General features: G+C 41.5%; 1 protein-coding gene and 1 long non-coding RNA gene across 2 annotated transcripts; one reads left to right on the top strand and one right to left on the bottom strand.

Moving 5' to 3' along the window:
- Nucleotides 1-1,509: 1,509 nt before the first annotated feature.
- Nucleotides 1,510-1,952, top strand: LOC121874106. The gene is made up of 3 exons (XR_006090368.1): nt 1,510-1,563; nt 1,809-1,838; nt 1,930-1,952. It is a non-coding gene; the product is annotated as an uncharacterized LOC121874106 (long non-coding RNA).
- Nucleotides 1,953-12,224: 10,272 nt separating this feature from the next.
- LOC121874105 lies at nt 12,225-51,198 on the bottom strand. Its single transcript, XM_042378030.1, has 2 exons — nt 50,919-51,198; nt 12,225-13,327 (listed from the first exon to the last, which is right to left on the bottom strand). Exons 1-2 carry the CDS (start codon nt 51,177-51,179, stop codon nt 12,743-12,745), a joined length of 846 nt encoding a protein of 281 aa, XP_042233964.1. The 5' UTR covers nt 51,180-51,198; the 3' UTR covers nt 12,225-12,742.
- Nucleotides 51,199-60,140: the final 8,942 nt, after the last annotated feature.

Below are 60,140 nucleotides of genomic sequence, written 5' to 3' on the forward strand. Positions count from 1 at the left end.
CACCGTAGTGATGTTCCTCGGTGATGTTCACACTGTGTGATGGTCCTAGGTGATGTCTACACTTGCAGTGTTGGTCCCAGGTGACAAGTTCACACTGTAGTGATGGTCCTAGGTGATGTCTGGCTAATTGCAGTGTTGGTCCTAGGTGATGTTCACACTGTAGTGATGGTCCTAGGTGATGTTCACACTGTAGTGACATAGTCCTAGGTGATGTTCACACTGTAGTGATGTTCCTCAAGATGTCTTCACACTGTAGTGTTGGTCCCAGGTGATGTCTCCACACTGTAGTGTTGGTCCTAGGTGATGTCTGGCCACTGCAGTGTTGGTCCCAGGGTGATGTTCACACCGTAGTGATGTTCCTCGGTGATGTTCTTCACACTGTAGTGATGGTCCCAGGTGATGTTCACACTGCAGTGTTGGTCCCAGGTGATGTCTACACACCCTGTAGTGATGGTCCTAGGGTGATGTTCACACTGTAGTGTTGGTCCCAGGTGATGTTCACACTGTAGTGATGGTCCCAGGTGATGTTCACACTGCAGTGATGGTCCTAGGTGATGTTCACACTGCAGTGTTGGTCCCAGGTGATGTTCACACTGTAGTGTTGGTCCCAGGTGACAAGCCCTACACTGTAGTGTTGGTCCCAGGTGATGTTCACACTGCAGTGATGGTCCTAGGGTGATGTCTACAAGCACTGTAGTGATGTCCCAGGTGATGTTCACACTGCAGTGATGGTCCTAGGTGATGTTCACACTGTAGTGTTGGTCCCAGGTGATGTTCTCACACTGTAGTGTTGGTCCCAGGTGATGTTCACACTGTAGTGTTGGTCCCAGGTGATGTCTACACTGCAGTGTTGGTCCCAGGTGATGTCTGCTAATTGCAGTGATGGTCCTAGGTGATGTTCACACTGTGTTGGTCCCAGGTGATGTTCACACTGCAGTGTTGGTCCCAGGTGATGTCTGGCTAACTGTAGTGATGGTCCCAGGTGATGTCTGCCACCGTAGTGTTGGTCCCAGGTGATGTTCACACTGTAGTGTTATCCTAGGTGATGTTCACACCGGTAGTGATGGTCCTAGGTGATGTCTACACTGCAGTGATGGTCCCAGGTGATGTTCACACTGTAGTGATGGTCCCAGGTGATGTTCACACTGTAATGATGGTCCTAGGGTGATGTCTACACACTGTAGTGATGGTCCTAGGTGATGCCCACACTGTAGGGATGGTCCCAGGTGATGTTCACACTGTAGTGATGGTCCTAGGTGATGTTCACACTGTAGTGATGGTCCCAGGTGATGTTCACACTGTAGTGATGGTCTCTAGTGATGTTCACACTGTAGTGATGGTCCCAGGGTGATGTTCACACTGTAGTGATGGTCCTAGGGTGATGTTCACACTGTAGTGATGGTCCTAGGTGATGTTCACATAATTGCAGTGATGGTCCCAGGTGATGTTCACACTGTAGTGATGGTCCCAGGTGATGTCTTCACACTGTAGTGATGGTCCCAGGTGATGTTCACACTGTAGTGATGGTCCTAGGTGATGTTCACACTGTAGTGATGGTCCCAGGTGATGTTCACACACTGTAGTGATGGTCCCAGGTGATGCTCACACTGTAGTGATGGTCCCAGGTGATGTTCACACTGCAGTGATGGTCCTAGGTGATGTTCACACTGTAGTGATGGTCCTAGGTGATGTTCACACCTGTAGTGATGGTCCCAGGTGATGTTCACACTGTAGTGATGGTCCCAGGTGATACCCACACTGTAGTGATGGTCCCAGGTGATGTTCACACACTGTAGTGATGGTCCTAGGTGATGTTCACACTGTAGTGATGGTCCTAGGTGATGTTCACATATCAGCATGGTCCTAGGTGATGTCTGCTAATTGTAGTGATGGTCCCAGGTGATGTTCACACTGCAGTGATGGTCCTAGGTGATGTTCACACTGTAGTGATGGTCCCAGGTGATGTTCACACTGCAGTGTTGGTCCCAGGTGATGTTCACACCGTAGTGTTGGTCCCAGGTGATGTTCACACTGTGGTGTTGGTCCCAGGTGATGTTCACACTGTAGTGATGGTCCCAGGGGTGATGTTCACACTGTAGTGATGGTCCCAGGTGATGTTCACACTGTAGTGATGTGGTCCTAGGATGTTCACACTGTAGTGTTGGTCCCAGGGTGATGTTCACACTGTAGTGTTGGGTCCCAGGTGATGTTCACACACTGTAGTGTTGGTCCCAGGTGACGTTCACACTGTAGTGTTGGTCCCAGGTGATGTTCACACTGTAGCAGATGGTCCCAGGTGATGTTCACACTGCAGTGTTGGTCCCAGGTGATGTCTACACACTGTAGTGATGGTCCTAGGTGATGTTCACACTGTAGTGTTGGTCCCAGGTGATGTCTACACCGTAGTGTTGGTCCTAGGTGATGTCTGCTAATTGTAGTGATGGTCCTAGGTGATGTTCACACTGTAGTGTTGGTCCCAGGTGATGTTCACACTGTAGTGATGGTCCCAGGTGATGTTCACACTGTAGTGTTGGTCCCAGGTGATGTTCACACCAGTGATGGTCCCAGGTGATGTTCACACTGTAGTGTTGGTCCCAGGTGATGTTCACACCAGTGTTGGTCCTAGGTGATGTTCACACTGCAGTGTTGGTCCTAGGCGTGATGTTCACACACTGCAGGATGTAATCCCAGGTGATGTTCCACACTGCAGTGATGGTCCTAGGTGATGTTCACACTGTAGTGATGGTCCTAGGTGATGTTCACACTGTGGAAGTGATGGTCCAGGGTGAGGTTCACACTGCAGTGTTGGTCCCAGGTGATGTTCACACTGTAGTGATGGTCCCAGGTGATGTTCACACTGTAGTGATGGTCCCAGGTGATGTTCACACCAGTGATGGTCCCAGGTGATGTTCACACTGTAGTGATGGTCCCAGGTGATGTTCACACTGTAGTGATGGTCCCAGGTGATATTCACACTGCAGTGATGGTCCTAGGTGATGTTCACACTGCTGTAGCATGGTCCCAGGTGATGTTCACACACTGTAGTGTTGGTCCTAGGTGATGTTCACACCTCCGTAGTGTTATCCCAGGTGATGTTCACACTGTAGTGATGGTCCTAGGTGATGTTCACACTGTGTGATGGTCCCAGGTGATGTTCACACTGTAGTGATGGTCCAGGTGATGTTCACACTGTAGTGATGGTCCTAGGTGATGTTCACACTGTAGTGATGGTCCCAGGTGACAAGCCCACTGTGCGATGGTCCTAGGGTGATGTTCACACTGTAGTGATGGTCCTAGGTGATGTCTACACTGTAGTGATGTCCCAGGTGATGTTCACACAGTAGTGATGGTCCCAGGTGATGTTCACACCTCGTAGTGATGGTCCTAGGTGATGTTCACACTGTAGTGATGGTCCCAGGTGATGTTCACACTGTAGTGATGGTCCTAGGTGATGTTCACACTGTACTGTTGGTCCTAGGTGATGTTCACACTGTAGTGATGGTTCCAGATGATATTCACACTGTAGTGATGGTTCCAGGTGATGTTCACACTGTAGTGATGGTCCTAGGTGATGTTCACACTGTACTGTTGGTCCTAGGTGATGTTCACACTGTACTGTTGGTCCTAGGTGATGTTCACACTGTACTGTTGGTCCCAGGTGATGTTCACACTGTAGTGATGGTTCCAGATGATGTTCACACTGTAGTGATGGTCCTAGGTGATGTTCACACTGTAGTGATGGTCGTAGGTGATGTTCACACTGTACTGTTGGTCCTAGGTGATGTTCACACTGTACTGTTGGTCCTAGGTGATGTTCACACTGTAGTGATGGTCCTAGGTGATGTTCACACTGTAGTGATGGTCCCAGGTGATGTTCACACTGTAGTGATGGTTCCAGATGATGTTCACACTGTAGTGATGGTCCTAGGTGATGTTCACACTGTAGTGATGGTCCTAGGTGATGTTCACACTGTAGTGTTGGTCCCAGGTGATGTTCACACTGTAGTGATGGTCCTAGGTGATGTTCACACTGTAGTGATGGTCCTAGGTGATGTTCACACTGTAGTGATGGTCCTAGGTGATGTTCACACTGTAGTGCTCATCTGTTGTAAATTCTCAAACTCTTCTGCTGTAGTTCACTATTGTCTCTCTCTACCCAAACTGGACAGTCCATTCTGGTTCTGAGAACAATACTGTACAGTACACCAAAGATCTAGTATTCATGCAAACACACTCACATTTTCAGTGCCTGGCAGTAGGAAGGAGCACATCTAGTACAGGTTAACACAATTTACCAAATTTCAGGTTATAAACTTTGAAGGTTACAGAAAAAAAATGGTCAAATGCTTTCGTCTATGAATGAAAATTCCTAAATTCAAGAAAATAACGTTATTTTTTATTTATTTTGTATATACAGTACGATATATATACTGTACTTTATATTTTATTTTTTGCAGCACAGGAAGATGTTGAGGTCTAGACACAAGCAGCCAGTAAAGTCCAGGAGCTGGTCAGTTTACAGTACAGCAGACACTACTGGTGACACAGACAGCCAGTACAGTACAGGAGCTGGTCAGTTTACAGTACTGTTTCATCATTGTTAACTTGTACCACCAGCAGAACAACAGTAAATGAAACCCATTATCTGACAGGTCCAGTGTCACAATATGTTCAGAACAACTCACTTTATCTAATGGTCAAGAACTTGGCTCAAGCCTGAGACACACGTGGTACACTGTTGGCAAACAAGGGGGTGGATGGGTATGGTTTCCACACTGTGGCTCAATGGGTCACTTTTGGTACCTAGACTAATACAGTACTGTACTGTAGACTGTATAGAAAACATTTGTATTTTGGGAACAACCTCCAACACCTCACTAAGCACAACCATAAAATGAGAAGACATCTACACTAACAACATATCAAGAATAATGCAGTATTGAACAATGTGGTGTCTCATAAGTACAGTACACACACACATAAGTACAGTACTCTTGTTTACACTTACTTTGTGTATTTTTCGTTATTACCGACTTAGTGTGTCACTCAATCGTGCCCCAATGCCCCAGTGATAGTTCCTCTTGTGCTGGGCAACTTGATATCAAAAGGTTTGAATCACTGTCAGATTCAACAGTTATTGGTAAACACTGAAGCAGAGTTTAATCATGTGAAATAATTTTGAGAGGTTCGGTGGCTAAGTAGAGCAGGAGTACTGAAAAATGCATATGATCTTTTTGGAGAAATTGTTTTGTTTCTAGATATAAAGGATAACAGTGTCCCAGAACTGACCAACAAGAAATGGGTCTGTGATGTAGTATTTCTGGTGGACAGTAGTCAACATGTGAACAGTTTGGATGTGAAACTCTAAGAAAAAGATAAACTCATAGGTGACCTTTTCTCGTATCAAAGGATTTCGGACAAAACTACGTCTCTGGAAGTTACAAATCAGAAAACATAATGCAGCTCATTTCCCAACTCTCAGCAATAATGAAATTAAGGATGAGCAGTTTTCAAAGTAAGCTGATCAGTTGACAGAGTTGCAGGATGAGTTCTCAGGATATTATTAGACGCCATGCACTAGCAATAGAATTATTTGCCGCACCTTTCACTGTGGCTGTAGAAACTGTTTCAGAGATACATCAGATGGAAGTCATCCACCTCCAATGTAATAATACATTAAAGATGGAATATGATACAGTTACAATCCACATTAATATTATAAGAATTATTTAACAAGTCCAGATTATTCACAACTTTCTGTTCAAAAAATAAAAAAAATTATGTCAGTGTTTGGAAGTACTGTACATAGTTATGTGAACAGCTTTTATGAAAAATGAATATACTGTAACTAAGAACAGCTTAAGGTCGTCTATGTGCACCTACTAAACACCCATTGTGTTGCTACATGATCCATCCAGCCACACATTGCAGACTTAGTGGATCAAGTACAAAGTCACTCATCCAACACAGTGCTTAAACATTTTTGTCTTTAAATTTACCATTACTTTTGAATTATAAAAGCAATATAATGAGTGTCTGGCCCATCATGCCTCAGATGATTTTATTATGTTCCTCTATGTAATAGGTTCTCACGCCTCTGTTCTAATGTTTTATAGATAAGTTCATGAGTGAGACCATGTGAATGTCAGGTGACAATAAACCACAATATGACAGAAAGAAAGTGAACAACATTTTTTAAACAGACCGAGGATGTTCCTGTGGACGAGTCAGAAGGTACTGAGACCGGTGCATCAGGCGTCTGAGACAAATTAAGGCTCATGGTATCGAGGGGAAAGTTTTAAATTGGATAAAATCATGGCTCACCGATAGAACGCAGAGGGTCAGCGTAGATACAGTGACCCCTCGGTTAACGAACTCAATCCGTTCCAGAAGGTCGTTCGTTAACCGAAAGGTTCGTTAACCGAAACCATTGTTTCAATGGGTTTTTGGGTAATTGGTTCCAACTCACCGAAAATTTCCTAAATTCAACAAAAATGGTAGAAAAGTTCACTTACTTTGAGGTGTGTATGTAGAAGGCTCCTGGATGATGATGATGATGATGATGGGAATTAGAATGGGGGTGGAGGAGAAGGAAGAAGAGAAGGCATTGGGGTGGAAGAGAAGTCACCCCATGGCGCAATTTCACCCATAAAATTTTAGTTCTCTTGGTGTATTTCAAGATTATTTTCTTTAAATCAACACTGTACTGCATTATATATTGTCACTATGTAAAATATATTTCAAAATGACCAATAATTTGCTTGGAAACACAGAAAAAAAGTGTTTAGTTGAAGAGAGTCTCAAGCAAGATGTTACCTCCAGTGAAAACAGAGAGACTAACGCCTGTTTGCTGTGTTAAGAGGCTGGATGCTGCGCTTTAAACTAGTCACATTACCTTCAATTATGTTCAATAATTGTTAAAATGACTAAAAAATTGAATATTAAACTTTTAAAATTATTGAATACAGTTGTACCCCACTTAACGCGGTCAATAGAACCCAGAGGGTCCCGCGTTAAGTGAACAACAGAACATATGGGATTAATTCCAATAGAAACCAGCCCGACCCCCAAACTCCACTTTTTGAAGACACATAACTATGTTGTAGTAAAAATAACATCTTAATTTTATGATGGTACATGCACACAATTAATACTTAAGAGAAATAGAGAAATACAGTCGCCAAGTTAATGTCCATTCAAATAATGGACACGACTCCCTCCCCTCTTCTCACACTACACTGCTGGCTCTTCCCTCTGAGAAATTTTTGGGGGAAAACCAGGTATAGTAATAAATAATACCTCAAACTAAAGTTAGGATAATATAATTGACATTGCTGGATTCCTTGTAAGACCAGGAATATTTTGAATATAAATGTCATATATTTTTCACAAAAGACAACATATTTACTCAGATTAAACATTTTATCTAAAATTTGTATGTCTAATGCAAAATATATGATGTTTATATTCAAAATGATCACCAAATTATAAGAATTCCAGCAATGTAAATTATATTCTGGCCGGGTAATTTGTATGAATTTTATGAGCTAAAACAAATATCTTCAGTTAATAATAAAAAAAAAATTCTTCACGACACTATCTGTCAATCAAAGTACCCCACCTTGCCTCCCCCCCTCTTCCAACCGCGCGGTCAGTCCCAACCCTCCCCCCCACCCCCCACCAATCCTCCCTTCAAGAGAAGGTTGGGTGAAAAAAATAAATTTTAACATTTTGTATTAAATAATACCTCAGATTAAAGTTAGGATAATATAATTGACATTGCTGGATTCCTTGTAAGACCAGGAATATTTTGAATATAAATGTCATATATTTTGCACAAAAGATAACATATTTACTAGAGAAAACATTTTATCTAAAATTTGTATGTCTAATGCAAAATATATGATGTTTATATTCAAAATGATCATCAAATTCTAAGAATTCCAGCAATGTAAATTATATTCTGACCGGGTAATTTGTATGAATTTTATGAGCTAAAACAAATATCTTCAGTTAATAAAAAAAAAAATATTCTTCACGGGGTAACAGATGGTCGGTCGGTCCCTCCCTTCCCCCCACCCCCCCACCAACCGTCCCAAGGAGATGTGTGGGGAAACCAGAATATTTAACTTTTTAGTAATAAATAATACCTCAAACTAAAGCTAGGATAATATAATTGACATTGCTGGATTCCTTGTAAGACCAGAAATATTTTGAATATAAATGTCATATATTTTGCACAAAAGATAACATATTTACTAGAGAAAACATTTTATCTAAAATTTGTCTAATGCAAAATATATGATGTTTATATTCAAAATGATCACCAAATTATAAGAATTCCAGCAATGTAAATTATATCCTGGCCGGGTAATTTGTATGAATTTTATGAGCTAAAAGAGGCAGTCAGGCAGGGTGGCGGGTGGGGCAAATCTAAAAATAGCGTCTCGAGCCGGACACTCACCGCGTATATGTGGAAAAAATCCGTGTTAAGTGAAAGTTCAGCTCTGGCGAGGCACCGCGTATATGAAAAAACGCGTTAAGTGAAACCGCGTTAGGCGGGGTAATACTGTAGTATAAACTTCTTGATATTTACTAAAATAGTTAGGAATTTAAGCCCTAGAACCGATTAATGTATTGGCGGACTGATACTAAAGCTGGTTGCCCGGCCAGTCCAAGCGAAAACATGTTGAGGTCGGTTCGTAAGAAATTCGTTAACCGAATTTTTGTTCGTTAACCGAATTGAAGATCCTTATGGATGGCAGTTCGTTAACCGAAATTTCGTTAACCGAGGCGTTCGTTAAACGAGGGGTCACTGTAGTGTTAAATCTGAGTGCGGCTGTGTAACCAGTGGGGTTCCCCAGGGGTCAGTACTAGGCCCACTCTTGTTCATAATCTACATAAACGATCTAGATACTGGGATCAGCAGTGACATAAGCAAGTTTGCGGATGACACCAAAATAGGGCGGCAGATTAATTCAGGGCAGGATGCAAATGCATTACAGGAGGATCTAAATAAACTGCAGGGGTGGTCTGAAAATGGCAAATGAAATTCAACACCAGCAAGTGCAGCGTGCAATATTGGAAGAACAAATACTGTCAATGTATACAGCCTTAACAACATCAACCTAGAGAAGTCGACTTGTGAAAGAGACTTAGGGGTACTTGTAAGACCGGACCTACGGCCTAGAAAACAGTGCGTTAATGTTCGAAATAAGTATTGGGTTTTATATCTAGAAGTGTAAGTAATAAGAGTGCAGAGGTCTTATTGCAACTATATCTTGCGCTAGTCAGGCCGCACCTCGATTATGCGGTTCAGTTCTGGTGCCCTTATTATAGAATGGATATCAATTCACCAGAGTCGGTGCAGCGAAGAATGACGAATGACGAAAATGATTCCGGGACTTAGAAACCTTCCATATCAGGATAGGTTAAAGAAACTAAACTTGCATTCCCTAGAAAGACGAAGAGTGCGGGGAGATATGATAGAGGTATTCAAGTGGGTGAAAGAAATCAATAAAGGAGATATAGATAAAGTTCTTATAATATCCGAGCAGGATAGGACTCGGAACAACGGATTCAAGTTGAATAAGTTCTGGTTTAGGAGGGAGATAGGAAGGAACTGGTTCACAAATAGGGTGGTGGACGAGTGGAACAAGCTTAGCAACTCTGTAGTAAGTGCTGGAATGCTGGAAAGTTTCAAAGGGAGGCTGGATAGATTCATGGATGATAGAGAGTGGTAGTAACTCTCGACAGGAGCTGCCATGCACAGGCCAGCCGGCCTATTGCAGACTCCTTATTTTCTTATGTTCTTATGTAAGTAGAGAAGTGAAGAGTGTAGTTTGAGGCATCTGAAGGTGAAGAGTAATGTAGGAACAATATTGGTGGAGGTAAGAGGTGAAAACTCAAGGTCATGAATTAGTTTTTAGAAATGTGGCTGAGTATGGATGGCAATAAGGATAAAATAAGGAACCGAATGAAAGGAAGACGACTTGGAGATGGTTTGAGAACCTCGGTTAATGGCTGGCAAGGGTGGGGGAACTATGGCCCCCTGTCGAGAGTCTTTAGGTTGACCACCGACCACATCAGAAATCAGTGGTTTTTTCCCCTCTCTCGTAAGGGGAGATTCAGTGGGTTGAAGAATTTATTCCAAGATTCAAATATACTTCCCAGGATTCATACACTATTATCACACTAACTCCCACACAAACATTAGAATCGAGCTACAATTTTTTGAAGTTTTTAAATTGGACTTACGTGGAGGGAGAGATGATGTAATATACAACCAGGGAAAATATCCATCTTATTTTGAATACAGTGATGTTAAAAGAAGAATTTTCCATTCTGTGGTTGATGCCAACACTAGGCATAGCCCTAAAAGTGCACCATACTGTTGGCAGCCAACACTAGGCATAGCCCTAAAAGTGCACCATACTGTTGGCAGCCAACACTAGGCATGGCCCTAAAAGTGCACCATACTGTTGGCAGCCAACACTAGGCATAGTCCTAAAAGTGCACCATACTGTTGGCAGCCAACACTAGGCATAGCCCTAAAAGTGCACCATACTGTTGGCAGCCAACACTAGGCATGGCCCTAAAAGTGCACCATACTGTTGGCAGCCAACACTAGGCATGGCCCTAAAAGTGCACCATACTGTTGGCAGCCAACACTAGGCATGGCCCTAAAAGTGCACCATACTGTTGGCAGCCAACACTAGGCATGGCCCTAAAAGTGCACCATACTGTTGGCAGCCAACACTAGGCATGGCCCTAAAAGTGCACCATACTGTTGGCAGCAGTTTAAATTACAGCACTTATACCCATTAAATCTACAAAGACTGTTATAACCATTGAAAATAATAGGTGATCATTAAGAACACTTATGATTTCAATGTGGCCCCCTGACCTAAAGTCTTCCCACACCTGCTGCACAATATGGACCCAGCCCTGAGGAAGGAACATCTCCTTGGTAGTTACACCTAATATACAGTACAGTACTGTAGGGTGTAAGTCATGCCTACAGGACCCACTTACACCAAAAAGGGTAATTGGTGGAGGACGTTAGGAGAGAGGACATGGATGAAACTGTGTGTTATGGTTGTGTACAATGTAAAGTAAAGGACTGCAGTAGATGGTAATTTACTAATAAGAGTTGGTGTTTCAGATGTTCTCCATAAATGACTAGTCGGTGGGTTCTGTGCTGACACAGTCACTCGAGTGATTGTGGAAACTAAGGTGATATGAGGCAGATCATTTTTTGGGGGGCTATAAGTAAGGTCAGGTAATGGTGATATGTTTGGGATATTTTATGCACTTAATACAATATTTTCACACAACCTATAGAAATATTTTGTCATTTATAAGTGATTTATAGTATATATCACACATCACTTACTGCAGTTATTACCGACACTTCATCACACTGGGCTCATTATTACCAACACTTCATCACACTGGGCTGATTATTACCAACACTTCATCACACTGGGCTCATTATTACCAACACTTCATCACACTGGGATCATTATTACCAACACTTCATCACACTGGGCTGATTATTACCAACACTTCATCTCACTGGGCTCATTATTACCAACACTTCATCACACTGGGCTCATTATCCCCAACACTTCATCACACTGGGCTCATTATCCCCAACACTTCATCACACTGGGCTCATTATCCCCAACACTTCATCACACTGAGCTCATACAAACCCAGTGAGATAAATTCATCACACTGAGCTCATACAAACCCAGTGAGATAAATTCACCAATAATTAACAATAACACAACATGATCAAAAAGCATCGTGGGACTACTGATGGTTATACAGTAGACCCTCGACAACTATGCATGGCTATGGTCTCGGAAGGTATGAGTATAACTCGGGAAATGCTGAGATATATCAAATTATCTGGGAAAATCTCTGCATATCTGGTCACCTGCAGCACCAACAATGCCTGTGTCACCTACCATGCCTGTGTCACCTACCATGCCTCTGTGTCACCTACCATGCCTCTGTGTCACCTACCATGCCTCTGTGTCACCTACCATGCCTTCCCAGTTGGCCCACCATGCCTCCTGTGTCACCCAACCATGCCCTGTGTCACCCACCATGCCTCCCAGGTCACCCACTACACCTCTGGCCACCTACCACCTCTGTGTCACCTACCATGCCTCTGTGTCACCTACCATGCCTGTGTCACCTACCATGCCTCTGTGTCACCTACCATGCCTCTGTGTCACCTACCATGCCTCTGTGTCACCTACCATGCCTCTGTGTCGGGGAGTGCCTCGATAAGTCAGAATTTGGGATAACTTGGAAAGGCCAGAGCTTCACATATGCCAAGTTATTGAGGGTTTACTGTACTCACAAAATACTGTACAGTTAAGAATGCAGTGTACTGGTAAATGATTCTCTATTACAAACAAAGATAACCATAGAGGGTGTGGTAAACATCACAAGTGGAGGACAACTTTATACAGTGTGTCATAACTAAGACTGTGTCCATCAGGCAATACTACAAGTGTGCCTGGTGACATCATCTCTAACTACTGTACTGTACTAGGAGCCACAGTGGTCACACCCAGGGTCCCACACCACCACTCTTATGGGCCTCAACACAAACATATGGATACAAAAAGTGTAAGTCGGGAACACCGATGCTCGGGAAACTACTGCTGGTACACTCAAAACACGTCAAGTTGACCAACATAAAAAGCGGGGGAATAAGTTATAACTATACAACTGGTCCATCGCTTGTGTCTGGTGGAGGATTGTGACCAACAGTTTTACTGGATGGCTCCTGGGCCACCGCAGGTGATGACAACTCTGACGAACTTGTGTCAACTTCACACTTCTGAGCTTCATAACTCTTCAAAAACTTGTCTGCCATCTGAAGAGCATATCTGTGTCCCTCAGACTGTAGATGATACATCGTGTGACGAATGGCATTACTCCAGTCCTGAAGAGGCTTGCTGACGAGAATGGCGTCAATGTTCTGGAACGCCACGCAGGGGGCACAGTAGAGGCCGTCCTGAGCCACACTGTATCGCAGCATAGGATACTGCGGGTTGTTGAACAACTTCTCCGGCACACGCCTTCTGTACTTGCCAAACTGCCGCTGTGGAGGTTTCCAATGTTTGTGTGGAAGAAACTTAGTTGTTAGAATCATTTTGATGAGAGGGGCAGAAAACCTTTTTGGATAAGACAAGTCGAGAGTTCCAATGTCAACAAACGATGATTTGTGTGAACTGGCTGCCTCTAGTATGTCAGTAAGTACAAACTTCTCATTCATTGGCCTTGTTTGGGACGGATCTTCTGTCTGTTGAGAGATATGAACAATTTCAGTTACCTGTGAAGAGTTTTTCAAGTGCTATTAACAGCAGACCTCACAGCACTTTCTCACTCTGGAATCATTACTGTGAGCTCATAATTAAATAGGGTGGGGAGGGGCTAGTCTGTGTGTGTGTGTTGGGGCCGCATACTCAAAAACATTTACGGGACTGTATTATCTTTGTTGACCCCGTAGCTGGACTTACAGTCTCCGATCGGTATACTCAAAACCAATATTTGGCAGCGGACTCCGTACTCTAGCCCCTAACATACATCACCTCCTTAGACGCTGTAACACAATCAACCCGGATATAGTACATCGCTACTTCCCGATTGCATAAAATAATAATAATAATATACTGTATGTTGTAATAATACTTGTTTGACTTGATTTATCATAGAATAATGAAGAAAATGTTTTGTACATCAACAGTTTGTTTTCTTAGTTCATTTTTTTATGATAACAAGAGGCTCAAGTGTTTCTATTTGTTGGTGGATCTTTTGCCTTCTTACAACTTATCAAGTAATTTGTACCAAAATAGAAGATTTTAAAATGTCCACATTTATGGTACAAATATTTGTTATGACTGAGTAAACTTGCAGATAGACCTTATTAATGTGGCATAGCCGTAGATATCTGTCAGTAACTAGAGCCAAATATGAGGTCAAGTGAACATTTTTGCCTAGACTCCGCCTTTGTTAGGACCAAGTTATAACAAGTTATTCTGCCAAGTATCCAATAAGTCCCCATGACTCAGAGTTAAATAATACCTAACCTAACCTAAGTTCATCAAACCTAATAAAAGAGAGAGGGGGGAATTAAGTGATAAATAATTTTTTTTACTTCAATAAAGAATTATGTTCATAAGTTTTTCATCCGATACATTCAGGAGTGATTTTTTTGGCTGCAAAATTAGTAAATGTATCTCACCCTAACAAAACCTAACCTAACCTAATGTTACCTTACCTTATCTAACCTAACCTAACATTACCCGACCTAACCTAAGAGAGCCGCAACGCACATGACAAACAATTAAGTTCTCTAGAAAAATTTCAAATTCTTTTCTAAAAAACACATTTGCAGACACAACCAACTTTTTATAATAATTTTTCCAACATGTCTATGAATCTGTTGATGATATATACATGTAACTTAAGATGACACTATTATGGGTTTTAACCTTTATGCATTTTAAATTTAGGTTAGGTTCAGTAAGGCATGTTAAGGTTAGATTAAGTTAGGTGGTTAATATATAGGACTAACCTGCAAACGAGTTATTTGTATTATTAATTTTATTATTTTATTTTCATCAGTGAGTTCTGATATGGTAATCTTTTCTTGTTCAAATGTCTCGCTTTGTAGATAATTAGGGTGAAAGATGTGCACTAATTTGTCTTCCCAGCAGTAATGAGCCTACGCTGTACTGTGGTGCTTTTCCCCGGGCTCATGGCAGTTTCATTTTCAGCATGACGCGTGAAGGTTGTTGCCGGTCTTATATGGACACAAATTGTGAATTTAAAGAAAAAGACAACGAGACCCTTCAATTGTTCAAAGACCACGGCATTGTTCCGTTAAATAGAGACGGTCCACACTGCGGGAATCCCTGTTCCTTCAGACCGAAAAGAAATTTGTTCATCACTTCCTCAAAGCTCGACGTTTCCCGCCGCCACAATAAATCACTCTGTCGCCCGGGCTACACAAACGCCGATGCAGCCGTATCAATTTACGTATAAAAAAAATACCTCAAAGTCCCCTGGTAAGGAAGTTGGGTAAGGTTGGGCAGGTTTTTTGGTTAGGTTGGTTAGGTCTGTTTTTCATACCAACAAATGTTAAGTTACGTTAATCTTAGAAAGATCCATTTTTGAACACATTTGCACAAACTACAACAGTGTCCACTATAAAAAAAAACCACAGTGAAAGTCCGGCGTTTATATATTCGTTTTCAATCAATTTCGCCTGCGGGTTAGTCCTGAAAAATTACTGGTTAGGTAAAGGTTATGTTAAGTAAAGGTAGGTTAGGTAAGGTTAGGTAAAGATTAGGCTAGGTAAAGGTAGGTTAGGTAAGGTTAGGTAAAGATTAGGCTAGGTAAAGGTAGGTTAGGTTAGGCTAGGTAAAGATTAGGCTAGGTAAAGGTAGGTTAGGTTAGGTTCGGTAAAGATTAGGTTAAGTTAAGTTGGGTTAGGTTAGGGTAAGGTAAATTTCACTAATTTTACGGCTCCCAAAAACATGACCACTGATTTTATTAAACCAAAAACCTATGAAAAAATACTTTTTGTAAGAAAAATGTGATGTGTGTTATGCAACTCCCTCTTTTTGTCTACAGTATATATATATATATATATATATATATATATATATATATATATATATATATATATATATATATATATATATATATATATATATATATATATATATATATATATATATATAATTGTATATATACAGGGGTATGCTATAAATTTAAACGATCCTACTACGAATATTCCTATAACGAACGGTTTTACCTATAAAATTGAGAATGCTATAACGAACGCAACTCCTACAACGAACGCGGATGAATACGGGACTATTTCGCCTGGCGCATGAATATTGTTGTACCGCGACCCACAACAAGAGCGTCAGGCGCCATCTTTGTCTCATTGTGTAGCCAGTGCACCACTGTTATTGTTGAAATTTCGTCTTTTGATGTGGAAATTCGCGTTATTTGTATAACTATTTTGTTATACAAGCATACAATTGTAACAATGAGTCGTCCAAAGCGAGTGAGAAAGCTAATAACCCTTGAAACTAAGAAAGAAATTATAAAGAAACGTGAGAATGGAAGAAGCATTGCGAAACTTAGTGATGAATATGGGATGGCTAAATCGACTATATGTACGATTTTGAAGAATAAAGAGGAGTTAAAAACTGTGCAAGTGGCTAAGGGAATCTTTAGACTTAGCAAAGCAAGGTGTAATGTGATTGAAGAGATGGAAAATTTACTCTTAGTGTGGATAAAGGAGAAAGAAATGGCAGGTGGTAACATTAGTGAAGCTATAATTTGTGAGAAGGCTAAACAATTGTTTGAGGACCTTAAAGCCAAGACTCCCAGTGGAAGTGATAGTGCTGTGCCAGTGTTTAGGGGTACCTGCATGCTGAATAACACTAAGGTAAGATAAAGTACCGTATTTTTTACATTTTCCACAGAATTTTTTCAGTGTTAAGCGGTTGTATTTGGGGGCCTGGAACGGATTAATCCTATTACGAACGAATGCTATAACGAACGAGATTCTGGAACCAATTACGTTCGTTATAGCATACCCCACTGTATTGGCTTATTTTGGTCATAGATTAGCCATTAACCTCAAGTATTACTCAAACATAATTCCATCGCCACTAATGATGCTTGAAGTACATCTAGCAACTATGACTGGCGTTGATTTCAGCTGATTTCTCCTTCTCTTGTGATTGGTTGATGATTTTGTTAACTGAGCGACGATTGGCCAACGAGCTCCTGCACTGCCATCTACCTTCAGACAAGAGAACTGAATTTACAGGGTAAACACTAGAGTTACGGACTGCTTACAGGACTACAATTAAATTTTGAGTATGAGAAATTTAGGGGACCGTAAGAAGTCTGTAAGTTAAGGTACTGTATCTCTGCTACTGTACGTAACTGATGAGGTGTTTTGAGTATGCGGCCCCTTAGTGTACAATGTTTCAGAACACAAGTACAATACTGTACATGCACCTTTCAGCACAGGTACACAACAGCAATGTTCAATAAACTCACAAATAAACTCTTGACCAAAAGAACTGTCCACATCATAAGAGAGGCAACAGCCTATTGTATACTATTGACTACAAACAATCTACAGTTGTTAATAACGAGAATTACTGCCTAGATACAGAGCAGAGTAGAGTACAGCACAGTACAGTACAATAAAAGCCATAGACAATATAGTGTAGAGTAAAGTGTGACCACAGGTCTCACCACTGAACCATAGCATACCAAGACCTATCTGAAAGGTCACATCTCCCCTTCATCACAGGTGGGACAAACACCCACACAGGATCGACCCAACCAGGAGCCACTTCACAGATTATAAGTCAAACAAAACATAAAAGAAAAGATACACAAACTGAGAACGATGAACCAAAACACAATGTTATCAACCGAGGTTAATGTAATGCTCCAGGGTGGAACATTTACCTCACAAACATAACTGACAGTAACACATCAACTGTAACACATTTCCGTATGTGTTGTTACTGTAACACTCAGTCCTGTTATAACAATACACTACACTACAGTATGAGTCACTGGTGTACACACAAATACTATAATAATACAAATACTTAAGAGGTTTTTATAAAACTCACATAACCTTAAAAGAAACACAATGGAAGGATATACTGTACAGTACAGTAATGGAAATTGTCCTTTATGTGGTACAGTACAGTATAGTACAGTACAGGACAACAGAGTACAGGACAGGACAGGACAGGACAGGACAGGACAGGACAGGACAGGTGTTGTTGATGCACGATGTGTTGTCAGCTGTTGTTGTTCACCTTGCTCATCTTCTTCACCTCTTAATTGAGTAACTTTTATGAATGCTTCGTACTGTAGACTCGTTTAAGCTTCTGCCAAACCTCTGTGACATTTCCCTGGCGGCCTTGACGGGACCCATCTTGCAGCAGGCCTGGTAGATCTGCAGACGCTGCGATGGCGTCCACAGTATACACTTGCGGCGGCTTCTGCCCTTCGGTAAACTGCCATCGTTTTGAACCTGTTGATTGATGGTGTTGGTCAGTTTCATTCTTCAATGACATCAGCCGAGTGTGAGGAGCTGAGATGCGTCCTGTCACCCCTGTGTACATGTTATACTGTACAGTACTGCACCATGAGAGCACTGTACACTACTATCTCTCATCTCCTTTCCTCTCACTAACTGTCCACTGTTTCTGATGACAGACTGTACATACACCCTGAGTATTGTTCTCTTAATGACGTCTACTGTAAGGTCAGGGTAAATCACCGTCACCCCTCCCTCACACATTCACTGCCACCCCCCAGCCATAAACAACAACCCGGCCCAAACAACATCCCAAAGGTGAATATTGACACTTCTAGGATTTTTCCCTCAGTGTCCAGGAACACAACCAAACTCTTTATGACGGAATAAAATTCTCACACTGTACTGTACTGGACTGAGCTCAACTACAAAATCAAGAGCAAGAACCTTTAGTACAGTACTGTAGTGCACTAACTAATACAACACACTATACATGACCAGCATCCACACCAGATATCTTACAATGGAGCCTCAGAATAATACTACATAATCCTTTATTGTCACACAGTAATATCTCCCACGGCCCAAATCCCTTGTAACTGGAACTCTCTGATAGCCGCAACTGAAATTTTCTCGGAAAATCGTTCCAAACCGGGAATTTTTTCAGAAAATTCCTGGTTTGGGAAAGATTTTTTGACGGGCACGTTTTCTGGAAAATTTGAATAAAATTTTCCTAGAACCCGGAAAATTCCGGGGATGGGGGGGATATTTTTCCGTGTTTGAAAGATGATGTGATATGCAATTTCTGTAACTTACGATAACATTTTTCTGTTACAGTAAGGTTGGGATATATCGAGACTTTATTTAACGATTTTTTTTATATCGCGGCTACCCAAATTATCAAAATTTTCCTATACAGTATACAGGCAATAAATGTTTTTATTTTGCAAGGGAAATCGGGCAGGAAATATTTCAAATGTACCGCCATGGCAAACAAATGCGTTATTTGCTCACCAGATGAGGCACCGTAGCTGCTCACTCACGCTCGCTGGCTCGGTCTTTCTGAGCGAGTGACGAGAAAGCAGCCGACTGCTGCAGATTACGACTTCTAAGGTGAGTGTAAATGGGTTGCTACTGAGATGAAAAGTGAAGTGAAGTTAATGGAAATATTTAATACTGTAACTAATATTTTTGGTATTCGTTTATGATCGTCAAGTGAGGGTGGCAGTGTGGCGTCTACTGCCGAGTCTGGTGTTCCCAGGATGGTGCGTCAGCTGCCGAGTCTAGTGTTCATTGGTGCTTTAGTTAGTGAGAAAATGAACTCGTTAAGTCAAGTTTAGTTACTTTTATTGGCCTCCAGAACCTAACTCTATTTTTCCCATTGGTTACATGTAACTATAAACTGTGATTTAGTATATAGCAAACATCCTTGGACCCTATCTGGCGATACATCCCGACACTACTGTACCGGGAAAATTACGAGATTGAGGGAATTTTTTAAGGCTTTGCGAGAGTCGTCTCGTTACCTAGAAATCTGTCATTCCCGGAAGTGCTCTGTACCAATAGTTGTTGTGGCTGACAGAGATATAACCGTATTTATATATATTTTGTTTATAAATCCGCTACGCCAAGTTATTTCTATCTACAATATGAAGACTGACTCCACAAAGACACGAGACAATAATAATAACACAACGGGTAAATATTTTAACAACCTTTCCGAGTCAACAGGCATCACAGCGTTCACTCCTCAAGGTATTAATACATTAGTTTTCTGAGTGACCGTACACTATGTCTTTTCTTAACAACCACTGCCAACACTTACTCCTCATCAATAATTCAAATATAAATACTGTACAGAGAGAATAAGGTTTTTTTACACAACCATAAAATATATAATAAAAGTCAAAAGAAAATACAAAAGACAAATCTTATTTTATCTGGTACAGTACAGTACAGTACTGTATAATTACCAGTACAGGTGTACAGTACTCTGAAAATTGGCGTCCCATTAACTGTTGCTTCACATAACTGATTATTATATATCGGGAAATAGCCTTAAGTTTTGTTGATGCTCCAGAGATGAAACGATCGGAAGAGGAGCGGCAGAGCTGTTTTGAATTTGGTGGGCGTTCGTGTGATGCAAATTCTTGCCACCAGAGGGCTCTGTGCACTGCCCTGACTCATTCTCATCATCTTTGCTCTCGTTAACATGTGTCTCTGACTTTGTGTTTTTCCGTTATTTCTGACTTAGTGTGATAGTCAATCATTCCCAAACACCCCAGTGATAGTTTGCTTGTGCTGGGCAGCTTGATGTGATATAACAAGGCATAATAAGAGTGGTGATGGACCAACAATGACTGGTAGAGCTATTTGTTTATACAGTATTGCTTTCTTTTGAAAATTATTACAGAGTGGAGGAAAACCTTGATAAAAAGGTGTTGTTCAGCGATATTTTCCTTAACAATGGTCATCAATTAACACTATATACCATAAAAAAAAATTGGCCAAAACAATATCCATTTATATCCATTGGTTGGAATTTTTTTTATGGGTTGCATATACAGTAGTACCCCAATTTACGCGGTCAATTGAACCCACAGGGTACCGCGGAAAGTGAAATCCGCGTAAATGGAACAACAGAACATATGGGATTAATTCCAATAGAGACTGGCCCGACCCCCAAACTCCACTTTTTCCGACACAATACCTATGTTGTAGTAAAAATAACATCTAAATCTTATGATGGTATGCTCACACAATTAATATTTAAGAGAAATACAGTCGCCAGGTTAATGTCCATTCAAATAATAGACTCAAATCCCCCCGCCCCCCCTCTTCCCAGCTCACTGGCCCCTACCTCTCTGAGAAATGATTGGGTGAAACACTAGATTTTAACGTTTAGTAATAAATAATACCTCAGACTAAAGTTAGGATAATATAATTGACATTTCTGGATTCCTTGCAGGTCAGGGAATATTTTGAATGCAAACTTCATATATTTTGCACAAAAGATAAAATATTTGCTTTGTGTAAACCAAATTATTACATTAGATCTAAAATTTGTATGTCAAATGCAAAATCCATGATGTTTATATTCAAAATGATCATCATATTGTAAGAATTCCAGCAATGTAAATTATATTCTGCTCCAGTAATTTGTATGAATTTTATGAGCTAAAACAAATATCTTCAGTTAATAAAAAAAAAATATTTTTCACGACACTATCTGTCAATCAAAGTACCCCAACTTGCCTCCCCCTCTTCCAACCGCGCCAGATGGTCAGTCGGTCCCAACCCTCCCCCCCACCTCCCACCTTCCCTCCCTACCAGAGAAATGTTGGGTGAAAAAACTAATTTTAACTTTTAGTAACAAATAATACCTCAGATTAAAGTTAGGATAATATAATTGACATTGCTGGATTCCTTGTAAGACCAGGAATATTTTGAATATAAATGTCATATATTTTGCACCAAAGATAACATATTTACTCAGAGTAAACATTAGATCTAAAATTTGTATGTCTAATGCAAAATCTATGATGTTTATACTCAAAATGATCATCAAATTGTAAGAATTCCAGCAATGTAAATTATATTCTGGCCGGGTAATGTTTATGAATTTTATGAGCTAAATACAAAAAAAAATTATACTTCACGCGTATATGGGTAGATGAACCGCGGAAAGTGAAAGTTCGGTTCTGGCGAGGCACCGCGTATATGAGAAATCGCATAAAGTGAAACCGCTTAAAGCGGGGTAATACTGTACTCAAATTATTCACTGCTTTGCAAGGATTCCAACAATGCAAATTCTATTTTTGTACGTCAAGTCAGTGACTCTTTAAAAGGAAACAATATTTAACCCTATGCACCACCACAGGGAACGCATCTACCACAGTACAGTAGTTGTCAGCCGCGGTAAAATCTACCCACACGGCCAACCTGCTCACTTTAGTCCTGTCCATCATCCCATAGCTCCATCATTATCATTAGAGGTAAGTACTGTACTCTACATGTGTTTTTTTCTAATAGTGAGCACTAACATTTACATTGAACACCGTTGTGATGAAGTGATATTTTCCATTTGTTTTTGTAACTGTACAATGCTTCACTTCTGTTTTCATGAACATGTGATCCGTATCGGCCACTATCATTGGGCTTGTGTTGTCGTCGCTGTTTTTTCTTACAGTTAAGAATTTTTACTCTGTTTTAGTGACTGTGAAGAGAGGTTAATAATACCAGCGGGGGCTCACTCCCCCAACAAGAGGCCCATCAAGGGGACGTGTGATGATGGCCACACTTGTTCTTCGGGATGTGGTCGGTCTTGTTTGTTTTATATCAAATTTTGGAGTAGAAATTTTTTTGTCAATGATACATGTGTGTTGGGGACTGGCTGGGAACGTATCCCATTGAACCCCATGTTACAATAGTCTCTCTCTCTCTCTCTTTCTGTAATAATAATAATAATTTAATAATTTTTGGTTTATAGAAAGAGCATGGCAGTCGGAAGGCTGAAAATATACAGTTACATAATAGGTGAATGGGTCACTTGATTGACAAATAATATACAACTAACAGAAGTGATACAAATATGATATATAATAACTAGGTGGGGAGAAGGTCATACTACAGGGCATTTCAACATAGTGACAGTGCAAAAAGTAAGATTGACCGGGAGTGAATACACTGGTTGATTAAAGTTGTTGATAATTTTTACAATGGTTGGGACTGGGCTGTTCGTATAGCGATCAGTACGTGCTCGTATGGGCTGGATGCGGTTGTGATGTCGACCGGCAATTATCGGACGAGGGATCTCGGGTGGAAGTAAGAGTCGGTGTCGAGGATGGTGCAGATGAGGTCGTGGTGATGGTCAGAGAGAGCTGAAAGGGTCAGTGTTGAGCGATTCTTGATATGTGGAGTAGGAAGGGGAGAGAATAATCTTGCATGCCCTCTTTTGCACTTTTTCTAGGTGTTTACGTTGTGTGGCATTTAGGGAGGATGACCAGGTAGGGGAGGCATAGGTGAGCCTGGGAAGTATGAATGTTGAGTAAACACTGAGGGCTCGGGTGCAGGAACTCCGAGGGACTTGAGTCGGCAGAGGAGGTGGAGATGGAAACTGGAGGATTTGACAACTTCACTGACGCGTGTTTTCCAATTTAATTTGTTGTCTATGGTGACGCCGAGGAGCTTAGTGGAGTCCACAACCTGGAGTGTGTTGGGGCCTAAAGTAATAGAGGGAGGTGGGACAACATCGGAGGAGAGGTTGATGTGCATAACCATGGTCTTGGTGTGGTTGATGGTGATGTGGTTGTTGGTGGCCCAATTTAGGAGACTGTTCAATAAATCCTGGAGGGCGGTGTAGTCAGGAGCTAAGTTGTTGACACTGATCCCAATGGTGGAGTCGTCCACATATATCCAGCGAGCGGAGGTTTCTCTTAGGGCATCATTGATAAGCATAAGGAAGCATAGTGGTCCCATCTTGGTGCCTTGGGGGACGCCACAGGTGAGTGACTGAAAGGTGGAGACAGCCCCTCGGAAGTGTACGACTTGGCGTCCGTCCGTTATTGAGTTAGTCTGTAAGCCATGGTATAAGACTTCTCCGAAAACTGAGGCTGATAGTTGTTGATTAAATTGCGGTCGACTAGATCAAATGGTTAGGTGAAGTCAATGAGGGCGACAGCCACAGACGTCTTTCGTTTCTCCAGATGGCGGTATATGTAGTCGAGAAAGTTGACAAGACAGTGAGTGGTGGAAGAAGTTTTCATATTACCAAATTGCTGAGGATCTATGGCGCCTGATAAATATCACCATAGGCCCAGTCGAACACGAAACTTGCACTTTTTAAGCTGGTTATTGGGGTGATGGCAATCGGTCATAATTGATTTAAAGAGTGCATCGGATCAGATGTGCATCTCAAGCTTTTGGCAGACTCCATACCTGTGTCTTCAGCTGTAGGGAGCTGAAATTATCTACAAAGTTACACATATATCAAGCAGTGGTCCTCCCCACCCTGCTATATGGCAGCGAGACATGGGTCACATACAGGAGGCACCTCAGGGCACTTGAAAACTTTCACCAACGTAGTCTACGTTCCATCCTCTGAGTTCGCTGGGAAGACAAGAGAACGAATGCCAATATTCTTGCTGACACCAACTGTAGGAGCATCGAGGCTACCATTACCCATGAACAACTACATTGGGCTGGCCATGTTACCCACATGGATGACAGTAGACTGCCAAAGCAGCTACTTAACAGTCACCTAACGAATAGTAAACGTAATGCCGGCGGGCAATTGAAAGGTATAAGGATAGTCTTAAGACAAACCTGAAAAGTGCCATATCGACCCCCTCACCTGGGAGACGATTACTCCACACTGTAATGCTTGGAGGAGCACCACACTTTTGAGTTAGCCTGACTGCATTTTTAGGCAGACAAGCGCCAATGCCGGAAAGACGCTGCCACCGCCCCTCCCGTACTAGATGTAGCCCTCCATATATGCAACATCTGTGCACAACCCTGCTGGTTCTATATCGGCCACTCTAGTCAATTCAGAGCTCACCAACGAAGGTGACATTCTTAATAACTCATATCATTTTATCACAGCTGAAGGAATGTCATACTCGACTCCGAGTGACAACATAGAGTGTGTGTGTCTGTGTGGATATATATATATATATATATATATATATATATATATATATATATATATATATATATATATTGATGTACCCTGTAAGTAATAGGACAAGGCAAAGGTATAAATGTGTAATAATAATAATAACAGTTAATAATAAATAATTGATTTGCCATGAAAGTTCTGCAAGTCTGGCATGAAAATATACATTGGACATAAAATGACTTATTACATACATTGGTGGTTTAACAAAAGCCTTCATTAGAGAAAGGCAGTTGAAAACATACAGTGAACATATAGATTATTGTAGGTGTTGAACAGCAAAAACGTAGTGTAGTAACTCCCTCCCAGATGGTGTTAGGAGGGACCTCACGTGGTGTAGTAGTTCCCTCACAGATGGTGTTATGAGGGGCCTCACGTGGTGTAGTAATTCCCTCACAGATGGTGTTATGAGGGGCCTCACGTGGTGTAGTAATTCCCTCACAGAAGGTGTTATGAGGGGCCTTACGTGGTGTAGTAATTCCCTCACAGATGGTGTTATGAGGGGCCTCACGTGGTGTAGTAATTCTCTCACAGATGGTGTTATGAGGGGCCTCACGTGGTGTAGTAATTCCCTCACAGATGGTGTTACAGGGGCCTCACGGGTGGTAATTTCTGTACAGATGTGGCAGGAGGTCACGTGGTGTAGTAATTCTCTCACAGATGGTGTTATGAAGAACCTGACGTTGTGTAGTAATTCTCTCACAGATGGTGTTATGAAGAACCTAACGTGGTGTAGTAATTCTCTCACAGATGGTGTTATGAAGAACCTTACGTGGTGTAGTAATTCCCTCACAGATGGTATTATGAAGAACCTGACGTGGTGTAGTAATTCCCTCACAGATGGTGCTATGAGGGACTTGACGTGGTGTAGTAATTCCCTCACAGATGGTGTTATGAAGAACCTGACGTGGTGTAGTAATTCTCACAGATGGTGTGTTATATGGTGAGGGGGTTCTGCAGGCCTCCTATCGAGACTCTGGAGTTTAACACATCGGGCTGGTTGTTTAACCGTCAAGCATTACTGGGTACCTGGGACCTCACTGTGTGAAGGTTAACTTGGGTACCACATTGCAGCATTGTTGAGTTGTTCTCACTGACTTAAGCACTGTTCACCACTGTTCACCTCTCTGTTTAACACTGGTCTCCCCATTCCTTCCTAAATGAAGAAAATTCTACAGAACATGCTGATATTCCGTGGGGAGGAGGGTTCAGGGAGTGGGGTTATATGGGCCAACATAACAGTTGACCTGGCTGCTCCGAGAGGAGCGCCAGGTACGTCTTGACCCTTCGGTGGTCAAGGATGTGTGTGTGTGTGTGTGTGTGTGTGTGTGTGTGTATACAGATAAATATTCCAGGGTTGAGTTCATGTGTACACCATGTACAGACGGCCACAACAATAAGTACTATACAACTACGGTTCTTGTTTGAGACAAAATATCTGGTAACACCGTCCTGAACAGAACAGACAAAATGGCCTGTAATTTATTTTTTATTCCTACATATATGTTATAAATACTTTTGTTGTTAATGTTTTACTCGTGTCTCGTGTTTATATTACAAGTAATATATTGGTGGTAAACTTGTTGACCAATGGGGTTGCAGTTATCGTACAGCTCCCTCCTCCTCCTCCACTTTTTCTCTTACTCTACTTTTTTTTACTGATGTTTGTATTAGTAAAGGAAGGAAGAGGAGTAAATAGAAGAATAAAGAAGGGAAACATAGAATAGTTAGAGATAACAAGAGAGGGGAGCCGAGTTTCAGCATGTGTCTGGATGTGCATTTTCAATGTTACCAGACCATTTCTGGACCTTACAGCAACAGTGTGTACACAGTGATCCCTCGGTTAAAGAACGGTTCGGTTAATGAATTACCTTCCATAAGAATCTTCAATTCGGTTAACGAAAAAAAAATTGATTAACGAAATCCTTACGAAAATCACATCTTGTTGTGAGCATCAGCTGATCAGCTGATGGGCTAGTCTGCCAATTCAGTAATCTGTTCTGTGCTTACATTCATTTCCAATGGAGTAAATATCAAGAAAGTTGTGGTCTTTAATATTTTTTCATTTTTTATATTAAAATTATTAGTAATTTTAACATTTATTTAACATATTGATAATATATGCAGTACAGGGAACTAGTTTGTTGTGCGCCCATCAGATGCGTGAATCAGCCACAAGACGTCAGTTGAGACTTTGAAAAGAGTGGAGAGAGCATCTATTTTGTTGGTGTCTTGAATATTTTTGCATTTTTCATTGATCATTCTGAACTTTAGTCAACATATTGATAATATATAATGCAGTGCAGTGTTGATTTAAAGAAAATAATCTTGAATTACACCAAGTGAACTTAAAATTTTATGGGTGAAATGAGGCATCAAGCATGGGTCCCCTGAAAGGTGATTTTTCCTCCACCCCCACTTCCTTCTCTTCTCCCTTCTCCTCCACCCCCACTTCCTTCTCTTCTCCCTTCTCCTCCACCCCCACTTCTAATTCCCATCATCATCAACCAGGAACCTTCTACATACACACCTCAAAGTAAGTGTACTGTACTGCTTTTTTTTTTTTTACTTTGTATGTACTTTTCGGTGAGCTGGAACCAATTACCCAATATTCCATTGAAACAATGGATTCAGTTAACGAATTTTTCGGTTAACGAACGACCTTCTGGAACGAATTGTGTTCGTTAACCGAGGGACCACTGTACTTATGCCTGTGGCCGACTGCACATATATTACATCATCTACATATATGCATATTACGAGTTTTATTAAATATACAAAAATAAATAAAAACTTAAATACTGTAACTAAAAACACCTAAAATTATAAAATTGATAAAATATTATATAAATTAAGGAGCAAATCACCTCCTTACATGTATACTGTACAGTGTATTAATACATCACCTTTTTGTAGTACAGTGATCCCTCGGTTAACGAATTTTCGGTTAACGAATTTTCGGTTAACGAATTACCTTCCATAAGATTCTTCACTTCGGTTAATGAAAAAATTTCGGTTAACGAATTCCTTACGAATTTTCCCCAACATGTTTTCGCTTGCAATTGGCTGCTCACCAGCTGTAGTATTAGTCCGCCAATACAGTACTCGGTTCTAGGGCTTAAATTTTTTACCATTTTCGTAAATATCAAGAAGGTTGTACTATTCAATAATTTTAGAAGTTTTATATTAAATTTTTTAGTCATTTTAACAATTACTGAACATAATTGAAGTACAGGAAACTAGTTTTTTGCTCGCCAAACAGCCACTCAACGCACCAAGCTCGGCGTCAGTTTGTTTACCAGTTCAGTGGAAGGAACATCTTGTTTGAGACTCTTCAACATAAACACTTATTTTCTGTTTTTCCAGTCAAATTATTGGTCATTTTGAAATATATTTTACATATTGATAATATATATCGCAGTGCAGTGTTTATTTCAAGAAAATATTCTTTATTTACAGCAATAAGACTTAAAATTTCAGTGTTGAAATTGAATCCAGCATGGCTCCAACGAAATCGAGAAAAGTTATTTCAATCCAGGTAAAGCAGGAAATCATAAAGAAACATGAACAGGGCAATAGAACAAATGTGCTTAGTAAAGACTATGGCATGTCGACATCAACTGTGTCGACAATTCTTGCACAGAAAGACAAGTTCAAGGAAGTGAAAGTGAGAGACAAATCTACCAGACTGTTTAAAGGTAGATCATTGATATCAGAAACAGAGTTGTTACTTCTCATTTGGATCAGGGAAAAGCAAATGAAAGGTGATTCAGTTTCTACAGAATTTATTTGTGAAAGAGCCAGGGAGATTTACAAACATTTAAAGGAAGATCAACCTGGTTCTTCTGGCACAGAGTTCCGAAGATTTTTGGGCCAGCAAGGGCTGGTTTGAAAAATTTAAGAAAAGAAGTGACATTTTCAGTGTTATTAGGCATGGTGAGGCTGCCAGTGCAGATAAAGAAGGAGCAGCAAAGTTTGTAGTGGACTTTAACAAACTGGTGGATGAAGAAAATTATCTTCCACAGCAAGTGTTCAATGTGGACGAAACTGGGCTGTTCTGGAAGAAAATGCCCAAAAGAACATTCATCACCAAAGGTGAAGCCTCTTTACCTGGGCATAAACCCATGAAAGACTATCTCACTCTATTGCTTGGTGCCAATGCTTCTGGGGATTTCCGACTGAAGCCTATGGTTGTCTACCACTCTGGGAACCCCAGGGTGCTCAAACAACAAAAAGTGGTAAGAACAAAGCTTCGAGTTTATTGGAAGTCCAACAGTAAGGCATGGGTAACGAGACCGCTCTTTAATGAATGTGCAGTTGAGGTGTTTTGCCCTTCTGTCAAGAGCTACCTAACCACCAATAAACTCCCTTTAAAGGCTCTTCTCCTCATGGATAATGCCCCTGGTCATGACCCTCAACTTGCCAGAACTTTGGAGTCTTAATTTGACTTTGTCAAAGTGTTGTTTTTGCCTCCCAACACTACATCAATCATGCAGCCAATGGACCAGAATGTGATCAGCAACTTCAAGAAGCTGTACATGAAGAAAATGTTCAGGAGGTGTCATCAGGGAACTTCCACTGATCCTGAACTAACACTGGCACAGTTCTATTAAATATTCTGGGCTGCCAATTATATCCTATTTCATTCTGAATACAGGCTGTGGCCATCAGTAGTCCATGATTTTGAGGGATTTGAAGAAGAAACAGAGTTGGACCAGGAGATTGTGTCCATTGGTCAGTCATTGGGCCTTGAAGTGGAGGAGGAGGATGTGGAAGAGCTTGTGATGTCTCATGAGGAGGAACTTACTCCTGATGACTTGAAGCAACTGGATGAGATGTTACAGGTAGAGGCTGACAGTGGTGAGGAGGAAAGGGAAAGTGATGACCATATGTCTACTTCAGATTTGAAAGATGTTGTTCACTACTGGGATAAGTTCAGGCTTCGCTTCAGCTGAATGTTGAGGACAGAGTGGTCTCCTTCTTCAAACATCAGTTAATGATGAGGAGGAGAGATGCTCCACAACCAAAAATTGACAGTTTCTTTACTAAAAGACATCGGGAAATAGATGCTAGCCCTCGGCCTTCCACTTCAAGAATGAGAGAGGATGTTCCTGCTGGAGAATCTGTCAGTCCAGAGGTTCCTGACATTTTCTTGGAAGGTGACTCACCTTCCAAGCAGTAAAATGCTTCTCCTCCACCTCCACTTCCTTCTCTTCTCCCTTCTCCTCCTGCACCTCCAGCTTCAAATTCACATCAGCATCATCATCCAGGAGCCTTCTACATACACACCTTAAAGTAAGTGTACTTTACTGCATTTTTTTTTACTTTAGGTAATTTTCGGTGAGCTGGAACCTATTAACCAAAAACCCATTGAAACAATGGTTTCAGTTAACGAACAACCTTCTGGAACGAATTGTGCTCATTAACCGAGCAGTCCATTCATCATCACAGACTATTAATAAAATATTCCCCCCCCTCCCCTCCCTAAAATGTGTGATGTGCATTTGTTGCTTAACCGCCCGGTGACAACAAGACAGCGACGTGTAAGAAGCAATGAAGAAAATGACCAGACACATGCCATGGGTTGACTGACTGCCACCAAACACCTCCTACAAGCACAGTACAGTATTGTGGCATAATAACCTCAGTAGCTGACCATCACCAAGTTATAGCAGGGAAGGAAGGTTGGCTCCTCTTCTTCACAACCCAATAATGTAACTCTTATGAATACTGCGCACCGTAGACTCGTTGATCTTTCTACCAAACCTTTGGGACAATTGCCTGGCAGCTTTACTGGGACCCATCTCTGTACACGCTCGGTGGATCTGCAGACGCTCCTCGGTGTTCCAGCGCTTGTAGGCCCGCGGACATTTTCCCTCCGTCAGCCTGCCAACATCTTCAACCTGTTGGTTGAAGATGAAGGTCAGTTTGGCTGCTACTCTCACACTCAACAACAACTGACTTTGTTCCACCTTACACTCCCTCGTCTTTATGTCTATATTTAGGCCCCATCATCACAGTACAGTACAGTACAGTACTGTACTGTACTGTACTGTACTGTACTGTACTGTACTGTACTGGTGACAGAAGTCCTCATTCATTTTATAATAACAGTTGTTAAGTTCACTAGTTCCCATCTGCCAACCACCAACAACTTATCCTCCTCTGTCTTATATAAACTGTGTCTACCTCTCCAGACATGAATACTTTATTTTAGAAAAAGTTTCAACTTTCTTCAATAATTACATAATCCTTCATGTACCTGTACAGTACAGTACTATACAGTACAGTACAGTACAGTACAGTACTGTACTGCACTGTATAGTACTGTACTGTACTGAATAGTACTGTACTGTACTGTAGTAGTATAGGTAAACCAGATCATTGATCAGTGAAGCTGTTCACACACTGATGATACACTCTCTACCAGTGTTCCTCTGTGTAGTGTGGTGAACTTCATAACAGTGTCTGTGGTCCTTGGTGGTCAACATGAGGTGTCCTCCAACACTCTGTTAATGTTTTCTCTTTAGCCTGAATGAATGCTTGTGCCGTACCAGAGCTGGAGGTAGTGCATTCCTCCCCATCTCAATTCAAATACAGTACATAAAATTTGTTTGTTTCTGCGACAACTTAGCCCACAAGAACACAGTCAAAATACAAAGGAAAGAAGTTGAGTGTAGCACCAACATCCTCAGTGATCCTACAGTCATTTCCACCATAAACCTCAACACTTGGTATAAAATCTATGCCACCAAACCAAACCAAGTGTGGTGGAGTACACGAGGGTGACACTATCAACACACTCAGTTTCCTCACTTCCCACTACAAATTCCTCCTCTGCCTCTAAATATTGAAGTGGTTAATGTTACTGGGTTGCCTTCACCACCAAGAGAGAATGGCACGCACGCACACACACACACGTACGTTTGAGGGTCTGATACACATTAATAAGTACCTATAAGAGACCAGTGTCCAGGACATCTATTGAGCACTCATTAACCTCTACTGTACTGTAACTCATTTACACTGCCGGACACACGAACCTTATACGGCACACACCACTACAGCTAACTTCACCAATTATGGCAGACACCCCTACAGCTAACTTCACCAATTATGGCAGACACCACTACAGCTAACTTCACCAATTATGGTAGACACCACTACAGCTAACTTCACCAATTATGGCAAACACCCCAACAACTAACTATCACCAATTATGGCAGACACCCCTACAGCTAACTATCACCAATTATGGCAGACACCCCTACAACTAACTATCACCAATTATGGCAGACACCCCTACAGCTAACTATCACCAATTATGGCAGACACCCCTACAACTAACTATCACCAATTATGGCAGACACCCCTACAGCCTAACTTCCACCAATGATGGCTACAGCTAACTTCACCAATTATGGCAGACACCCCCACAGCTCTTCACCAATTATGGCAGACGCCCTACAGCTAACTTCCACCAATGATGGCAGACACCCTACAGCTAACTTCACCAATGATGGCAGACACCCCTACAGCTAACTTCACCAAATGGCAGACACCCTACAGCTAAACCAATGATGGCAGACACCCCTAAAGCTAACTTCCACCAATGATGGCAGACACCCTACAGCTAACTTCACCAATGATGGCAGACACCCCTACAGCTAACTTCCACCAATGATGGCAGGCTTACAGATGGCAGACACCCCTACAGCTAACTTCCACCAATGATGGCAGACACCCCTACAGCTAACTTCCACCAATGATGGCAGACACCCCTACAGCTAACTTCCACCAATGATGGCAGACACCCCTACAGCTAACTTCCACCAATGATGGCAGACACCCCTACAGCTAACTTCCACCAATGATGGCAGACACCCCATTAATAATACTTATGGCATAAAGATGTTAATATAATGTGTTTGGTCAACATTTTCCAGTTATCTAAAGAAGAACAAAAATTGCACGTCACCTTTACTACACAAACACTGTAAAAGAGAACTATAAAGTGTGTGTGTGTGTGTGTGTGTGTGTGTGTGTGTGTGTGTGTGTGTACTTCGGTCTTGAGGTGCATGTACGTAAGACTCATCTTCTCTTTCAACCTGCCCCTGGTTCAGACACGCCTCCACCATCCATCTTGTTGTTTTTTTGTTTTTTTTTACGGGGATTAGCCCACCCGGGCATAGGTCACTGACCCACATTGGGGCCTGGGGGCTAAAATGTAATAGTAATAGTAATAGTAATAGTAATAATAATAATAATAATAATAATAATAGTAATAATAATAATAATAATAATAATAATAATAATAATAATAATACTTAAAAAAAAATAATAATAATAACAAAGAACCATACAGTATATACCAAAGTGAAAAACAATATATGTATGTTGTGTTGTCAATAGTAAGAGAAACAATTGAGACCCTGCAATTGTGTGTAAATGAGGCAGAAAGTCAGCTTAACGGTACTACCCTCTCTAATGTTACCCACTTTCGGTATCTCGGCTCCCACCTGTCCACCACCGCAGACATCGATGAAGAGATTCAACATCGGATCAGATGTGCATCTCAAGCCTTTGGCAGACTCTGAAACCGTGTCTTCAGCTGTAGGGAGCTGAAATTATCTACAAAGTTACACATTGTTACGACCGTGTCGTATTTTTTCTATTTTTTTTATATATAACATGCTCCCATGTTCCATATTATTCCTGTAATGATGTGTTAAATTTACTATTATATATTCTAGTCACCTTACTCTGTGCTGTTAAGGTTTTAACTGTCATTATTTGTTCAAGCCCATCTTATTTCTTTATTTAGTATTTTAACAAGTATTCTTTGTTCTCTAACGACCATCTGCATCGTTACTTATACTTAATTTATTTGTGTTGTTCCTGTCGCCACCAATGTGGTATATCTATGTGAGTACCTATTTATGTCTCTGTTTATGTCCATCAGTATTTGCTTAGTTGTATTCAAGTAATTCAGTGTTGTCTCACGTTAGTTAATTTCAGTGTTAGTTTTTATATGTTTATGCAGTGTTAACGTAATCCAATGCTTTATTTTTATTCTTTTGATGTTTCGATGTTTAGTATCATTTGTGTCTTAAAAGTTTCGATGGTGAATCAATTTGTTGTGACAGCCTACGAGGCTCTTTATTGGGTTAATATTTAATTAATTAAATTCTTAAAGGTTTACTTTATTTATTTTTATTCTCTTTTAATTTACTTCACTTTTTGTTTGGTTACGCCTAGAACCTGGATATTTAAGTAAATTAAGAAACGGCGTAACAACATATATCGAGCAGTGGTCCTCCCCACCCTGCTATATGGCAGCGAGACATGGGTCACATACAGGAGGCACCTCAGGGCACTTGAAAACTTTCACCAACGTAGTCTACGTTCCATCCTCTGAGTTCGCTGGGAAGACAAGAGAACAAATGCCTGTATTCTTGCTGACACCAACTGTAGGAGCATCGAGGCTACCATTACCCATGAACATCTATATTGGACTGGCCATATTACCCACATGGACGACAGTAGACTGCCAAAGCAGCTACTTTACAGTCACCTAACGAATAGTAAACGTAACGCCGGCGGGCAATTGAAAGGTATAAAGATAGTCTTAAGACAAACCTGAAAAAGTGCCAAATCAACCCCCTCACCTGGGAGACGATTACTCCACACTGTAATGCTTGGAGGAGCACCACATGAGAAGGTGTCAATACTTTCGAGTTAGCCTGACTGCATAACGAGGCAGACAAGTGCCAATGCCGGAAAGACGCTGCCACCGACCTTCCCGCACTAGGTGTAGCCCTCCACACGTGCAACATCTGTGAACGACCCTGCCGGTCCCGTATCGGCCTCTTTAGTCACCTCAAAACTCACCAACCTACTGTAGGTGACTTCCCTAATAACTCATATAATTGTATTATAGCTGGATGATCGTCATACTCGAATCCGAGTGACAGCAAACGTAAGTAAGTAAGTAAGCAGCTACCAAACAGGAAGGTACTACCGCCTGGGAAGATATTGGAAGCATAATGTGTTGTCTAATGGTAATCCCTGCTGCCTCATGTACTGGTACACACAATTGCAGGGTCTCAATTGTTTCTCTTACTTATTGACAACACAACATATTTATATTGTTTTTTACTATTGATCTTTTATTCATTTTTGTATTTCTTTATGGTTCTTTATTATTATTATTATCATCAGTGTTGTTGTTATTATCTGTATTTTTATTGTTATTATTATTTTTTTTTATCTACCATGAACTCATTATTATTATTATTATTATTATTATTATTACATTTTCGTCCCCCGGGCCCCGATGTGGGTCAGTGACCTGTGCCTGATGGGCTAATACACGAAAAAAAAGTGTGTGTGTGTGTGTGTGTGTGTGTGTGTGTGTGTGTGTGTGTGTGTGTGTGTGTGTGATTCCTAACAGAGCCAAATATATTGGATAACTCTTCAGAAACAAAGATAGTGTGGGAAACTGAGGGCGAGTCTTCCATGGAGTGAGGAGAGAAAGGATGGAAAACAGGAAGAAAGGTTTTGTATCTCCAGCAACTGAATGAGTCCAGTAACTATTTATTAAAGTGTGAGCGGAAAACATACAGACTACTGCACTGAACACAAGACTAAACAAACACAGTGGCTGGACAAACTCACCTTAACACAGTATTTGACTAGAGGAAACTTTTACAACACTACACATGGATTACCTCAGGCAAGAATATTACATAAACGGCTTGTCCACGGACTGTGCGGGTAAATTCTAAATACGGTAAACACAAAACAGCGTTGACGTTAGTATGAAACAGCATACTGTGTTGTGGCTCTCTAAGGTGAGTACTGAGTCAGAGGAAATATGTTTGGAGTTATGAAAGAAATGGTTACAAGGGCATACAACACAGCATGACTGCGTGATCATGTTAAGTAATTGGAGGCCTTTTTCTGGATGGGGCACACAGAGGATGTTGGTGGTACAGTATATGACGCTTGCCTCTCACGTACAGCGTTGACTTCCACTTGGGTAAAATATGAGGAGGGTATCATCCGGTGTTCCTCCCCCCCCCCTATACTAACACTGGACCCATGAGGATGACCCACATCCCCCCAGGAGAATGACGAGACTAATCCCGGGTATTAGGAACCTTGAGTACAGAGACAGGTTAAAGCATCTTAACTTGCACTCGCTCGAGAGACGTAGAGTGAGGGGCGATATGATAGAGGTGTATAAATGGAAGTCAGGGCTAAACAAAGGTCATATAACAAAGGTACTCAAACTATCCAACCAGGAGCGAACTCGTAACAATGGTTTTAAATTAGACAAATTTAGATTTAGGCGCGAGAGAGGTAAACATTGGTTTGGAAATAGAGTAGTGGATGAGTGGAACAAGTTACCAAATATCATCATTAACTCTAACACGCTGGATAGCTTCAAACATACTGTAGGTTGGGTGGATATATGAGCAATAGGGGTTGGGTGTAAAGGGGACTGCCCAGTATGGGCCAATAGGCCCACTGCAGTTTCCTCCATTCTTATGTTCTTATGTTCTACTAACACTTGACCCATGGGGATGACCCACATCCGGTGTTAACGGATAAAGATCAATAGTGAGAAACAATATATGTATGTTGTGTTGTGTTGTAAGAGAAACAACTGAGACCCTACAATTGCGTGTGACTGAGGCAGAAAGTCAGATCATCAACCTGGGACTTGGTCACATATGGCAGCAGGGTCAACCATTAGACAACACATTAAGCTTCCAATATCTTCCTCCCTGTTTGGTAGCAGAGAGCAACAGGCTCTAAAAACAGTAACAAATGGGAAAACAATGTTTAGTGTAGAATACAAAAGAAGTCTTCTCAAGAGTGAGTTTAGTGTTTCCTAGTACAGAAGAATGCAAAAGAAAGTTGTTGTGTATAGTATAGGAGAACTGTACTGTGTCAGCAATGAGAAAAGAAACGCATCCAAAAGTGTTAATAGCCAAGATGAGAGACGTGGAAGTGAGTGTAGTGACTGAGTGAGGAAAGAGCAGGACCTGTACAAAACTAGATAAGTCGAAGGTCACCGAGACGATAAGGTCGACGATGACGGCACAAGATACAAACACCGATTATTTTGTAAGAGGATGGATAGCGACACTCCTCAACAACTGCACTTGAGTGTAAAGGGATAGATGAGAAGATCTAACCTGCCATACAGTGTTCACTCTTGTCATAATGAACAGCAGGTGACAGTGTATGAATATTTGGGTAAACACTTTATATTGACGCCAGCCCCTCTTATCAACAGGGGTCACTTTATGAAAACACTTATATAATACCTACCACTTAAACAACCACAGGCACCACCCGTGTTGTGTTCTGGGAGTCCCTAAACGACACATGATTTACGTTTCAAAAAGTTTTCAATAGTTCACGTTGGTCACCCGGCTCATACCAGTCTCATGCCCTTTGTTGTGAGTGAGTGAGTGAAGGATAAGAAGCATGATATAACTATGTCCACAGTTTGTGACTAGTCCTCAACACTATGATGCTTCAAATGCAGCCTCCTCCACACCCTACAGTGTGCCTTCATCTTTAAGGCAAGTCTTAGAGCCACATACTATGTTTTCCCATGCTTTGGGGTCTGCACACACACACACACACACACACACACACACACACACACACACACACACACACACACACACACACACACACACACACACACACACACACACACCCAACAGCACTTAAAGACCAAACAAAGATACATGTTTCTGGAACCGACTAAAAAATTCTGCTAATTGGACTCAACTTATATATAAACATTACCGATCTTTACACTCACGACAGTTAAATTAATAAATTGAACACATAATAAAAACACAGGTACAGTAAAAGAAACATCCTTCACAACATAACCCAACCCTTATTGAATGAAGCCAACACACACACTGGGGCCCGACAAATAAACACATACTAACTCAACATACTAAAACAAACAGTGCATGGATTGTTCCACCTTTTGCATGGGTTACAAAGTGAAGGAGACATAGTAATTGTATAAGAGCATAACTTTCTGTCTGTCTGTCATTCACACTAGATAATGAAACGTGTGAGTGAGTGAGCTATGTAGATGTGTTCACTTGGTGTTGTGTGACGAGTTACGTGGAAGTGAGTGAGCTATGTAGATGTGCTCACTTGGTGTTGTGTGACGAGTTACGTGGAAGTGAGTGAGCTATGTAGATGTGTTCACTTGGTGTTGTGTGACGAGTTACGTGGAAGTGATCACGTGCACTGTGTTATATGAGGAGGTATGGTGACTTAACCCTTGATTATGGTGACTTAACACCTCAACTATGATGACTTAACACCTCAACTATGATGACTTAATCCCTCAACTATGATGACTTAACACCTCAACTATGATGACTTAACCCCTCAACTATGATGACTTAACCCCTCAACTATGATGACTTAACACCTCAACTATGATGACTTAACCCCTCAACTATGATGACTTAACACCTCAACTATGATGACTTAACACTCAACTATGATGACTTAACACCTCAACTATGATGACTTAACACCTCAACTATGATGACTTAACACCTCAACTATGATGACTTAACACCTCAACTATGATGACTTAACACCTCAACTATGATGACTTAACACCTCAACTATGATGACTTAACACCTCAACTATGATGACTTAACACCTCAACTATGATGACTTAACACCTCAACTATGATGACTTAACACCTCAACTATGATGACTTAACACCTCAACTATGATGACTTAACACCTCAACTATGAAGACTTAACACCTCAACTATGATGACTTAACACCTCAACTATGATGAATTAACACCTCAACTATGATGACTTAACACCTCAACTATGATGACTTAACACCTCAACTATGATGACTTAACACTTCAACTATGATGACTTAACTAACTGATGACTTAACCCCTCAACTATGATGACTTAAACCCTCAACTATGATGACTTAACAACTATGATGACTTAACACCTCACTTATGATGATGATTCTTAACACCTCAACTATGATGACTTAACCCTCAACTATGAGCGACTTAACCCCCTCAACGCGATGATAACACCTCAACTATGATGACTTAACCCCTCCTCAACTATGATGACTTAACCCCTCAACTATGATGACTTAACACCTCAACTATGATGACTCAACACCTCAACTATGATGACTTAACACCTCAATTATGATGATGACTTAAACCCTCAACTTAGTCAACTATGATGACTTATCCCCTCAACTATGATGACTTAAACCCTCAACTATGATGACTTAACACCTCAACTATGATGACTTAACACCCTCAACTAACTGACTTAACACCTCAACTGTGAAGACTTAAACCCTCTAACTATGATGACTTAACACCTCAACTATGATGACTTAACACCTCAACCTTAACCCTCTCAACACCTAACTGTGATGAGGAATTGATGAAATTCTGAACCATAACCTACACCATATGAAATATAGTGCACACTATAATACAACACAGCACCACACTATAACACAACACAGCGCCACACTATAACACAACACAGTGCCACACTATAACACAACACAGTGCCACACTATAACACAACACAGTGCCATACTATAACACAACACAGTGCCACACTATAACACAACACAGTGCCACACTATAACACAACACAGTGCCACACTATAACACAACACAGTGCCACACTATAACACAACACAGCGCCACACTATAACACAACACAGTGCCACACTATAACACAACACAGTGCCACACTATAACACAACACAGTGCCACACTATAACACAACACAGTGCCACACTATAACACAACACAGTGCTACACTATATCACAACACAGTGCCACAATTATAACAAATACAGTGCTACACTATAAATACAAACACAGCGCTACACTATAACACAACACAGTGCCACTATAACACACAAATACAAAAGCCACACTATAACACAAACACAGTGCCATACACTATAACACAACATACAGTGTGCCACACTATAACACAACACAGTGCCACACTATAACACAACACAGTGCCACACTATAACAACACAGTGCCACACTATAACACACACACATATGCCACACTATAACACAACACAGTGCCACACTATAACACAACACAGTGCCACACTATAACACAACACAGTGCCACTATAACACACACACAGTACACTATAACACAACACAGTGCCACACTATAACAACACAGTGCCACACTATAACACAACACAGTGCCACACTATAACACAACACAGTGCCACACTATAACACAACACAGTGCCACACTATAACACAACACAGTGCCACACTATAACAACACAGTGCCACACTATAACACAACACAGCGCCACACTATAACACAACACAGCGCCACACTATAACACAACACAGCGCCACACTATAACACAACACAGCGCCACACTATAACACAACACAGTGCCACACTATAACAACACAGTGCCGCACTATAATACAACAGCGCCACACTATAACACAATAACGTAACCTAACATAACCTTCCCTACCCTAACCAACAATATGGCGGTGTATGAGAGTTACTATAATTCACAGCAAATTCTTTACCTTAGCAGAAGATTGGTTAATGAACACAGGACTATATATCTTACAGCACTTCCTATACTGTATCACCAACATACAGGACAGGATACAACAGGATAAAGAAATAACTATAAGAAGACTCACAACCCATTACACTATATGAAGACTCACGACCCATTACACTATATGAAGACTCACAACCCATTACACTATATGAAGACTCACAACTCATTACACTATATGAAGACTCACAACCCATTACACTATATGAAGACTCACAACCCATTACACTATATGATGACTCACAACCTAATACACTATAAGAAGACTCACAACCCATAACACTATAAGATGACTCACAACCCATTACACTATATGAAGACTCACAACCCATTACACTATATGAAGACTCACAACCCATTACACTATATGAAGACTCACAACCCATTACACTATATGAAGACTCACAACCCATTACACTATATGAAGACTCACAACCCATTACACTATATGAAGACTCACAACCCATTACACTATATGAAGACTCACAACCCATTACACTATATGAAGTCTCACAACCCATTACACTATATGAAGACTCACAACCCAATACACTATAAGAAGACTCACAACCCATTACACTATATGAAGACTCACAACCCATAACACTATAAACTCACGACCCATTACACTATATGAAGACTCACAACCCATAACACTATAAGAGACTCACAACCCATTACACTATATGAAGACTCACAACCCATTACACTATATGAAGACTCACAACCCATTACACTATATGAAGACTCACGACCCATTACACTATATGAAGAGTCACAACCCATTACACTATAAGATGACTCAACCCATTACACTATAAGATAACTCACGACCCATTACACTATATGATGACTCACAACCCATTACACTAGATGAAGACTCACAACCCATTACACTATATGATGACTCACAACCCATTACACTATATAAAGACTCACAACCCAGTACACTATATGAAGACTCACAACCCATTACACTATATGAAGACTCACAACCCATTACACTATATGAAGACTCACAACCCATTACACTATATGAAGACTCACAACCCATTACACTATATGAAGACTCACAACCCATTACACTATATGAAGACTCACAACCCATTACACTATATGAAGACTCACAACCCATTACACTATATGAAGACTCACAACCCATTACACTATATGAAGACTCACAACCCATTACACTATAAGAAGACTCACAACCCATTACACTATATGAAGACTCACGACCCATTACACTATATGATGACTCACAACCCATTACACTATATGAAGACTCACGACCCATTACACTATATAAACTCACGACCCATTACACTATATGATGACTCACAACCCATTACACTATATGAAGACTCACGACCCATTACACTATATGAAGAGTCACAACCCATTACACTATAAGATGACTCAACCCATTACACTATAAGATAACTCACGACCCATTACACTATATGATGACTCACAACCCATTACACTAGATGAAGACTCACAACCCATTACACTATATGATGACTCACAACCCATTACACTATATGAAAGACTACTCACATTACACCACAACCCATTACACTATATAAAGACTCAACCCATTACACTATATGAAGACTCAACCCATTACACTATATGAAGACTCACAACCCATTACACTATATAAAGACTCAACCCATTACACTATATGAAGACTCACAACCCATTACACTATACCTCACAACCCATTACACTATATAAAGACTCACCCATTACACCTCACCCATTACACTATATGATGACTCACAACCCATTACACTATATGATGACTCACAACCATTACACTATATAAAGACTCACAACCCATTACACTATATAAAGACTCACGACCATTACACTATATGAAGACACAACCCATTACACTATATAAAGACTCACAACCCATTACACTATACTCACAACCCATTACACTATATGAGACTCACAACCCATTACACTATATAAAGACTCACAACCCATTACACTATATGATGACTCACAACCCATTACACTATATGATGACTCACAACCCATTACACTATATGAAGACTCACAACCCATTACACTATATAGACTCACAACCCATTACACTATATGAAGACTCACAACCACTATATGAAGACTCACAACCCATTACACTATAAGAAGACTCACAACCCATTACACTATATGAAGACTCACAACCCATTACACTATATGAAGACTCACAACCCATTACACTATAAGATGACTCAACCCAATACACTATATAAAGACTCACGACCCATTACACTATATAAAGACTCACAACCCATTACACTATAAGATGACTCACAACCCATTACACTATATGATGACTCACAACCCATTACACTATATAAACTCACGACGCATTACACTATATGTGATGACTCACGACCCATTACACTATATGTGAAGTCATGACCCATTACACTATATGATGACTCGCAACCCATTACACGATATGATGACTCACAACCCATTACACTATATAACTCAACCCATTAGACTATATAAAGACTCACGACCCATTACACTATATAAAGCCTCACAACCCATTACACTATATAGAGACTCACAACCCAATACACTATACAAAAAATCACAATCCATTACAGTATAAAGACTCACAACCCATTACACTATATAAATGACTCACAACTCATTACACTATATAAAGACTCACAAACCATTACACTATATGATGACTCACAACCCAATACACTATATGATGACTCACAACCCATTACACTATATAAAGACTCACAAACCATTACACTATATAAAGACTCACAACCCATTACACTATATAAAGACTCACAAACCATTACACTATATAAAGACTCACAACTCGTTACACTATATAAAGACTCACAAACCATTACACTATATGAAGACTCACAACCCATTACACTATATAAACTCACAAACCATTACACTATATGATGAGTAACAACCCATTACACTATATAAAGACTAAACACCCCATTACACTATATGAACTCACGACCCATTACACTATATGATGACTCACAACCCATTACACTACATGATGACTCACAACCCATTACACTATATGAAGACTCACAACCCATTACACTATATAAACTCACAAACCATTACACTATATAAAGACTCACAACCCATTACACTATATGTGAAGAGTCATGACCCATTACACTATATGTGAAGTCCTGACCCATTACACTATATGATGACTCACAACCCATTACACTATATGAAGACTCACAACCCATTACACTATATAAACTCACGACCCATTAATCTATATAAAGACTCACGACCCATTACACTATATGTGAAGTCATGACCCATTACACTATATGTGAATTCATGACCCATAACACTATATGATGACTCACAACCCATTACACTATGATAACTCAACCCAATACACTATATAAAGACTCACCACCATTACACTATATAAAGCCTCCCAACCCATTACACTATATAAAGACTCAAACCATTACACTATATGAAGACTCACAAGCCATTACACTATATGACTCACAACCCATTACACTATATAAAGACTCACAAACCATTTCACTATATGATGACTCACAACCCATTACACTATATGATGACTCACAACCCACTACACTATGTAAAGACTCACAAACCATTACACTATAAGATGTCACAACCCATTATACTATATAGACTCACAACCCATTACACTATATAAGGACTCACAACCCATTACACTATATGATGACTCACAACCCACTACACTATATAAAGACTCACAAACCATTACACTATAAGATGTCACAACCCATTGCACTATATGAAGACTCACAACCCATTACACTATATAAAGACTCACAACCCATTACACTATAAAGACTCACAACCCATTACACTATATGATGACTCACAAATCATTACACTATAAGATGACTCATGACCCATTACAATATATAAAGACTCACAACCCATTACACAATGACCCACAACCCATTACACTATAAGATGACTCAACAAATTACACTATATAAAGACTCACGACCCATTACACTATATGAAGACTCACAACCCATTACAAAATATGATGACTCACAATCCATTACACTATATAAAGATTCATTAACCATTACACTATATAAAGACTCACAACCCCTCACACTATATAAAGACTCACGACCCATTACAGTAAATGATGACTCACGACCCATTACACATTATAAAGACTCACAACCCATTACACTATAAGATGACTCAGAACCCATTACACTATATAAAAACTCACGACCCATTACACTATATGAAGACTCACAACCCATTACACAATATGATGACTCACAACCCATTACACTATATAGACTCATTAACCATTACACTATATAAAGACTCACAACCCCTCACACTATATAAAGACTCACGACCCATTACACTTTATAAAGGATAACGACCCATTACACTATATGATGACTCACAATCCATTACACTATATAAAGACTCACGACCCATTACACTATATAAAGACTCACGACCCATAACACTAAATGATGACTCACGACCCAATACACATTATAAAGACTCACAACCCATTACACTATATGACTCAACCCATTACACTATATAAAGACTCACAACCCATTACACTGTATAAAGACTCACAACCCATTACACTATATAAACTCACAACCCATTACACTATATGATGACTCACAACCCATTACACTATATGATGACTCACGACCCATTACACTATATAAAGACTCACAACCCATTACACTATAAGATGACTCAACAAATTACACTATATAAAGACTCACGACCCATTACACTATATGAAGACTCACAACCCACTACACTATATGATGACTCACGACCCATTACACTATATAAAGACTCACAACCCATTACACTATAAGATGACTCAACAAATTACACTATATAAACACTCACAACCCATTACACTATATGATGACTCACATCCCATTACACTATATGAAGACTCACAACCCATTACACTATATGAAGACTCAACCCATTACACTATATGATGACTCACGACCCATTACACTATATGATGAGTCACAAGCCATTACACTATATGATGGCTCACAACCCATTACACTATATGATGACACAACCCATTACACTATATGATGACTCACAATCCATTACACTATATATAGACTCACAACCCATTACACTATATGAAGACTCACGTACCATTACACTATATGATGACTCACAACCCATTACACTATATAAAGACTCACGACCCTTTACATTATATGACTCACAACCCATTACACTATATGATGACTCACAACCCATTACACTATATAAAGACTCACAACCCATTACACTATGGAGAGACACACGACCCATTACACTATATAAAGACTCACAACCCATTACACTATATGAAGACTCAAGATCCATTACACTATATAATGACTCACAACCCATTACACTATATGATGACTCACAAAACATTACACTACATGATGACAGAACCCATTACACAATATGATGACTCACGACCCATTACACTATATGATGACTCATGACCCATTACACAATATAAAGACTCACGACCCATTACACTATATGTTGACTCAGGACCCATTACACTATATGATGACTTAACCCATTACACTATATAAAGACCCACAACCCATTACACTATATAAGGACTCACAACCAATTACACTATATGACTCAACCCATTACACTATATGACTCACAACCCATTACACTATATGATGACTCACAACCCATTACACTATATGATGAGTCACGACCCATTACACTATATGATGAGTGCGACCCATTACACTATATGATGAGTCCGACCCATTACACTATATGATGACTCACAATCCATTACACTATATAAAGACTCACAACCCATTACACTATCTAAAGACTCACAACCCATTACACTATAAAAAGACTCACAACCCATTACACTATATGATGACTCAACTGATTACACTATATAAAGACTCACAACCCATTACACTATATGATGACTCACAACTCATTACACTATATAAGGACTCAACCCATTACACTATATTAAGTCTCACAACCCATTACACTATATAAGAACTCACAACCCATTACACTATATGATGACGCAACCCATTACACTATATGACTCACAATCCATTACACTATATAAAGACTCACAGCCCATTACACTATATAAAGACTCACAACCCATTACACTATATGATGACTCACAACCCATTACACTATATAAGGACTCAACCCATTACACTATATTAAGTCTCACAACCCATTACACTATATAAGAACTCACAACCCATTACACTATTTGATGACGCAACCCATTACACTATATGATGACTCACAATCCATTACACTATATAAAGACTCACAGCCCATTACACTATATAAAGACTCACAACCCATTACACTATATAAGGACTCACAACCCATTACACTATATGAAGACTCACAACCCATTACACTATATAAAGACTCACAACCCAATACACTATATGATGATTCACAATCCATTACACTATATAAAGACTCACAACCCATTACACTATATGATGACTCACAATCCATTACACTATATAAAGACTCACAACCCATTACACTATATAAAGAGTCACAACCCATTACACTATATAAAGACTCACAACCCATTACACTATATGATGACTCACAATCCATTACACTATATAAAGACTCACAACCCATTACACTATATGAAGACTCACAACCCAATACACTATATAAAGACTCACAACCCATTACACTATATAAGGACTCACAACCCATTACACTATATAATTCTCACAACCCATTACACTATATAATGACTCACAACCCATTACACTATATAAAGACTCACGACCCATTACACTATATGTGAAGTCATGACCCATTACACTATGTGATGACTCACAACCCATTACACTATATGACTCACAACCCATTACACTATATGATAACTCAACCCATTAGACTATATAAAGACTCATGACCCATTACACTATATAAATCCTCACAACCCATTACACTATATAAAGACTTAACCCATTACACTATATGAAGAATAACAACCCATTACACTATATGATGACTCACAACCCATTACACTATATAAAAAATCACAACCCATTACACTATATAAAGACTCAACCCATTACACTATATGAAGAATCACAACCCATTACACTATATAAATCCTCACAACCCATTACACTATATAAAGACTCAACCCATTACACTATATAAAGACTCACAAACCATTACACTATATGATGACTCACAACCCATTACACTATATGATGACTCACAACACATTACACTGTATAAAGACTCACAACCCATTACACTATATAAAGACTCACAAACCATTACACTATATGATGAGTCACAACCCATTACACTATATAAAGACTCACAACCCATTACACTATATAAAGACTCACAAACCATTACACTATATGAGTCACAACCCATTACACTATATAAAGACTCACAACCCATTACACTATATGATGACTCACAACCCATTACACTATATGATGACTCACAACCCATTACACTATATGATGACTCGCGACCCATTACACTATATAGACTCACACCCCATTACACTATATGAAGACTCACTACCCACGACCACCTTGACCACCGAAGGGTCAAGAAGTACCTGGAGCTCCTCTCGGAGCAGCCAGGTCAACTGTTAAGTTGGCCCATACCAACCCCCTCCCCTGAACCCTCCTCCCCACCGGAATATCAACAAGTTCTCGCCAGAAGTTACAATTTCATTTAGGAAAGGAACGGAACCAGTGTTAAACAGTGGTGAACAGTGCTTAAGTCAGTGAGAATAACTCAACAGTAACAGTCGTACCCAAGTTAACCTTCACACAGTGAGGTCCCAGGTACCCAGTGATAACGGCCCCCAGGAGACCCAACAACAACCACCGATGTGTGAATCCGTCTACTATAGGAAGGCCTGGGACCAAACCTCACTCATATAACACCATCTGTGAGGGAATTACTACACCACATGTCCCTCATAACACCATATGTAAGGGAATTACCACACCACGTCAAGTCCCTCATCACACCATCTGTGAGGGAATTACTACACCACGTGAGGTCCCTCATAACACCATCTGTGAGGGAATTACTACACCACATGTCCCTCATAACACCATCTGTGAGGGAATTACTACACCACATCAAGTCCCTCATCACACCATCTGTGAGGGAATTACTACACCACGTGAGGTCCCTCATAACACCATCTGTGAGGGAATTACTACACCACGTCAGGCCCCTCATAACACCATCTGTGAGGGAATTACTACACCATGTGATGCCCCTCATAACACCATCTGTGAGGGAGTTATTACACCACGAGAGGCCCCTCATAACACCATCTGTGAGGTAATTACTACACCACGTGAGGTCCCTCATAACACCATCTGTGAGGTAATTACTACACCACGTGAGGTCCCTCATAACACCATCTGTGAGGGATTTACTACACCACGTGAGGCCCCTCATAACACCATCAGCAAGGGAATTACTACACCACGCCAGGTCCCTCATAACAACATCTGAGGGAACTACTACACCACGTGAGTTCCTCCTAACACCATCTGGGAGGGAGTTACTACACTACGAGTTTGCTGTTCAACACCTACATTAATCTGTATGTTCACTGTATGTTCCTTTACCTTTCTCTAATGAAGGCTTTTGTTAAACCACCAATGTATGTAATAAGTCATTTATGTCCAATGTATATTTTCAGCCTTCAGGATGCAGAATTTTTTCAATAAACCGTTAATTATTATTATTATTATTACTATATGATGACTCACAACCCATTACACTATATAAAGATTCACGACCCATTACACTATATAAAGACTCACAACCCATTACACTATATGAACACTCATGACCCATTACACTATATGATGACTCACGACCCATTAATCTATATAAAGACTCACGACCCATTACACTATATGTGAAGAGTCATGACCCATTACACTATATGTGAAGAGTCATGACCCATTTCACTATATGATGACTCACAACCCATTACACTATATGATAACTCAACCCATTACACTATAAAAAGACTCACGACCATTACACTATATAAAGCCTCACAACCCATTACACTATATGATAACTCAACCCATTACACTATATAAAGTCTCACAACCCATTACACTATATAAAGATTCAACCCATTACACTATATGAAGACTCACAACCCATTACAATATATAAAGACTCACAACCCATTACACTATATAAAGACTCACAAACCATTACACTATATAAAGACTCAACCCATTACACTATATGAAGACTCACAACCCATTACACTATATAAAGACTCACAACCCATAACACTATATGATGACTCACAACCCATTTCACTATATGATGACTCACAACCCAATACACTATATGATGACTCACCACCCATTACATTATATAAAGACTCACAACCCATTACACTATATAAAGACTCAATCCATTACACTATATAAAGACTCAACCCATTACACTATATAAAGACTCACGACCCATTACACAATATGATGACTCACAACCCATTACACTATATAAAGACTCAACCCATTACACTATGATGACTCACAACCCATTACACTATATAAAGACTCACGACCCATTACACAATATGATGACTCACAACCCATTACACTATATAAAGACTCACAACCCATTACACTATATAAAGATTCATGACTCATTACACTATATGATGACTCACAACCCATTACACAATATGATGACTCACAACCCATTACACTATATGATGACTCACAACCCATTACTTTATATGATGACTCACAACCCATTACACTATATAAAGACTCACAATCCATTACACTATATGACTCACAACCCATTAAACTATATAAAGACTCACAAACCATTACACTATATGATGACTCACAACCCATTACACTATATGATGACTCACAACCCATTACACTATATGATGACTCACATACACTCTAGTTTAATTTGCGGTAAACGTCAGGTCTAACCAAGGCCTCTGGTCACCATCTCTCACGACTAAACCACTTGTAACGGACCTGTGAGCTTACTGCCTCTTGAGTGATGAATTATTACAGTGTACAGCATGTTAAATTATGCAGTTAATGACCATAAGGGTGTTGGTGCTGACTGTGACCACTGTAAGTCAGAGCGGTAGCAGCAGGGAAAAGTAAAAAAATACAGTACCGGATGACTGGGCAGGTGATCAGTGTGAATGAGAGTCGTGTAGAGCCAAACAAGTGATCTCTGGTTAAACTCTTATAGTGTTTTGTATGAAATTATTGAGGAAGCTTCACCACAATAAAAGTTCTCGTGTTAAAAACTCACCCCTTGTATTCTTGAGGGTCCCGGGATGCCCTGCGGCAGGTGAGCGTCGAGGGTGTGAGCCTGGGAGGCAACGGCGGCCAGCTCCCAGGGCAGACAACCACCCTGGTAGGTCGCCTGCTGGCCACCGTACCCGAGGCTGGTGTCCGCCTCGGTGTACTGTAAGTTTTCAAGGCCTTCCTCTGTGTCAGGAAACCAGCCGGCTGGCTCTTCTTTTACCAATACTTCCTCCATCTTAACCTGAAAAAAGATGTTCTTCAGCATACAGGACTGTGCAGTGCAGTACATAACAGTACAGTGCAATAGAGTACAGTACAGTGCAATACAGTGCGGTACAGTAATGTACAGTACAGTAGTGTACAGTACAGTACAGTGCAGTACAACACAGTATCGTACAGTACAGTACTTTACAGTACATTGCAGTACAGTACATCACAGTACAGTGCAGTACAGTACATCACAGTACAGTGCAATAGAGTACAGTACAGTGCAATACAGTGCGAAACAGTAATGTACAGTACAGCACAGTACAGTACAGTGCAGTACAGTATAAAAGAGAGCAGTACAACAAAGTATCGTACAGTACAGTACTTTACAGTACATTGCAGCACAGTACATCACAGTACAGTACAGTGCAGTACAGTACATCACAGTACAGCACAGCACAGTACAGAGTAGTACAGTACAGTACAGCACAGCACAGCACAGCACAGTGCAGTACAGTACAGCACAGTACAGAACAGTACAGCACTGTACAGCAGAGTACAATACAGTACAGCACAGTACAGTACAACACAGTACAGAACAGCACAATACAGCACTGTACAGCACAGTACAATACAGTACAGCACAGTACAGCATACAGCACAGCAAAGTACAGTACAATAGAGTACAGCAGAGTATAGCACAGTACAGTACAGGATAGCACAGTACAGTACAGTATAGTACAGTACAGCACAGTACAGAATAGCACAGTACAGTACAATACAGTACAGTACAGCACAGTACAGCACAGTACTGTACAGTACAGTACAGTAAAGCACAGTACAGTATAGCACAGTACAGTAGAGCACAGTACAGTAGAGCACAGTACAGCACAGTATAGCACAGTACAGTACAGCACAGTACAGTGCAGTACAGTACATCACAGTACAGTACTCCACAGTACAGCACAGCAAAGTACAGTAAGGTACAGTATAGCACAGTACAGTATAGCACAGTATAGTACAGCACAGCACAGCACAGTACAGCACAGCACAGTATAGTACAGTATAGTACAGTATAGCACAGTACAGTAGAGCACAGTATTGTACAGCACAGTAGAGTACAGCACAGTACAGTATAGCACAGTACAGTAGAGCACAGTACAGTAGAGCACAGTACAGTAGAGCACAGTACAGTACAGCATAGTACAGTATAGCACAGTACAGCACAGTACAGTGCAGTGTAGTACAGTACATCACAGTACAGTACAGTACTCAACAGTACAGCACAGCAAAGTACAGTATAGCACAGTATAGTACAGTAGAGTAAAGTATAGCACAGTACAGTACAGCACAGTACAGTATAGCACAGTATAGTACAGTGCAGTACAGTAGAGTACAGCACAGTACAGCACACTACACAGTAGAGTACAGCACAGTACAGTACAGTACAGCACAGTACAGTACAGTACAGTATAGGACAGTACAGCACGGTACATAGCACAGTACAGTGCACAGTATAGAGTATAGCACAGCACAGTACAGAATAGCACAGCACTGATAGAGTGCGGTACAGCACAGTACAGCAGCACATCAAAAGTACAGTATAGTACCAGTACAGTATAGCACAGTACAGCACAGTACAGTACACTACCGCACAGTACAGTAGAGCACAGTACAGTACAGTACAGTATAGCACAGTACAGTACAGCATAGCACAGCACAGTACATACAGTACAGTACAGTATAGTACAGTACAATACAGCACAGTACAGTACAGCACAGTACAGTATAGCACAGTACAGTAAAGCACAGTACAGTAGAGCACAGTACAGTATAGCACAGTACAGTACACTACAGTACAGCATAGCACAGTACAGTACAATATAGCACAGTACAATACAGTATAGCACAGTACAATACAGCACAGTATAGTACATTACAGTAAAGTACATTACAGCACAGTATAGCACAGTACAGTACAGCACAGTACAGTACATCACAGTACAGTACAGCACATTACAGTACAGAGCAGTGAACACACACAGCACAGAGCAGTGTAACACAGCACAGCACAGAGCAGTATAGCACACACAGCACAGAGTTATACACAGCACAGCATAGCACAAGAGCAAGTGCTACAGCAATAGCACAGTAAAGTATAGGTAACACAGCACAGCATAGCACAGAGCGCAGAACACAGCAACAGCACAGCAACAGAATAGAGCAGCACACAGCACAGCACAGCCATAAGCACACAGCACGTTAATAAAGCACAGAGTACTAGAGCAACGTACTGCTAACAGCACAGCACAAGAACAGCGCAATACTGTTACACAGCACATATTCAGCAATCAAGCGCACAGTACAGCATACCAGCACCGTGCTACTGGCCAGTTAGTGCCACAAGCACACATAGTACAGAGCAAGTGCACACAGCACAGCATAAAGCACAGAGCAGTGTAGCACAGCACAGCACAGCATACAGCACAGCACAGCATAGTGCACACAGCACAGCATACAGAGTTGCATAAGGTAACACAGCACAGCACAGACACAGCACAGCACAGAGCAGCAGTAAGCACAGCACATACAGCGTAACACAAGCACAGCATAGCACAGATAGCAGTAATACAGCACAGCACAGCATACAGCACAGCACAAGAGCAGTGCACACCGTCACAGCACAGTATTGCTTAACATGCCAGCACGCGAGCAAGTAACGCCGACAGCAACATATGGCACTGGCAAAGCACAGACGTACCGCGACAGCATGCTACATGCACAGCATACAAGCACAGCACAGACAGTGCCATTGTTACATATAGCATATTAGCGCACAGCGTTAACAGCATAGTACAGCAGCCAGCGTAAGCACAGCTGGCAGCACAGCACACAGCTACACAGCACACAGAGCAGGTGCACACAGCACAGCAGCACAGAGCAGTGTAACAGCAGCATAGCACAGAGCAGTGTACAGCACAGCATAGCACAGAGCAGTGCACAGCACAGCACAGCACAGAGCACACAGCACAGCACAGAAAGCACAGCACAGCATACAGTACAGCACAGAGCAGTGTAACACAGCACATAGCACAGAGCAGGTAATCACAGCACAGCATAAAGTACAGAGCAGCACAGCACAGCATACAGCATGCACAGAGCAGCAGTATCACAGCACAGCATAAACAGAGCAGTGTACACAGCACAGCATAGCACAGAGCAGGTTATCACACAGCATAGCACAGAGCAGTGCACACAGCACAGAGCAGCACAGAGCAGTGCACACAGCACAGACACAGCACAGCACAGAGCAGTGCATCGACAGCACAAAGACAAAGTACAGAGCAGTGTATCACAGCACAGAGCAGTGCACAGCACAGTATAGCACAGAGCAGGAATACAGCACAGCACAGAGCAGTGTACACAGCACAGCATAGTACAGATAGTGTAACACAGCACAGCATAGCACAGAGCAGTGCACACAGCACAGCATAGCACAGATAGTGTAACAGCACAGCACAGCATACAGCACAGTGCACACAGCACATAGCACAGAGCAGCAGTAACACAGCACAGCACAGCAACACAGAGCAGTGCATAAGCAAGATAGCACAGAGCAGTGCACACAGCACAGCACTGCATAACAGCACAGCACAGAGTGTACACACACAGCATAGCACAGACAGCAGAACACAGCACAGCACAGCATACAGCACAGCACAGGAGCCAGTGTAACACAGCACAAGCATAGCACAGAGCAGCAATCACAGCAACAGCATAGCCAGGAGCAGCGTAATTCAGTGCTACTGGTATAGCACAGAGCGTAATACAGCACAGCACATAAGCGCGCACGGTGCACACAGCACAGAGCAGTGCACACAGCGCACAGCACAGCACAGAGCAGCGTAACAGCACAGCACAGAGCAGGCGTACACAGCACAGCACAGCATAGCACCAGCACAGCATAGCAAGAGCAGCAAGGCACAGCAATAGCACAGATATGCACACAGCACAGCATAGCACAGAGCGCGTAATCACAGCACAGCAGTGCTACTGGCGATATGAACAGCACAGCATAGCACAGACAGTAACATTGCGCACAGCACAGCATAACAGCGCCGTTAACAGACAGCGCGCATTGCGCAACAGCATTAGCACAGATAAGCGCGCATCACGTTAATTCAGCACAGCATAGCACAAGATTGCGCTAACAGCTAACAAAGACACGTAATCACGTCCAATAAGATAAGCGTAACATACAGCATAGTACAGAGCAGTGTAGCACAGCACAGCATAGCACAGAGCAGTGTACACAGCACAGAGCAGTGTAACACAGCACAGCATAGCACAGAGCAGTGCAACACAGCACAGCATAGCACAACAGCACAGTACAGCACAGCACAGAGCAGTGTAATACAGCACAGCACAGAGCAGTAACACACAGCATAGCACAGGAGCACAGCACAGCATAGCACAGAGCAATGCACACAGCACAGCATAGCACAGAGCAGTGCACACAGCATAGCATGGGTATGCACACACGTTACTGCACACAGCACACAGCACAGACAGTGCAATCACAGCACAGCATAGCACAGAGCAGGTAACACAGCACAGCATATCAATAACAGCTATCAAGCACAAGGGCTAGCAACAGAGCACAGTACATAACAGCACAGCATACCAGCACAGTGCACAGAGCAGCAACACAGCACAGCACAGCACAGACAGCACGAGCATGTACAAGAGGCACAACACAGCACATACAGTGCACAGCACAGCATTAGCACAGCCGGCACAGCACAGCACAGCATACACAGCACTGTTATGGCGACAGCGCAATCACAGCACGTTACAGCACTGCGGTATATGCAATCACAGCTACGAGCACAGCACAAGCAAGTAATGCACAGCAATACAGCATTACTGCGCACAGCACAAGATAAGCGTAACACAAGTAAGTTATTGTTAACAGAGCTAAGCCAATACTGTAACAGCAAAGCACAGCGCAGCGCAATCACTGTTACAGCAATAGTACCGCGGAGTTAGCGCATCATTGCTACCGTTAACAGCACAACAGCACAGCATAACAAAAGCCACACCGCGCTACCGTTATTGCTACCAGACAGCACACCAGTGCAAACAGCATAGCACCAGCACCAGCTACAGCATAGCAACAGCGCAATCACAACAGCACAGCATAGCACAGAGAAAAGGTAACAGCATAGCACAGAGCAGTGTAATACAGCACATACAGCACAGACAGTGCACAGCACAGCATAACAGAGCAGTACAGCACAGCACACACATGCGAGCACAGAGTGTACCACAGCACAGCATAGCACAGAGTATGCACACAGCAAATAGCACAACAGGCACAGCACAGCACAGACACAGCACAGCATAGCACAGAGCAGAGTAATCACAGCACAGCAACAGCATACAGCACAGCACAGAGCGCGCACAGCAACAGCACAGCACTATGAGCAGCACAGCACAGCATAGCACAGAGCGCGTGCACACAGCACAGCACAGCACAGCACAGCACAGAGCAGGCAATCACAGCAACAGCATACAAAGTACAAGAGCAGTACGTAACACAGCACAGCATAGTAACAGAGCAAGCACAGCACAGCATAGCACAGAGCAGCGTATCACAGCAGCACAGCATACAGCACAGCACAGAGAGCACACAGCATTAGCACAGAACAAGCGCGTAACACAGCACAGCATAGCACAGCAATAAGCATAACACAGATAAGCGCCACAGCATAGCAACAGACAGCAATCACAGCTACCGTTACGCACAGACAGCGTAACACCACCGCATAGCACAGGTTAAGCGTAATCATTGCTGTTAAAAGCACTGATTGATACACGCCACCATACAGCAACAGAGCAGCGTAATCACAGCACGTTATGCGTACGCACAGCATAGCACAATGGCAATAAACAGCAATATGCGCAATACAAACAGCATAGCAAAATATTGAACGTGCATTAAAGCACAGCACAGCGCAATACATTAAGCGCACCGTTATTGTGCGACAGCAGTAATCACAGCACGCGACAGCAACATATATTGAGCGCACCGACGTAAACAGCACAAGTACAGAGCAGAGTAATACAGCACAGCATGCCAGCACAGAGCAGTGCACAGCTAAGCACAGCAGGCACAGCACAGCACAGCATACAGCAACAGCACAGCACAGCATAGCACAGATGATGGTGCGTAACAGCACAGCATAGCACAGAGCAGCACCACAGCACAGCACAGCATACAGCATGGTGCACAGGCAGAGCAGCAGTAACACAGCACATTACAGCATAAGTGTAACAGCACAGCACAGCGGCGCGCGATACAGCACAGCATAGTACAGGTTAAGCGCACGCTACAGCACAGTGGCGCTGTTAACAGAATAGCACAGAGCGAGCAATAAGCAACAGCACAGCCACTGGCGAGCACAGTAATTCACAGCACAGTACACAGCACAGACAGGCAATCGTACTGCTAACAGCACAGCATAGCACAGCACAGCATAGCACAGAGGCAATCACGTACCAAAGTGAAGCACAGATAGCAGACAGCACAGCATAAGTACAGCACTGTATAACAGCACAGCATAGCACAGAGCAGCACACAGCACAGCACAGATATGCAATACAGCACAGCACAGTACAGAGCAGTGCAATTGCGCACAGCATAGCACAGAGCAATATACACATAGCACAGACTGCGTAACACAGCACAGGCACACAGCACACAGCACAGCACAGAGCAAGCACACAGCACAGCATAGTCAGAGCAATACACACAGCACAGCACAGCATACTGAAGCACAGCACAGAGCAGTGCACACAACATGCCACCAGCACAGCACAGCATAGCAACAGACAGCGTATCACAACACAGCAACAGCATAAAGCAACAGAGCAGTACACAGCAACGCATAATAGCACAGACAGTGCAATCATTGCCACCGCATTGAACAGACAGCGTAATCACGCAGCACAGCATAGCACAGAGCAGAAAGCAACACAGCACAGCATAGTACAGCAGCGTACAGCATAAGCACAGACAAAGTGAACAGCACATAGCACAGACAATGTACAGCACAGCATAGTACAGAGCAGTACACACAGCACAGCATACACAGAGCAAGCACATGCACAGCACAGAGCAGCACACAGACACAGCACAGCATAGCACAGAGCACACAGCACAGTCAGCATAACAGCACAGCACAGAGCATAATCGTTAAAGTTATCAGCATTAAGAGCAGTGCATGCTACCGTTACCAGCACAGATAAGTGCAATCATTGTGCACTGCTTACTACAGCAGCATTATATAAGCGCACTGTTATCACCGTTACCGTCAACAAGCAGAAACGCAATCATTGTTAACAGGCCAATACATTACCAGCACGGTGCGCACAGAGCAGTGCACACAGCAAGCATAGAACAGAGCATGCACAGCACAGCATAGGCACAAGCATGTAACACAGCACAGCACAGTACAGAGCACAGTAACAGCATAGCACAGAGCAGTGCAAAGTAATAGCACAGAGCAGCAACAGCACAGCATTATAGCACAGCAACAGAGCAGTGCACACAAAGCACAGCATATACGCATAACAGCACGCACAGAGCATAACACAGCAAAGATAAAGCAACATTAAGCAACAGTGCACAGCACAGCAATAACAGAAAGCACAGCACTAGTCTACCGTTATCAGTTAATGCAAGCACAGCACAGCATACTGTTACCTGCCACAGCACAGCATAGCAATAGCAGCGAGTGTAATCATTGTTAACAGCAAGCGGATCAGAGCAACGCACAGCACGTCATCAAATAAGATGAGTGCACCGCGATTGTAAACAGCATACTGTTAACCAGCACAGAGCAGTAATACAGCACACATACACAGAGCAAGCACACATACATATACAGAGAGTGTATGCACAGCACAGCATACAGTACAGCACAGAGGTACAGCACAGCAACAGAGCAGTGTAACACAGCACAGAGCAGTGTAACACAGCACAAAGCACAGCATACAGCACAGAGCAGTAATATAGTTAACAGCATAGCAAAAGAGCAGCGTAATCACAGCACACAGCAAATAGCGCATTGTTACCGTTAATAGCACAGAGCAATCACCAGCACATAGCAACAGAGCAGCGCACACTGTTAACAGACAGCGCGAGTTACAGCATAACAGCAACAGCACAGCATCACAGCACATCATATAACACCAGCATCAAGACATACAAGACACGCACTGCTGCCACCGTTACAGCGCAGATAAACAGCACAGCATAGCATTGCGCAAAGTGTAACACAGCACAGCACAGCACAGCACAGCACAGAGCAGCGTAACAGCACAGCATAGTACAGAGCACACAGCAGGCACACAGCAGTGCACAGCATAGCACAGAGCAGTGCACAAGGCAACAGCACAAGCACTGCACACAGCACAGCATAGCACAGAGCATGCACAGCACAGCACAGACAGGCGCACTGCCAGCACAGCACAAGCACAGCACAGCATAGCACATGAGCAGCGCAATAGCCACTGCGCACAGCATCATTAAGTGCACTGGCTTGCCAACAGCATCAGCACGTATGCGCAATCACTGCACAAGTACATTAAAGCACAGAGCCAGCAAAGTTACTGGCATGCCACCGTGCTAACTGACACAGTAAATCACGCCACAGCACAGAGCTGAGTGCACCACAGCACAAGCATTAGCACAGATATGCGCAATCAGCACAGCACAGTATACAGTACAGCACAGAGCAGTAATACAGTACAGCACAGCACAGAGCATGTAATACAGCACAGCATAGCACAGCATGTGCACAGCATAGCATACAGCATGTGCATAGCACAGAGCAGTGAACAGTACAGCATAGTACAGAGCAGGCACACAGCAATATAGCACAAGTGCACACAGTACAGCACAGCAGAGCAGTGCACACAGCACAGCATAGCACAGAGCAATACAGCACACAGT

This window comes from Homarus americanus, unplaced genomic scaffold (assembly GCF_018991925.1).
Source record: "Homarus americanus isolate GMGI-L3 unplaced genomic scaffold, GMGI_Hamer_2.0 scaffold55640, whole genome shotgun sequence".
NCBI lineage: Eukaryota > Metazoa > Arthropoda > Malacostraca > Decapoda > Nephropidae > Homarus > Homarus americanus.

Coding starts and splice junctions, on each gene's coding strand:
- LOC121874105 (XM_042378030.1), bottom strand. CDS start 51,179: ATGCTGAAGAACATCTTTTTTCAGGTTAAGATGGAGGAAGTATTGGTA. Junction 13,328..50,918: donor GACCCTCAAGAATACAAGGG/GTGAGTTTTTAA, acceptor ATCTCTCAACAG/ACAGAAGATCCGTCCCAAAC.